The following is a 69,566-nucleotide window of genomic DNA, read 5'->3' on the forward strand; positions in this document are numbered from 1 at the left end:
ACAGCATAAAAAGGTATCTTTACTGGTAGGCCTTATATACTGTACCTTTAGTGGGTGCCGTGTGGTGGGGAGGGGGGAAGGGACGTCACTTCCGGTTTGCGGACCGGAAGTGTGCGTTCCACTGTGGAACGCATATTGGAATCATATAAATGTTAAAATATAATTGGTGGTTCAGTGTCAACAGGTCTATATTTGGATCCCTGGTGTTTGAGGATAACACCAGGGATCTCTGTAGGGGATAGAGAGGCAAAAAAAATCATGAAACGAGCGGGACAGGAGGGAACTTCCAGTCCTGCTCGAGGTGCAACGCATGCAACTTTCCGGTCCTATTATGAGGTGCTTCTGAATGTTAATGCATAGATAATAAATAGTGAAAGGAGTATAAAGGTATGGTAAAATTGCTGTATAAATAATAAATAGCAAAAAGGGTATAAATGTATGGTAAAATTACTGTGTGGGCGCAGTATTTGACCCTCCTACTATCGGGTGTCCAGATAAAACTATGGAGAATAAGTAGTCTAATACGGACATTGTGATACATGTATCAATATATCTATTAATCCAGACTGATGACTGAATCTCTTGATAGATTAACTATTAAAAGGGATGGTAGTTAGTGAGTTAATAATTGGTATACTCAAGGGACTCGTTCAATCCAAAAGGGGATAGGGTATTAAGCCGATAGATCCAACACATCTCCTTTCTGCAAAAGTAATTGGTACGATTGGGAGATCCATTCAATAGGAGCTACTTGGAGGAGGGAGGGATTGCTCTTGTGATAAATAGAAAAGTATCTAGAGACAGTGTGTGTGTGTGTGTGCGAACCTTCCGGTTAATACTGGAACGATGCTCATTCATTCTTTTACGTATTGTTTGGGTTGTTCTCCCAACATATTGTAGATGACAAGGGCACTGTAGCAGGTAAATTACATTACTCGTTCCACAATTCATATCATGTTCGAGGTAAAAAGTTTCATCAGACGAAGGGATATTTATTTCTTTTTTATTGTGTGCGATTATACTGCAGCATTTACAATTTTTGTTGTTACGTTTATGTGCACATTTATTGGCCGGAACATCTTTCTTTAGTGAGGAATATCGATCATCCTTCTTTCGTTTATTTTTGGGGCACGAGGGTGCTAAAATATTTTTTAATGTCTGTGCTCTTCTGTAAGTGATTATTGGGGCACGTAGTAGTTCCTTCTGTAGTACAACCCAATGTTTGGTTAATATTTTTCGGATCATCATATGTTTTCAAATTATATCTGGTTACTAAGCTGACTTGGGAATTCATTGGTATCTATTGTTTGGGTTCCGTGTGTTTGGGTTTTAGGACTTCTTTTTGATTATTTTAGTGGACTCTTATTCGTTTTTTAGGGTAGCCCTTTTTCTCAAAACAATGTTTAATCGTCTCGAGTTGCACTCTCATAGTGCAATTTCTTCTGACCCTTTTCATCTGACGGAATATTTTGTTGCCATTTCTGATGGAGACAACTTGTATAGTCAAGGTAGCTGTTGGCATCTACCTTTTTGAAATGGGTTTTGGTATTGATTTTGTCAGAGGAAATGGTCAGATGAATGTCCCCCAAAAAATTGCTTCAGTATGGCTGTATTCCAAGCTAAAAAGTAATCTCCAGTCATTGGTATTCAGTTCTTTAATATAATCACTTTCGTCCCAAATAAAAATGATGTCGTCTATAAAACTACTAATGTTAGGGTGAGAAAGCAAGCCAATTTTATCCTCAAAGAACCCCATGAAGAGATTTGCATAAAATGGAGCGAACTTGGTCCCCATGGCAGTCCCCTTTTCTCGGATGTAAAATAGTTGTGTGTTAATAAAAATTTAATAGCTTCTAAAATAAACTTTTTGGGGGTCAGGCATAAAAGGGTCTGATGTTGAAAAAAATGTATTGCTAAAAGTACCAATTCATGTTTAATATTACTATACAGTGATGATAGATCTAAGGTGACCCAAATAAAGGACTCTTTTCACTTTAAAAGATCCAGTGTGTTTAAAAGGTGCGCTGTCTCTTTCAGGTAGGAGGGGAGTAGTACAACATATTTTTGGAGATAGTTATCTACATAGGCTGAAAGATTGGATGTAAGGGATCCTATTCCTGATATTATCGGTCTCCCTGGTGGGTTCTCAAGGGATTTATGGATTTTAGGTAGAAAAGTAAAAACGGGCTATTGATGGGTGGATAGCCCATATTTAGAGCGCGGCTCCCGCACTTTTGACTTTAGCCCATTTTCATCAATAATCCCTATCTTGAAACCTAAATCGATAAATTCAGATAGAGATTTTTTTAAAGTGGGGTAGGGTCTTCGTTCAGAATTCTATAATATGCCTTGTCAGATAATATTCTCAGCGACTCTTGATTATAGAGAACAGACATCTTGGAAGGTCAATAACCATCAAGGCGATGCAGGATTCAGAAAGTAAGGTATTCGCTCATTTATGGCAAAAAGTCTTTGCTGCTGGACTGGCCATCCATGTCTTAAATTTACACCCCACAGTCTGCGAACTGCAGAAGAAGTTAATTAGAATAGGATTGCACGCCTGTGGTTATTTGGAGAGATCGAAAAGTGAACTTAGACTGACACTCAGGGAGGACTACTACTTCCATCACTGCGGCCTATATACAGCTATTGGGGAAACAGCCTATAAATAGATACATATACCTCTGTCCTGTGCCTTTGATGCTATTTGTACTACTTATCCTATCATCAGTTCAGTAAAGGGAGACTTAATGTATTGCAACCAAACCGGCCTGGTTATTGACTCCATCACTGACCGCGTGCAATTGATCTCCTGCCTTGCACCCTGCCAACTATCCACCACCAAGGGCACCCCAACTACCATCTGGCAGGAGCCCCAATATCAGGAACTGTCCTAAGGGAATAAAGGGTGTGCCCTCCTATCACGGCATGGCCCAGGAAGTGCCAGGGTGAGATATGCTACTGTGAACTGTGATTACTACTACTCCCATCATAGCCACTACCGCTCCTCCCATCCTCACCCTCCGTTCGCTGAAAGAGCTGTCAGTGAAGACAATTTACACTGCCTTTCAGTGCTATGAGGTAAATTCCGTTTTCTTTGCGCTTAATTCAGCATTATTTCTTGTTCCTGTCTATTAGTATCTGAATATCTCCTAAGTGTTCCCTGAATCGCCTATAAATGGACCGCAACTGCCATAACTATATGGGCAGGACAACCGTAACTGATGGGCTATGCTGACGCTACAGCAGAATCACGAGGTCATCCATTCCTCCCCTCTATGTACTGCCAATCAAATATCTCCATCTGATGCTGCCCGGACTCCATCATTTTTTTTTCTTTTTACTTTAGCATTCGCCCATCTCCATTCTCTTTTACCTTGCAGGATGTTTTTGACTAAGCTCCTGTAGGCTGGTGAGAAGATACCACGTCCCTCTAATGTGATATGTTACACGGTTTCATCAATTCAGGTCCCAAAACATCATTACAATACACAACGTAAGGTCTACTCGAATGGCTCAACTCATCTGCATCCCTGCATTATTATGAAGGTTGATGACTCTTCGCTTCTCTTCACAGGGACGTGTCTACGTGGGCGTATTCTCAGATAACGCAAGCGAATAATATGACCTTTTAGTCCTCAGATTGTTGAGCTCCAATTCTATAGTGGACCCCTGGGTTTTCATCATTTTACGAACATCAAAATTTCACATCCACATAAACCGTCTGTTCAGCAGGTTGAACTCAAGGAGTAAAAAAAAATAAAAAAAATCAAGTATTGGAAGGACATGCAAATCGTTAGTATACATTTAATGAATGGACTGTTCCTTGGGTTCGGTTTCCTATCCATTAGAAGGATATGAACATGTTATAGCTGTGATGTGAAAACACACATAGTCTGGCATCCGATGTTTCGGCAGAGCGATAGTGGATTTTGTATGAACACATTTTTGGCTCCCAGGTTTCCTGACGGTTCTCTACCCTATCTTTGTAGATGTAGGGGGCGGAGCCTTCCATCCACTATGGGCCCCTCCATGCCATGGGCCCCTTAGCAGTTGCATGGTCTGCCTACATTGGCAGTACGCTACTGCCTATAGCATCATGCACATGGCCAAATTTTGGATCTCTGTTGCACAAATCTGTAATAAGGGGCTTATAGACTGCCATGGCCCCATACTGTACCTCGGTTACAGCAGTACATGATGTGTCTACAGTCGTGGCCAAAAGTTTTGAGAATTACATAAATATTGGAAATTGGAAAAGTTGCTGCTTAAGTTTTTAAAATAGCAATTTGCATATACTCCAGAATGTTATGAAGAGTGATCAGATGAATTGCATAGTCCTTCTTTGCCATGAAAATTAACTTAAAGGGTATTCTGTCACCAGGTTTGGGGCTATAGAGATGCTAGATCGCCGCTAGCATGTCCGCAATATATGTGTCCTATACGGCTGTGTGGTTTTAATTTCTTTAACCACTTCAGCCCCGCTAGCTGAAACCCCCTTCATGATCAGAGCACTTTTTACACTTCGGCACTACACTCCTTTCACCGTTTATCGCTCGGTCATGCAACTTACCACCCAAATGAATTTTACCTCCTTTTCTTCTCACTAATGGAGCTTTCATTTGGTGGTATTTTATTGCTGCTGACATTTTTACTTTTTTTGTTATTAATCAAAATGTAACGATTTTTTTGCAAAAAAATGACATTTTTCACTTTCAGCTGTAAAATTTTGCAAAAAAAACGACATCCATATATAAATTGTTCGCCAAATTTATTGTTCTACATGTCTTTGATAAAAAAAAAATGTTTGGGCAAAAAAAAAATGGTTTGGGTAAAAGTTATAGCGTTTACAAACTATGGTACAAAAATGTGAATTTCCGCTTTTTGAAGCAGCTCTGACTTTCTGAGCACCTGTCATGTTTCCTGAGGTTCTACAATGCCCAAACAGTAGAAAAACCCCACAAATGACCCCATTTCGGAAAGTAGACACCCTAAGGTATTCGCTGATGGGCATAGTGAGTTCATAGAACTTTTTATTTTTTGTCACAAGTTAGCGGAAAATGATGATGATTTTTTCTTTTTTTTTTCTTACAAAGTCTCATATTCCACTAACTTGTGACAAAAAATAAAAAAATTCTAGGAACTCGCCATGCCCCTCACAGAATACCTTGGGGTGTCTTCTTTCCAAAATGGGGTCACTTGTGGGGTAGTTATACTGCCCTGGCAATTTAGGGGCCCAAATGTGTGAGAAGAACTTTGCAATCAAAATCTGTAAAAAATGACCGGTGAAATCCGAAAGGTGCACTTTGGAATATGTGCCCCTTTGCCCACCTTGGCGTCAAAAAAGTGTCACACATCTGGTATCGTCGTACTCAGGAGAAGTTGGGGAATGTGTTTTGGGGTGTCATTTTACATATACCCATGCTGGGTGAGAGAAATATCTTGGCAAAAGACAACTTTTCACATTTTTTTATACAAAGTTGGCATTTGACCAAGATATTTTTCTCACCCAGCATGGGTATATGTAAAATGACACCCCAAAACACATTCCCCAACTTCTCCTGAGTACGGCGATACCAGATGTGTCACACTTTTTTTCTGCCAAGGTGGGCAAAGGGGCACATATTCCAAAGTGCACCTTTCGGATTTTGCAGGCCATTTTTTTACACATTTTGATTGCAAAGTTCTTCTCACACATTTGGGCCCCTAAATTGCCAGGGCAGTATAACTACGCCACAAGTGACCCCATTTTGGAAAGAAGACACCCCAAGGTATTCCGTGAGGGGCATGGCGAGTTCCTAGAATTTTTTATTTTTTGTCGCAAGTTAGTGGAATATGAGACTTTGTAAGGAAAAAAGGAAAAAAAAAGAAAAATCATCATTTTCCGCTAACTTGTGACAAAAAATAAAAAATTCTAGGAACTCGCCGTGCCCCTCACGGAATACCTTGGGGTGTCTTCTTTCCAAAATGGGGTCACTTGTGGCGTAGTTATACTGCCCTGGCAATTTAGGGGCCCAAATGTGTGAGAAGTACCTTGCAATCAAAATGTGTAAAAAATGGCCTGCGAAATCCGAAAGGTGCACTTTGGAATGTGTGCCCCTTTGCCCACCTTGGCTGCAAAAAAGTGTCACACATGTGGTATCGCCGTACTCAGGAGAAGTTGGGGAATGTGTTTTGGGGTGTCATTTTACATATACCCATGCTGGGTGAGAAAAATATCTTGGCAAAAGACAACTTTTCCCATTTTTTTATACAAAGTTGGCATTTGACCAAGATATTTATCTCACCCAGTATGGGTATATGTAAAATGACACCCCAAAACACATTGCCCAACTTCTCCTGAGTACGGCGATACCAGATGTGTGACACTTTTTTGCAGCCTAGATGCGCAAAGGGGCCCAAATTCCTTTTAGGAGGGCATTTTTAGACATTTGGATCCCAGACTTCTTCTCACACTTTCGGGCCCCTAAAAAGCCAGGGCAGTATAAATACCCCACATGTGACACCACTTTGGAAAGAAGACACCCCAAGGTATTCAATGAGGGGCCTGGCGAGTTCATAGAATTTTTATTTTTTTGCATAAGTTAGCGGAAATTGATTTTTTTTTGTTTTTTTCTCACAAAGTCTCACTTTCCGCTAACTTAGGACAAAAATGTCAATCTTTCATGGACTCAATATGCCCCTCACGGAATACCTTGGGGTGTCGTCTTTCCGAAATGGGGTCACATGTGGGGTATTTATACTGCCCTGGCTTTTTAGGGGCCCTAAAGCGTGAGAAGAAGTCTGGAATATAAATGTCTAAAAATGTTTACGCATTTGGATTCGGTGAGGGGTATGGTGAGTTCATGTGAGATTTTATTTTTTGACACAAGTTAGTGGAATATGAGACTTTGTAAGAAAATACAAACAAACAAAAAAAAATATTTCCGCTAACTTGGGCCAAAAAAATGTCTGAATGGAGCCTTACCAGGGGGGTGATCAATGACAGGGGGGTGATCACCCATATAGACTCCCTGATCACCTCCATCATTGATCACCCCCCTGGTAAGGCTCCATTTAGACGTCCGTATGATTTTTACGGATCCATGGATAGGATCCGCAAAACACATGCGGACGTCTGAATGGAGCCTTACAGGGGGGTGATCAATGACAGGGGGTGATCAGGGAGTGTATATGGGTGATCACCCCCTGTCATTGATCACCCCCCTGGTAAGGCTCCATTCAGACGTCCGTATGATTTTTACGGATCCATGGATACATGGATCGGATCCGCAAAACACATGCGGACGTCTGAATGGAGCCTTACAGGGGGGTGATCAATGATAGGGGGTGATCAGGGAGTGTATATGGGTGATCCCCCACTGTCATTGATCACCCCCCTGGTAAGGCTCCATTCAGACGTCCGTATGATTTTTACGGATCCATGGATACATGGATCGGATCCGCAAAACACATGCGGACGTCTGAATGGAGCCTTACAGGGGGGTGATCAATGACAGGGGGTGATCAGGGAGTGTATATGGGATGATCACCCCCCTGTAAGGCTCCATTCAGACGTCCGCATGTGTTTTGCGGATCCGATCCATGTATCCATGGATCCGTAAAAATCATACGGACGTCTGAATGGAGCCTTGCAGGGGGGTGATCAATGACAGGGGGGTGATCAATGACAGGGGGTGATCAGGGAATCTATATGGGTGATCACCCGCCTGTCATTGATCACCCCCCTGTAAGGCTCCATTCAGACGTCCGCATGTGTTTTGCGGATCCGATCCATGTATCCATGGATCCGTAAAAATCATACGGACGTCTGAATGGAGCCTTGCAGGGGGGTGATCAATGACAGGGGGTGATCAGAGAATCTATATGGGTGATCACCCGCCTGTCATTGATCACCCCCCTGTAAGGCTCCATTCAGACGTCCATATGTGTTTTACGGATCCGATCCATGCATCTGTGGATCCGTAAAAATCATACGGACGTCTGAACGGAGCCTGACAGGGGGGTGATCAATGACAGGGGGGGTGATCAGGGAGTTTATATGGGGTGATCAGGGGTTTATAAGGGGTTAATAAGTGACGGGGGGGGGGGTGTAGTGTAGTGTTTGGTGCGACTTTACTGACCTACCTGTGTCCTCTGGTGGTCGATCCTAACAAAAGGGACCACCAGAGGACCAGGTAGTAGGTATATTAGACGCTGTTATCAAAACAGCGTCTAATATACCTTTAGGGGTTAAAAAAAATCACATCTCCAGCCTGCCAGCGAGCGATTACCTTCTGTTCCTGTGAGCGCGCACGCGCGTTCACAGGACATCTCGGGTATCGCGAGATGACGCGCCGATGCGTCCAGGAGGAACAAATCAACCACCTCCCGGACGCATCGGCGCGTTAGGTGGTCGGGAGGTGGTTAAAAAAGGATTTTATAGATATGTAAATGAGTGTCGAATGTGTCCAAGGGGCTGTATGAACCTTACTTGTGCCCAGCCACGCCCACCTGTGAAGGAGCCCAGCACCGCCTATGTCTCCTCTATTCATTAACGATGACTTCTGTGCCCGTCTTCAGAGCTGTTATACCCGTCACGAGACGTCTGCTTGTGCCAGTTGTAGACGGCGATTGGTGCTTCAGTTGCTTTTTATGCTTTGAGTGGTTCACACGAGGCCGAGCTTGACGGGGACTCTATAATCGAGGCCTTTGGATCTAAGAAAAGTCTCTGGTTATTCTCCTGAGCTGCACTCCAGGTGTCATTAACAATAAAAGGACTGCATCGCTTTCTGTAAATGTTCTAAATGACGGCCGCTAAAAATATCCAGGAAATATATGTACAAGTTCCTGCTACTTTTCAAACTTAAAGAGGCCCTCTCACTTCAACAAGTGGCATTTATCATGTAGAGAAAGTTAATACAAGTCACTTACTAATGTATTGTGATTCTCCATATTGCCTCCTTTGCTTGAAAAGATTTTCAGGGGGATTACTAAAATGAGGTTCAGCACAGGGAATTATTTGGAACTTAAAGGGGTTGTGTCACGTCAGCAAATGGCATTCATCATGTTGATGAAGTTAGTACAAGGCACTTACTAATGTACTGTGATTCTCCATATTGCTTCTTTTGCTGGGTGGATTCATTTTTCCATCACATTATACACTGCTCGTTTCCATGGCTACGACCACCCTGCAATCCAGCAACGGTGGTCGTGCTTGCACACTATAGGAAAAAGTGTTGGCTTCTCTGGTGACTGGGACCCTGGGAGCGCAATAGGCTGGTGCTTTTTTCTGTAGTGTGCCAGCATGGCCACCACTGCTGGATTGAAGGGTGGTCGTAACCATGGAAACAAGCAGTGTTTAATGTGATGGAAATATGAATCCACCCAGCAAAAGAAGCAATATGGAGAATCAGAGTACATTAGTAAGTGCCTTGTATTAACTTTATCAACATGATAAATGCCATTTGCTGAAGTGACACAAACCCTTTAAGTTCCAAATAATTCACTGTGCTGAACCTCATTTTAGTAATCCCGCTGAAAAAAAATTCAGGTAACCTTTGTAGGATAGATCATGACTACCATCAGCACCAGGTGAACCTAACCTTTTGGGCCCCCGAATGTAAAGGAGAGCGCACCAATGAAAGCACAGCGTGCTCTTCATTGAATTTCAATGGGAGTGCCCCCCAAAAAAAACAAGCAAGTGCACTTGGCTATTTTTGGAGGTTCCATAGAAATTAACGGAGAGCACACCACACACGCGCGGCCACCACTACATTCACCTCTATGGGACTGCAGAAAATAGTTGAGCCAGCGCTCGGCTATTTTCTAAACACCCATAGAAATTGAAGGCGGATAGCCCTGTATGCACGGCTGTTCTCCATTCCTGTTGTGGAGAAATGTGCGGGTCCCAAAAGCGGGACCTATCAGACATTGGTGGCATATATTAGCGATGAGACAATACCTTTAAATCCCTGACGCTCTAATGATTATGAGATGCCAGTGCTGACCCTGTCCCAGTCTACACAGCAAAGCTGAAAAAGGGCTAAAGAATACAGGAAATAACAGCAGATTGTGTGTTCTCTGGTGGACAGTAGAAAAAAAAAAAAGACAGAACTAAATCAGTTTGTGAAAAATGAAAATTACACTCTCATTGGAAACTAAAGGAGTAAAGGGCAATCCCATATCATAAAGTGACGTAACTGACGCCCGTCCCGGAGGAGCGGAGCAGAGGATGGTAGGGATAGCGTCTCTGGCCGAGATAATCCTTTACAATGGCAATCCTCACACCGATGCTCCTTACTGCGAGGGCAGTGACAGGAGGGACATCCTTTCTTTCCTCAGGGCAAACCCTAATATTGGGGTTACTGCCTGATGGTAGTTGGGGTGTCCTTGATGTTGTGAGCCTGCACGCTATGGTGCAGGACAGGAGATGTAGGTGCAGTGGCCGGTGCATGGTGCTGGAGTCAATAACCAGGCTGTTTGCAGAAAACAAACAAGCCTCTACTAAACTGTAGAATGGGAGTTGTAGTACATCCAACTGCATCCAATGCAGTTTCAAACAATTTACTGTGAAAATCTTCCCAGAGATAGTAAAGTATAGATATAGGTCAGGATGGGGTTTGTAGTTCTCCTTCCCTTTATCTCCACCATGTTTATTTCTGCAGAATCTAAGACTGGCAATATAATTCTTGCAATGGTGGCTTTAATTTCCAGCTGAGGGGTACAGGATTGACATAAGGTGGGTCACACCATGTCCAAGTGTAAAAGGTGTTTTAGCAATATCCCTCTCAGTGTACTAAAGAGTCTATTAGCCTTCAATAGTGAATACCTTACTGACTGACTCCAATGCTCAACCATGCAGATTCTGGCCCGCGTCTTTTCTCTTTTCCTGAAGTACTGTGAAGTAGAGATAGTTTCCTCACAATCGATCTCTCAGAAGTAGTGGTTCCCTGGAGATCAAGCCTAGTTCCCTGAGGAGTAAGAATATGTGGCTTCCTCTCACTTCCTCCACTAGCACAGAACTCACTAAGCTAGGGGCAGACCTAAGTCCAACACCTGAGACATGCCCCCTTTTTTGATGCGGGGTCTGTATGAACACTACCTGAAGCCACGGCAGGTTTCCACTTGCGGTCTACTTCCATTCAATGGAGGTAAGGCTACTTTCACACTAGCGTTTTTCTTTTCCGGCGCTGAGTTCCATCCTAGGGGCTTAATCCGGAAAAGAACTTATCAGTTTTATCCCCATGCATCTGAATTGAGAGCAATCCGTTCAGGATGCATCAGGATGTCTTCAGTTCAGTCTTTTTGACTGATCAGGCTTTTCAGAAAACCGTAGCATGTTGTATTTTTACCTTAGGCCAAAAATCCTGAACACTTTGACTGAACGCAGGATCAGGCCTTTTCCCCATTGACTTGCATTAACCCCGAAAAATTAGAAAAAAAAGTGAAAGTCCATAAATGGCGGATCCGTTTTTTCCAATGCATTTTTTCATTGTGATGAAAATCCTGATCAGGATTCAAATGTAAATCAGTTTTCACACGTTTTTCCGGATCCGGCGGGCAGTTACGGTGTCGGAATTGAACGCCGGATTTAAACAACGCTAGTGTGAAAGTAGCCCAAGCCGCGCACCCGTGTGCTGTATTTAAAGCGAACTGTGGCAGAAACTGAGGCCGTTTCTGTCCCTGAGTAAACAGCGGATTTTGACAGCGACAAAATTCACTGTGGGAATGGGCCGTAAAAGTGTTTATTTGGATTTTACTAAAGAGGTTGTCCCAGAAAATTAAACATTTCACACAAGTTATTGGAAAATACATAATGATTCTATACCTATTCTCGCCTCTTTCTCCGTCACCATTCTCTATGCTGCCTGTCCTTCTGCCGCTGCTTAGTTACACACTGCAGCAGTGGCGTGCACTTATACAGAATGTGACAGCTGCAGCCAATCACTGTCATGTTCCGAAGTAAGAGGTAAGTAACTATAGCATCATTTTCTACTTTACAACAATTGTGGGGTCTCGTCCGGGATTTTTTATTATCTCGGAAACCCTTTTAATCCACAAGTGTTACTAAATCTGACAAGTAAGTAATCATTTCCATATTTGTATGACTGGTTTTCTTCAGAATTCCATTTTTTATGTGAAACCAGGAACCCTCCGTCTGCTTTACAGACATCATGATGATTCCATTACTGTAAATTATAAGGAAATTACAAGTCCCGGCGGATTGCTATAACCTAACAGAGATGCTACAGATTGTGCACAAGTTATGATGATAAAAAGTGAAAGCGACAGTTTGTGAATGTTCCTAACCCTTTCACATAATTTCTTTGCCCTTTTTAGACACCTCTACCAAAAAAACTAACTAGATACTTGCAATCTGATCTTTAAAATAATGTTTCTTTTTAAATGGAATGTATCAGATCTGATTTTAGTTTCATCGGCCAGGCAATATCCCATCTTTTTGCTTCCACATGTTTTTACATTGTAGCTACAGTATTTATTTGTTTATTGGTATTGTCTATACTAGAGATAGACATGTCCTCCTTGTATTGTCAGTGTAGACAGTGAGAAGGAGTGCCTGGGAGGTCATTTAGAAATCCCTACAGTCTGTAGAAGGTGATGGACCAGGAAGGACAGTGAAGGCACTTGCATAATACATAAATGGGCCACTGGTAGACTACTCTTACGAGAGGTCATCAACAGTAAAGTTATGAAGAACCCCTTTTAAATGTTTTACAAGGAATTCTTAGAGAGATGGATAAAGTAGCTAGCTAACCCTATATCTTAAATGGATCTTCCGACGGGTCATAGATGCATCCACAAATAAGGAGTCCTCGAGTTTGGACCTCAACCAGTTAAAAAAAAAAAGGAACTTCAGTGACTTATGATCCTGTGATCACTTCCAGATGGCTCCGACTTCTGTTAACCACATGTAAATTAGAAAGAAGAAGGAGAACATAAGGGGGTAAGACTTCAGAGTCACAGGGTTTGAGGATAGTCAGTAATCATGGAGACCCATAGCTCGGCAGAGGGGCTGCAAACGCAAACAGTAGGACATAACGTGGCTTTTTTTTTTTTTTTTGTTAAAGGGGTTATTCCATGGTTGATGTAAAAATGAAGATATGGCTGGTAACAGTTAAAGATTTTAAAATGAGCATCTGTGACCACCTCAGTGATGTGGACAAAAAAATAAGAAAGAGAACAGACAGCAGGTGGCGCTATACAGATACAGTTTATTAAATAGCTACTAAATTTTTAATTGCATGCAATTACAAAAGTATTCAGATCCAGGTACTGGTATGAAAAACGTAGAATATTTTTCGTGGCACAACCCTTTTAGGAGGCATTGGATCAATTATAGAAATGACTGAGAAGCTGAAAGTACCCTTACATTTAGAAATATCCCAGTCCATAAGCTATATAAAAAAAAAAGGGGGAAGACAGACATGAGTATGTGATAATGTGCCAAAAATGAACAAGAAACTTAAAAGCTCCAGAAAAGAATGTAAATCCAGTACACATGCACTGGAGTAACCACGCCATGTGCGCTCCAGATATCCCGACTATGGTTAATGTGATTTTCCTGAGAATTTCATGCTAGGATCTAGGATTACAACATGGTACATCGCATCTCCGCATCTGGTCATCACCTTTGTAGGATAAATATTCTTCAACATCTGCGTGGGAACCGGGCCAGTCACTCTTTGGACATGTGCTTAGTCCTGTAAAGGTCAATTTTATCCGCTCCGTAACAACTGCATGTATTCCTGAATATCACTGCAGCCACAGGCTCTTCAGAGAAGGGAAATAAGGGAATTTTGCATGTTCTTGCAAAAAGGGCCCTTTGGTGAAAAATCTAAATCCGGCCTGTGCCTTATGTCGGTCTGTCAGTGTTGCTTACTCTCTGGGCATGTACAGGAGACGCAGGGTAAATTGGGGACCTCCCGGTCACTGCCTGGGTGTTTTCTCCAGTTGCCCTGCTACAGATTCCAGTTTGCAGAGTCTACGGATATTTAGTCTAAAGATGATGGAGCCTTTAATAGTCGTGCGGCAGCCAGTCTGTGAGGCCTTGCCACTGAAGGCTATGGATGCCGAGGTCTGGATGTCTTTCAATACAGTTCATGTGCCCTCTTGATGATCGAGGTTGGCTGGGGTACGGCCACCCATAATTTCTCCCCTAATCATTTTGATTTCAGTCAACCCCCTCTGGCCAGCTCCCCTACTCTTCATCTAGAGAGGGGCTCTGGGCACATATTTAGGTGACCACTAACCTAAGCATTGCCATCCCCTTCCACAATCTCCAAACAGATCTTCCCTATGTCATAGACTTTCTTAAATATTAAAGCTCCCTTCCATCTGAGCTCATAGCTCTTTATCAGTGGCTTTCACCATGATAAACGCTATATGGCTGTTCCTCTACAACGCAGCGTCACGTATCAGAGGTTGTCCAGGCTCATCAATAACATCCCATTACAAGGACATGATGAGTTCATAAATTACAAGCACATCTGCAAACAATTTACAAAGTGGAGTGCAATACCGTCTTCTAGACTGAAGAGGTCACTGTTGCCTACAAGAAACGGTTGCACTAGCTGCAATACTGGAAACCGCCCCAGGGGGGCACTTTTTATCATAAAAAAGGACACTTTTCAAATTCCATGTAAACTTTTTGTTAAAGGAGTTTTCCAAGATAAGTAAAGTCCCACACTTGTCCATGTAGTTTGGTTCCAGCGAAGTAAAAGGGGCTGAGCTGTAATATGTAATGATATAACCTGTGGACAGGCGTGACGCTGTTATTAGAAGAAAGCAGCCATGTTTTTCTACAGTACAATCTCTGACAACATTCTCGGTGATGCTGATTGACTGAGATCAGTTGAGTGATGAGTCTCGACTCCTTGCATTGTTCCTCCCAAATCTCCTTTTCAGCTGGATGCCAGACCTCGCAGAACTGTATGGCGGAATATTCAAGCACCCACTAACTCTAAAAGGGCCTTGATGCCTTTAGCACCCACCAGCAGGATCAACCCTATTAAACAATGCATACTGCCTGGTAGGGTTAGTCCTGCTGATTAGAATGATACTTCTCTTGTGAAAATCAGTTGTGGCATTCCTGAGAAAATAAGACGTATTCTCTTTGTAGGGCTCCATTCAGACATCCGTACTTTGGGTCTGGATCCGTTCCGCAATTATGCGGAATGGGTACGGACCCATTCATTTTCGATGGGGACAGCACACAGTGTGCTGTCCGCATCAGCATTTCCGGTCCACGGCCCTGAACTTCCGGTCCGCGGCTCCGCAAAAAAAATAGAACATGTCCTATTCTTGTCCGCAGCTGCATTTCTATTGGTGTGCCGGCCTGGTGTTTTGCGGATCCGCAAAACACTGCGGACGTGTGAATAGACCCTAAATGAGGACTTAAAGGGGTATTCCCATCATAGACAATGGGGGCATACCGCTAGCATATGCCCCCATTGCCTGATAGGTGCGAGTCCCACCGCTGGGACCTGCACCTATATCGAGAATGGAGAGGGCAGTGCTGTGGCTGGAGGACCCCAGATTCCCCGGAGTCCATCCACCACCAAGCGCTAATCCCTGCCTCTCCCATAGAAGTGAATGGGAGCGTTGCCCATGCTCCTATTAATTTCTATAAGGCCGACGGAGGCCCCATAGAAATGGAGGCCGGCTGCGCATGCGCAGTGCGCCCTCCTTCACTTTCAGGGCTCCGTTCTCGATATAGGTGCGGGTTCCACCGCTGGAACCTGCACCTATCAGACAATGGGGGCATATCCTAGCAATATGCCCCCGTTGTCTGCAATGGGAAAACCCCTTTAAGCCCGTCAGCACTGGAAAGCTAAGGAACTGAGGGAACACGCCCAAGCCTCAGTGTGACTCAGATTCCCAGTGCTGGCCATCCCCTTCTGTGCAGTGAAGCCCTTGTTTGCATAAAGAACAAAAGTATTTTTTCCTTAGAAACGCCAAAACCGATTTTCACAAGGTAAGTAGCATTTTAGCCAGCAGAATCAACCCTATCCGTCTATGTCTTCCTTAATTGGGTTGATCCTGCCGATAGGTGCTGCCACTGTATATTAGATATGCATACCTTCCTAAGGGCCGTCAACCTTCTCAGCTAGCATTGCCAGAGGGTGACAAAAATTTTAAGAAGTCCTTTTGCTCTTCTTTGATTGTTTTTGCATTAGTCAGATATCTGACCCTCCTGGCACTTGCCTGTCCCGGCAGGATACAAAATTAGATGTGCAATGATTCACTGTGTTTGGAAACCGCCTCGCGTGGGACGCAGAACGACGCTGTTCTTGAGAGTTATAGGAAAAACTAAGCATTTCATTTCCTTGGGTTGTCTACTCCGGGAGCAGACGATGTAGGTTATGAGACCAGATCCTGCACGGTGCAATCCGTGAAGACCGAGTTCACCAAATTAACTGACGCATCAGTGACTATGTCATCAACACGCAGGAAATGACAGGACAGCCGTATGACATTTTAGAAGCGCCTGGTACCTGGCCAAGCCAAGCAAGTGATGAAAGCCTTGATAAAGCTCAGCAGAACATCTAACACGCTGCTAATAAATCCTAAAAGCTTGCGTTGCAGCCGCTGATACGAGACGTGTGAATTGTGTACTTAATGTCTACTTTTTAATTAGGATATCTTTATATTTGACTAGTATTAAACGTCCAGTGACAGATCCGTCAGTGAAGTAGATGTCTCCTCTTTTAAAGGTTACAGAGCTCGTTAACAGTCATGTAATAGGACCGGTGGCTCCATCTAATAGACTCCCCGCTAACCCTACACTCCCAAAGAATATGCCATAAAAGGTGCCGGTGGGTCCCACCTTTGGGACCTGAACCTTTCTCGAGAACAGGGTCCCCCTGGCTTCTGGCCACCACATCCTGGACCAGTGGATCTATCTAATAGGCTCCCCTTTACAAGCGACTCCCAATGGATATGCTATAAAAGGTGCAGGTCGGTTCCACCTCTGGGACCTGAATATCTCTCTCTAGAACAGGGTCTTCTAGGCTGCTGACCACCACATCCAAGACCAATGGATCTACCGAATAGGCTCTCTGCTAACCCTACACCCCTTTACAAGTGACAACCCAAAAGATATGCTATAAAAAGTGCAATAGGTGCAGGTGAGTTCCACCTCTGGGACCTGAATCTCTCTCCAAAACAGGGTCCCCCAGAATGCTGGCCACCAAATCCTGGACCAGTGGATCTATCTAATAGGCCCACCTTTACAAGTGACTCCCAAAGGATATGCTATAAAAAGTGAAATAGGTGCAGGCGAGTCCCACCTCTGGGACCTGACCCTCTCTCTAGAATAGGGTCTTCCAGGCTGCGACCACCACATCCAGGTTGGGATTGAAAGATAGAAGGTGACCAGGATTATAGAAACAGCCGAGTGCACTCTGCCATAGAAGTGAATTGGATTTGCTCAATCAGAGTAGCACATTAAACCTGGCTGTTCCTTTCTATTCAATCCCAGCCTCAATGTAGTGGGCAGGGGACTCCTTGACTGGGTTGGAGAACCTCCATTCTAGATACAGGTGTGGGTCCAAGAGTTTCGGACCCTAATCAATCTGACATTTATGGCATATCCTTCGGATGTCTGGAATAGGCATACTGCTTTGGGTCGGGTGGGTTCACTTCACATCATGTTTTTGCCATCTGTTTAATGTATAGGTTGAGGGGAAAAAAATGATACAAAAGTACAGTACAAAACCTATACGTTAATGTAGAATACTTTTTTTTTTGGTTTTTTTAATGAAACTGTATTGTGAATGGATGCCACTGTATGGCATCTGTTTAACGTATGTGTTTTTTTTTTGTATACATTAAACATATGGCAAAAACATGATGTGAACCCAGCCTTTGACTCAGGAGGACTATGTAGTGTCTATTAAAATCAATAGATTGACCATCACGCACAGAGACATCTATAGGGTTGTATGTAAAGGCTCATATGAGAGCTACGGCAAATGTGCTACACTTCTATTAAAGGGATCTTGCTGATATCCCAGTATCTCCAGTTGTTTTATTGTATATAGTTATGTAGTGTTATGTGTTTTGTATTGTTTTGGCCGTAACTTCCTGAGGTACGGTGGGCATAGGTTGGCAGGAACAGGGCTAACCACCCTGTTCCTCCCCTTTTGGTAGGATTGGGCTGGTCCTGCTTCCTGTCCAGAGAGGAGAGGAAGCACACTGCTGAGCTCCTGTTCCTGTAAGAGATTCTCCAGAGAGATCAACTTTATCCAACTTAAAGCAAATATTTGAGAGAAGACAGCAGAGAAGACTGCACCTCTTCAAAACTTTGGTGGATCCACCGCCAGCGATGGGCCTTTATTAAGACCAGCGTCTAAATGCTGGTCTTAATAAATGTACCTCTTAGTACTTAACTCCAGGGGAGCTGAATAAATCTGTCTGCAAGGAGCTCCCCCTGGTGGCCGATGCAGGCAGCTGCTATGACAGTGTAATGGCAAATTAGGAAAGACGTCCAGTGCCAGCCCATAACCATAGCATACAGTGCATGATTATAAGTGAGCACTGGGCTCCTATAAGTGCAATACGTTGACAACACAACACAGGCATCTATCGCTATAAATTGCTGCCCCCCCCCCCCCCCCCAGACACTGCAAAACAATATTGCCACCAGAAAGGTCGAGATGCGCCACTGCACAGGTCACACACAAGGCCGGCCCTGACAACGCTTTACTGCCTGCAGTAAAGAAGAAGGCACCATGCTGTATGTCACTGGTACCAGAGCACTGAAGGTTTCAGGAGGAATGATGTATAAAAGGAGACATTTCCATCCTCTTAACTTAAAAAGGCTGCGTCGTCTGAATGCCCAGAGAAATACAGAACAAAACTCAATATAAGGCAGAATGGTTCATCTACTGTGATGTGCTGGGTGGTCCACATGTTTCCAGTCCGCGGCTGGGCTCTTTAAATCACTGCCTAAGACCTTGCCTTGTAAAGTGAATATTAAGCATTCCTCTTCCCTAGGACCTCTTAATGAACTAGTTTCTGTGTCTCTGTGTTCCTTCAGCAGGTATCAGAGCTGCCATACAGCCGACCAGACCAGCAGCCGACATCAAACATGGTAGCAGCGAAGGATCACAGAACATCAAGAATGGCACCGCAGCTTTCAATAAAATTAAAAAAATCCGCTTATAATTAAATTCTCAATTAAAACTCTCCTACCCGTTTGCGTATGCAGCTCCTATGCAGACTTGTGCATCTCCAAGGTTACAGACTACAATATGTAGTCTGATCATATGGTCATGCTTTACTTTTTTCCATCCTGTCCTACTGCCTGTAAGCAGCAAGAAGCACGGTCAGAACTCCTGCCTAGTCAGTCCAGACTAAATACCATAGAGACACATAGGTCTGCAGAGGAGCTAAAGACGGTTTACCCAAGCCTCTTGTATTAAGCACAAAAACCAGAAATGCATGCCAGCACAGTGCAAAATTGGAAATATTCCCAAAGATTAGCATGCTAATGTTTCCGGTTTACCCAGTATTGGGATTTATTAGGGCTTTTGAAGCTCACAATGGAGACGGTGACATTCTTCCTACATGTATTCTATTACACATTCTACATATGGGGGGGGGGGGGGAGGGGGTTCAGGAGCTATATATTCTTATATTTCTGGTGGTTTGGTGGTTGATAATTGGTATTGTTTATTACATCCAAAAGCTATACAAAAGACCAAAAACAAAACAAAACTGTTAATAAGTAGTATTTCTGTTGACCTAAAGTGATGAAGGGGTTAATACTAAGATTTACTATCCGTGGTGGTCTAGGGTCTTCATGAGCTAATGCTTAAAATCCCTGGGGGTTGTGGGCCTATAGTGATGAAGGGGTTAATACGAAGATTTATTTTACATGCTGGTCAGATTAAAATCCCTGGAGGTGGTATAGTGGCTAACATTTAGTATTACATGATAGTAGGCAGCAAAGTGTTCCTAGAATTTCATTTTATTTTATTAGACCCAGAATATTTTGCCGATACACAGTTATAAATCCCTTGATGCACACAAACATCCGCTTAAACGATAACAATTCTGCCAGCTTGCAGTCACCACTAGAGGGAGCTCACTACACAGGGATTTACAGAGCTCCAGTTCCACTCGGAGTGTGGCGAGCTCCCTCTAGTGGAGGCAGAAAAGAATGCACTATTTAATTCATCTTTACTCCTGGAGTGCCTAGAGGGGGGGGGGAAGCTCAAGGTAATAAGATCCATCCATGCGTACCAGGAAGTTCACACTCATAATGGAGCAACTTAAAGTCATCCTCTTCCCATAATAAAAAGCTGATGTTTAACATTGAAAGAGATTATTCTCTAAAAATTTGCTTTCCCCTTGTCACATCTGCTTAACATCTGTCATTTATAACCAGATAGTCACTGTCTCGGCACTAACACAATGTATAAGTATACAACAAATGATGTTAAAAGCAATCAGTTTGATGTGAGAGGTAGGCACAGACAGCAGAGGGCCCCAGTAAATAAGAGCAAGTGGGCCCCTTACTCCCCACATCATAGATCAGAATGTCCATAGTAGCAGTGAGCCATGAGTTCATTAGTCCCCTATATACCATCTAATAGCCAGTAGTAAGTACTAGCGGTGGGGCCCCTCACCTACAGTGGAGCGGTCAACCCAAGAGAGCAATTCTCAGAGTGATACTTGTGCAGGGGGTCACAGAAAAGGTGGCAGTAGTCTTTACGAGGGGCACGGCTTATATTAAAGGGGTCCTCTCACTTCAACAAATGGCATTTATCATGTAGAGAAAGTTAATACAAGGCTCTTACTAATGTATTGTGATTGCCCATATTGCTTCCTTTGCTGGCTTGATTAATTTTTCCATCAAATGATACACTGCTCGTTTCCATGGTTACGACCACCCTGCAAATCCAGCATCGGTGGCCGTGCTTGCACACTATAGGAAAAAGCCCCGGCCTATATTAGCTCCCACGGTCCCACCCCCCATAGAGGCCAGTGCTTTTTCCTGTAGTGTGCAAGCACGACCACCACTGATGGATTGCAGGGTGGTTGTAACCATGGAAACAAGCATTGCATAATGTGATGGAAAAATGAATCCAGTCAGCAAAGGAAGCAATATGGACAATTACAATGCATTAGTAAGTGTCTTTTATTAACTTTCTCTACATGATAAATGCCACTTGCTGAAGTGACACAACCCCTTTAAAGAGCGTGACTGAACATATCCAATCGTTCCATCTATCTCAGGGCTGTGCCTTTCCTCTGTTATTCTTACAAAAAGTTTTTGAATAAATTGCCAGAAGTCAGCAATGAAGGTTCAGTTGGGTGTCGCCAGTTACCAATCAGGACTGCCAGTGTCAGACTGTGCAAGGAGGACACCCCCTGCCCCCATCTGGTAACACCCATCTGGACCTTCATTGCAGACTGCTGGAGATTCATTCGGAAATTCTAGCAGGGATAATAAAGGAATGGCACATCATAGAGTCCTAAAAATAGATGCTCCAGAATTATTACATGGGAGATGAAACGAGACATGCCAGGAGAGGTCCTCTTTAAACCACCGCATGTGCAAAATCCCTAAAAAGTGTCTGGTTGTTAAGGGTTAAAGAACTAGATCCTTTTTAGACTTGTTCACACTGTAATCCCTGCATACGGAGGCATCTGTCTATTCAGCAGAATTAAATCAGTAATGTGCTGACAGCTGATGTCCCACCCAATCCCAGAGACCTGCACCATTGATTGCATTTATACTCGCTGTATCTCACAGCAGATGTTGGCAGGACCACAGAATCCTGAGCCCACTGGGTTTGGGGGACACAGTGATCCATGACTCGGTCACTCTATACCTGAAGCCATCTCTGGATATTGGCCTCCTTCTCTACCGATGGCCACCTCTGTCTGAAGTCCTCTGGTCGGCACGTTTTATAACATACTAGTAAGAGAACAGCCTCGGTGGGGCCCTTGAAGATGAGCAGACGACCGCCCCTCCTGAAGCAGGAGATAATTCTGTGTTTGGTTTTATTATTTTTGGGAGCTCTTTATAATAATCCCGACCATCCCTTGTTCAAAAATTCTCATCTCTCTCCGACTTCCTCTGCAGTTCTCCACCGCCCAGTCCTGCTGTCAGCGTGCCATCAACACAGCGTGGGTGGACAGAGCTGGAAGAAAATGTTATTACATTTTTATTTCCTTAAAGCGTACCTGTATGTCATAGTGACATATCTAAGGTGTAAATCATGGGGGTCTGAGTGCCGAGACCCCACCGATCACTAGAACAAGTGGAAAGAAGCGCTCACCCCAGGAGAGGGCCACGAGACGGGTCCATAGACTTTCTACTGAGTGTGTCTCCTGCAGCAAGGAAATATGGCGCTCTGTCTGAGCCCTGATTTCTCCTCATTCTAGTGATCTGTCGGGGGTCTCAGCACTTTTCCCAATAGTTGTGTAGATGCAGTAGCAATGATGGGAGTAGTAGTCCTCCCTGAGTTTTTCAAAGAGATCCCGCCCAACAGGGTACCTCTGGTGCTGCATAATGCACAGCAGATGTGCTGGCACCTGTATGCAGGCATGTACGTGGGCTTGCTCAGTGACATCATATCACCACACCAGCCCTCGCGCACGCCTGCATACAGAGACGCTAGGGAGCGCGCCCCGCCAGGTTTCAATAACCCAGCAGTGGACGTCTCATCAGTTCAGTTGAGCGGTCCCACAAGCAAGTGTCGTCCTCTGGGCAACAAGCAGAAGAAAGGGAGAGACTCATCCCTTTGGAAACGAGCAACCCCCTGGAACTGGCCAAGTAGAACCCCTAGACAACGAGCATTATATCAATGTAACACTTTACCCCCATTACAACCCCTGCATTTAGCCCACATATTTCATTATTAACCCTTTATTGTATCCCCTAGATGAGCATTCATTATTAAAGGGGTTGTCCCGTGACTAATGTAAAAAAATGATAAATTGGACATCATATATAACATGACAATCTCTTTCTAACAAAGGTAGAACCAGCCCTGTACCTCACATGGATTCAGAGATCTCCCCATTCATTGCTCTGCTAGATTTAAATGAAGATGAAAGCTCAAAAGGTAGTGTCCTTTCTGCTGCAGCTCAGGGGGCGTGTCTCAGTTCTCCCTATCACAGCTCAGGAGACAAAGGATGAGACTGAGCGTGTGCGGCCTTCTCAGTGAGCAGGTCAAAGAAATAAGAAAAAGAACAAACAGCAGGTGGCGCTATACAGATACATTTTATTAAATAGCTCAGTGGCTATGCTACATTTTTAATTACGTACAATTACAAAAGTATCCAGGTGCTGGTTTGAAAGCCGGCGAATATTTTATTTATTTTTTAATGAGAAAACCCTTTTAACCCTTTCCCTGACTACTTGCATTAACACTTTCCTTGCCACTAGACCCTACAAGAACCAGATGGTTAACAATTTAACCGTTTTCACCCCATCTTACACTAAGGACAGTTAGTGCTAGCAGGGGGAGGGGCCACTAATAGTGTGTGTGTGTGTGTGTGTGTGTGTGTGTGTGCGCGCGCGATAGGTAATTGTACAGTGGGTGGGTAGAGCGATATTTAGAGGGTGTGGGATTTTATAGTGCTGTATTGTCAGACGCAGTGTTATTTGAGTATATATATATATATATATATATATATTTTTAGCAGCTGCAAATTAGTGTACATATATATATATATAGATTTACATAACACAATCTTTTTTTCTGAAGACATTGTAGTGTTATTATCTATTTTATTGGTACACAGCGTGTCTATCCTTCGTCCTAGTACGCACGTCAGAACATAAGGAAACAATATGCTAATAGGGAGGCGGAGTCAGAAGCCTCTATTTTTCCTTTAACACCTTTCCACAGCAGTAAAGTCTTATTGCCATAAACGTGCGCTACCTGACGGACCTTCCAGCATTTCCTTGAAATGGTTCTCAGGTTCTTTTCTCTCAGGGGTAGACTTTCAATTTAGTTGCTTCCCGCTGGCAGTTTTCAGTTTCAGGGATGAGGATTCCCTGGACTAGGCCTAGTTTCAGGAGCCCACACATGCCAGTGTTGCCTCTAGCTTGTTCACTTGTAGACCCTCTACAAACCAAGGGGGGGACGATCCAGCCTGTCTCAAAGCAACCTTACTAGGACTGCCAGTCTTAGCTATTTGTTGCCCATACACGACCATTTGGGATACACAGGGCACAAGAGAACTTTAGCAATAAACCACAACATTTAACTCTTAGCATAAAAGTAACGGGGTTATCCTGTTATATTTTTTCATTTAATCTCGGCCACAGTGGTGAGACTTACAAGAATAGGATGACTCATTTTTTATCCTTACCGGGCGAGCGTTGAGTTCCCCATGTAGTTCTGTAGGGGACACTTCCGGGATCACGAGATCCTAGCCTCGTTTCATCCCACAGTGCTCGCAGGTTGCATATGTGCACTCAGGCAGTCTCCGGGAGCATGTACGGCACATGATCCCAGAAGTGGACACTACTGAATTACACAGCGCTCGTCCGGTAGGTATAAAAAAATAGTATCGTTGTCCTATTCTTGTAAGACGAGATAACCCCTAGATCTGCTGGGTCATAACATATGTCTTCGGCCCTTTAAGTTATGCTCCTGGGTGACCCCACATTGCTCCCCAAAGCTTCCAAAATCATTGCAGTTTTTAACTGTCGATTACAATAAGAAGTGCTGCTCTGAAGCACAAACTACTGCTCTAACTATTGACATCCTATGTAAGAGAATGTTGAATGTAAATGTAATAATTTTGGTGGCGCTGAGCTCTGACAATTTTTTACTGTCCGACTGCGCATACCTTGTGGGAAAAATTTGAAACATTCAGTATTAAATAATAGATTGATGTGATCTGTCAGCAGCTTACAGTAAAGAGTAAGCTATGCGGAAAGTACGTGACAGATCGGGCTGGTGACGTTCGGGGTTGTTTGCTTTGGTGTATGCTTATTCTAAGTGTCATCACCAGTAACAGCTGGCACACTGCAGGATAATGCACAGATCTTGTGTCTACTTAAATTAATTTTGACTTTCACCCCCGGCAGCTCCAGCCCGACGCACGGAATACATTACGTGTATATAAACCTGCAGCTGTAGAGGGGCGGTTTCCAATTTTCTGTGAAGAAAGTCGCAATGCATAATAAAAACTTCTGCAACTTTCCGAGATGCTTTACATTTCAATTCCTCATCATTTCTAAGATCTCTGCAGGGTGTCAGAGAATGGGAACAATGTAATGTAAACCCAGAGGATGAAATCCAGCAGAGATCCAATACTTTTACAGCAGAGAGTTTGTTGCAATTGTACTCTGCGATAAATACATCAATGGCCCAAATCTCAATCCTGTACTAATAGCTTGCTACAATGTATCAGTGCAGGTAAAATGTATCCGGCTGGATTCCAGACTGATACATCACACAGGAGTATATGGACGGATTACAAGTACAGCAAACCCTCAGCTGTGAGAAGTATAAGGACTGTACTCATTTTCAGACTCTGAATATAAATAGTAATGTTCACATTCACTGACAGCATGCAGAAAAATACCAAAAGCTCCAAGACTTTTCATTACACAATGGTCCACATTTATGAATGTGCTTGCTTCTCAGCTTGGTCATAAAACTTGTCAAATTTTGGCTGACAAACCAATGTGTCAGGGGAGACAAGGATCGGGCGAAATTAATATCCCCTCCGAGAGATAAGCCACCGAAAGAAGTGTCCGGCTTTGTCCGCACTCCCCATAGATCAGGGATCAGCAACCTTCGGTTCTCCTGCTGCTGTGAAGCTACAACTCCCTAAATCCTGTGTTGTACATGTAGCATACATATTGTACGCATAAAAAAAGCTGCAGAATGTAGCTTAAGACATGTACAAGGCGTGTCCATCATGTGTAGGAGATTGGAATGTTTGCACAGAGAAAATAAACTACACTTTTACCTGGGCTGGAGGTGGTGTTACATAAAGACGATGTGACCACAGGCCTAGGGCTGAACTGCAAAACCGGACACCGCCCACTGACGGGAGGCACTATTTCAGGGCAAAGAAAATATAGACCTTTTTTTCTACTCCTGGACAGCTTCTTTAAAGGGAATAGGTGTCATTTACAAAGACCAGCTTCTTATGCCAGTCTTTTTGACGAGGTACAGGCCTAATTTATGAGAAGGTACAGGCCTAATTTATGACGAGGTACAGGCCTAATTTATGACGAGGTACAGGCCTAATTTATGACGAGGTACAGGCCTAATTTATGACGAGGTACAGGCCTAATTTATGACGAGGTACGGGTCTCGTCATAAATTAGGCGCACAGCCGGCAGTCCATGCGCCTGGAGTAAAAAAAGACTCCAGCCCCTGACTGGAGTAGCTTTCACTCGCCTCTTACACCTGGAAAAAGATGGGCGTAAAATGTGTCGAGGCCAAAGTCCAAGCCCCTGTCACTCCCTAGTGGTGAGTAAAGGGCATAAATGCCTGTGCATCGTAATATTGCCACATGGGCGTTAAAAAAAAAAAAAAAAAAGGGTTTTGCGACTACTTTAACACCAAAAGCTGGCATAAAAATTATCTTACGTGATCCCCAATTTGTCAACAGAAAACAACCTATTGTTTAAATCAAGTTTTACCGAGGCTGGTGTTTAATACGCCAGTCTTGGTAGCAAAACCGCTGGAGTATGATATACCAAATTTAGGCAGATTAGCCTTAATACACATGGCACATTTTTCTTCAGCCCGTGCTCCAGAAATTCAGATCCATGATGGCTATGGGCTCATTTAGATTTGAACTATAATTTACGCCAATTTTTTGTGTAAATCATAGCAAGTCTATTGGGATGTGACTTGCCCTGTCCCCTCCTGTTAACCTCCACCTTCAAGTCAATCGGGCTGAGATGCACTACCAAGCACAGCCACTATACGATGTACGGCGCTGTCCTTGGAAAGCTGCCGGGAGCCTGCATTGCTTATCAGAGCTTCAATGAGCACAGAGCCCCACTGAAACAGCTGATCGGCGGAGATGCTGGGACCCCACTGATATGATTATGATGACCTTTCCAGAGGATAAGTCATTATGTTTTCCAGGATAACCCCTTTAAAAATGGATAGCTGGCCAGAAAATGGATGCACACACTGAAGCAAAATGACTGAAAAACGGACAAAACCTCTATTTTAACTGACTTTTTCTTTTCACTGCCCTGTGAATGTCCCCCTGTGAAGACTGTATGTGGTAAATATGTGAGCACCCTCTAGTGGTGGCTGCAGGTAGCAAGCATGTTTTAGTGACCATGCACATTTAAAAAAATTGCATTCCAAGAGCTATAACTTTTTTGCTTTTTCATGAATGTACTTGTATGAGGTCTTATTTTTTGCAGGAAAATATATAGTTTTTAATGCACCATTTTAAGTACATGTAATGATTGATTAAAGCAAGCTGTTTAGCTAAAAAACCCTTTGTTTAAGTCAGTAAAAAGGCGTATTAGTGGTCACCAAGGTATTAAATTTACAGTATGTTCAGGCAGGGGATTTAGTAACATAGTAACATAGTTTATAAAGCCGAAAAAAGACATTTGTCCATCCAGTTCGGCCTGTTATCCTGCAAGTTAATCCAGAGGAAGGCAAAAAAAAAAAACTGTGCGGTAGAAGACAAATTTCCCAACTTAAGGAGAAAAAAATTCCTTCCCGACTATAGCCTGTAATATTATTACACTCCAGAAATACATCCAGGCCCCTCTTGGACCCTTATATTGTACTCACCATCACCACCTCCTCAGGCAGAGAGCTCCATAGTCTCACTGCTCTTACCGTAAAGAATCCTCTTCTATGTTTGTGTACAAACCTTCTTTCCTCCAGACGCAGAGGATGTCCCCTCGTCACAGTCCTGGGGATAAAAAGATGATGGGAGAGATCTCTGTACTGCCCCCTGATATAGTTATACATAGTTATTAGATCTCCCCTCAGTCGTCTTTTTTCTAAAGTAAATAACCCTAATGTTGATAATCTTTCAGGGTACTGTAGTTGCCCCATTACAGTTATTACTTTAGTTGCCCCCCTCTGAACCCTCTCCAGCTCTGCTATGTCTGACTTGTTCACAGGAGCCCAGAACTGTATACAGTACTCCATGTGTGGTCTGACTAGTGATGTCTAAAGTGGCAGGACTATGTTCTCATCACGGGCATCTATGCCCCTTTTGATGCAACCCATTATCTTATTGGCCTTGGCAGCAGCTGCCTGACACTGGTTTCTACAGCTTTGTTTGCGCACTAAAATTCCTAGGTCCTTTTCCATGTCAATGTTATACAGTGTTTTACCATTTAGTATGTACGGGTGACTTGCATTATTCCTTCCCATGTGCATAACCTTATATTTGTCAGTGTTAAACCTCATCTGCCACTTCTCTGCCCAAGGCTCCTATCTATCCAGATCCATCTGTAACATTTTAGAACGTCCATTCAGATATGGCAGCTGCATGCTAATCATGCAACTGCCGAGCGGGGGGACCACTGACAGTGACAGCAGGGCACCCAAGAGAGAAGGAAGGGACAGTTAATGTTAATGCAAGTCAATTGGAAAAAGGCCTGATCCGGCGTTCAGTCAAAGTGTTCAGGATTTTTGGCCGGAGGTAAAAATATAGCATGCTACGGTTTTCTGAAAAGCCTGATCAGTCAAAAAGACTGAACTGAAGACATCCTGATGCATCCTGAACGGATTACTCTCCATTCAGAATGCATTAGGATAAAACTGATCAGTTCTTTTCCGGATTTGAGCCCCTAGGACGTAACTCAGCGCCGAAAAGAAAAACGCTAGTGTGAAAGTACCCTTAAACAATTTTTTTTGTTTCAAAAATGCTATTATTGTGTAAAACTTAAATAAAAATAAGAAAATGGAGGAGCAGGCGCCTCTTTCACCTCCATCCAGATAAAGGTATTTTTGCTCAGTTCTGCATATTAATTATTTACTTCATATGGCTTAGTTCGAGATGCGCTCCGCTTAGTGGCGGACATCAGGGTTTCATTCAGAGAGGGACATAGTTGGCTGCGCAAACAAGTGGATAAGGTGAGTTTAATTATTATTATTTTTTTTTTTTAACCCCTCCATCCCTAAATTTACTATGCATTCTGTATTAGGAATGCTATTATTTTCCCTTCTAACCATGTTATAAAAATAATAAAAATCGGGTCTCCATCCCAATCATCTCCTAGCAACCATGCGTGAAAATCGCACCGCATCCGAACTTGCTTGCGGATGCTTGCGATTTTCACGCAGCCCCATTTACTTCTATGGGGCCTGCATTGCGTGAAAAACGCACAATAGAGCATGCTGCGATTTTTACATAACGCACAAGTGATGCGTGAAAATCACCGCTCATGTGCACAGCCCCATAGAAATGAATGGGTGCGGGTGCAATGCGTTCACCTCACACATTGCCCCTGCGCGGAAAACTCGTCCGTGTGAAAGAGGCCTTCCTGCAAAAAACAAGCCCTTGCACAAGACGATCGGCAGAAAAAAAAAATATGGCGTTTAGAAAATGGAGACACAAAAACTGAAACAAAGTAGACATGTTTGATATCATTGTGTCTGTAACAACCTGCTCTATATAAATAGCGCATGATCTACCCTGTCAGATGAATGTTGTAAAAAATAAAAATAGTACCAAAAAAGCAATTTATTTGTTACCTTGCATCACAAAAAGCATAATATAGAGCAATTAAAAATCATATGTACCCCAAAATAGTACCAATAAAACTGGCACCTTATACCCTAGTTTCCAAAATGTGGTCACTTTTTGGGAGTTTTTACTGTAAGGGTGCATCAGGGGGGCTTCAAATGGGACATGGCATCTAAAAACCAGTCCAGCAAAATCTGTCTTCCAAAAACCATATGGCGTTCCTTTTCTTCTGCTCCCTGCCATGTGCCCGTACAGCAGTTTATAACCACATGTGGGGTAATAAATATTGAGTTTTGTTTGGCTGTTAACCCTCGATGTGTTAAAGAAAAAAATGGATTAAAATGGAAAATCTGCCAAAAAAGTGAAATTTTGAAATTTGATCTCCATTTTTCTTTAATTCTTGTGGAACACCTAAAGGGTTAACAAAGTTTGTAAAATCCGTTTTGAGTAACTTGAGGGGTGTAGTTTCTATAATGGGGTAATTTATGGGGTGTTTCCACTATGTAAGCCCCACAAAGTGACTTCAGACCTGAAATGGTCCTTAAAAAGTGGGTTTTAGAAATTTTCTTAAAAATTTTAAGAATTGCTTCTAAACTTCTAACGTCCTAAAAAAATAAAATGACATTTACAAAATGATGCCAACATAAAGTAGACATATGGGGAATGTTAAGTAATAAATATTTTATGAGGTATCACTTTCTGTTTTAAAAGCAGAGAAATAGAAATGTTGAAAATTGCGAATTTTTCAAAACTTTTGGTAACTTTGGGATTTTTTCATAAATAAAAAGGTAAAATATATTGACTCAAATTTATGACTAATCATGAAGTACAATGTGTCATGAGAAAACAATCTCAGAATGGCTTGGATAAATAAAAGTGTTCCAAAGCTATTACCACATAAAGTGACACATGTCAGATTAGCAAAATTAGCCTCACTGGCACTCTTCTATCTGCCCCGCTTCCACTACCACTCCCCCCCCCCCCCCCCCTCACATTTTGAACACAGATATGCACCCTCAAACAGCTGTTCCAAGACTACACTGGACTGCACTGTCAATAATGGAACACATACTAACTGGGGATTACGCAAGAAAAGAGAAAAAATACAATATGGTGCAGTGATAAGACTCTAACTTACTGTAGTCCCCTCCTAAAGTCCCTGAATCTGAAGTCACGTAATCTAAAGTCACACACTTTATACAAACACACACTTGAACTCAAACACGAGAACGCTCACAAACTCGTGTTGTTTGTCTGCTTGTATAAGGGCAGCTCTCAAGCCAAACTGCTTTTTTCCATCTGGATTCAAAAGGGAGCTCTGTATCAGAAAGAAACTGATACCGCTATTAATATATATATATTCAGAAATTAATCCGCTAAGAACCCTGGAGCTAAAAGATGGAAATCACTCTCCAATACAGCGCCTTATATACATCGAATCCAACTATTTAGGCCTGGGAAAAGATCACGGGGGTGTACAGTTCACACAAAGGAGAGAGTCGGAAAGTATTCTGTAATTGTTTGCATCAAACCGACATATACATCAGTCCCAAAAGAGATGCATCTACTGCTCTGTCTTCCTGCCTGACCCTCGTTCCCCAGGCTTTACTTCTCATGGACATCCCAGTATCTGGACAATTTCTCTGAACAGTTTAAAAGGAAATTCATTCAGAAATGGCAAATGTTGCACATGCCCAAAAAAATAATAGTATTGAAATCCATCATTGATAGAACTCTTTGTCACGTTCCTCAAGCCATTTTTGCATGTTTGTTGAAGTTGCCCAGCTCCATATACAGCCATGTCCTGTGTGTCCCGACGCCTTTCTAGCGTAGCCAGCAGAAACATTGTCAACAATTTGTCCTATGGCAACTTGGACCAGACCGATTCGTCTTCACCCCACACATATCAATGAGTCTTGGCCGCTCATGACCCTGCCACCGGTCACCAGTTCCTTCTTGGACCATATTTGGCAAGCACTAAACAATACATGACTACAGACTGGGCGTTCTGGAGATCTTCTGGCCAAGTCCTCTACATATCACAGTTTGGCTCTTGTCAGAGTCGCTCGGATCCTTACGCTTGCTCATTTTTCCTGCTTCCAACACAACAACTTCAAGAACTGACTGCTCATTTGCCGTCTAAAATATCCAGGCTCGGACTGGCCCGCAGGAGTACAGGGGAATCACCCGGTGGGCCCCTAGTCTCCCACCCCCTGCACAAGTGGCACATAACACAGTAGACTTACTGCACTACATGCATATATTCAATGTACAGCACCTCAACCACCCTATGTTCATATAAAACACCTGATAGATTACTGAAGAAACTCCCCAGTTTATTATTATAGACACAATCAGAGCTGAGATGACTTCTAGGTACAGAGGATAGCTGCCAGTGTCCTCTTCTCCCCAGGACCTACCTTCTCAAAGTTGCTGCAGGGACCCCCATATTCAATCATCTGGTAGCATCGTGCTGCTCTGTGAGCAGGTAATATTTGAATGTATCCGTACGCTTGGCCCCCAAAATAAATTTTACTGGTGGGCCCTTGGCACCCCAGTCCGACACTGAATAAATCCCACTCCCTGAAAGGCCCCATTGTCGACAAATCATCCACGAGTGATTTCTTTCACTGGGTGGCTGATAAACATCCACATACAGTAGAGAGGATTTTTAAAGTGCCGTCATATCCTGCTGTGTCCACAGGAGTGCGGTAAACCTACCACGTCCTCCTCACACAGTCCGTCACCTCGTTGAGCAAGATAAAACTATTCAGCTCTGCTACATCTGTACTGCAATGTATGTAATTCCAAACCATTCTGAATGAGTCGTTTGTAGGTGCCCAAAATATCAGTGAATTGTACAAGATCTGGAGATAAGCAACACTTTCTTATCAATCGACCCTAAAGGTAAATTACATGCAGGAAGAAAATGTCAATGGTTTCCCTTAATGTAGTTTTGCAGCTTATTAACCCATTTTCTTCGATCAGTGTGGAGATTAACAACAGTAAAAGGTCTCTCTGAGAGTGGAGGCTGCTGGAAATTGCGTTTTAAAGGCACGGCAGGCTGCAACACATTTGCTATGGTTCACTTGAAGCACACAATGGGCTACTTTTACGGTTGGCATACCCTCGTCACATTCCCAAATCGAAGTAACGGCTTGGGGTATATTCTCCAATTCATTGAGTAGATAAAGGTAATATGGCATGGGGGAGTCCTAGACAAGTATCCACAACCTATGTGAGGATGGGGCAAGATGGCACCGTTTATCACTGGACCCCACAATAACCACCATGTCAGAAGAGGTGACAGGTTCATCTTGCAGCGATTTACGGGTTTTTTGATTTCCACTCCCTGCCTTCCCAGAGCCATTACCTTTTTATTTTTCAGTTCACATAGCCATATAAAGACTAGCAATTTGTAGTACAAGTTGTACCTTCCAATGGCACCATTTAATATTGTACACAATGTAATGGGGAGCTGGGAAAAAAATTATATATCTGATATTGATGACTTATCTTGAAGGTAGGTCATCAATATCTACAGACTGGAAAACCCCTTAAAAATAAATTTTAAAAAAACTGGAAACATATTTTAGGCCACTTTCACAATGGCGTTTTGGCTTTGCGTTTGTGAGATCCATTCAGGGCACTCACCAGCGGTCCAAAACGGATCAGTTTTTGCCCTAATGCATTCTGAATGGAAAAGGATCCGCTCAGAAAGCATGAGTTTGCCTCCATTCCGCTTTGGAGGCTGCTTGCAGTGTTTTGGTGTCCGTCTGATGAAACTGAGCCAAACGGACACAATGTAAGTCAATGGGGACGGATCGGTTTTCTATGACACAATACAGATCCATCTCGGCTATGTTAAAGAGAATACAAACGGATCCGTTCTGAACGGATGCAGACGTTTGTATTATCTGAACGGATCCGTCTGTGCAGATCCATGACGGATCCGCACCAAACGCGAGTGTGAAAGTAGCTTTAGAAAGTTAAAATCTTCACCCAGACCAAATTCCAAAATTTTAAGTAACATCTACACCGGGTGATTCACTTTAATGCAAAACTTCTGTAATTCTTAACCAACAATCTAATTCGCCTGCAGCGACAGATTTTAGATCTCATCATTATAAAGTCCTCTTATTACTCAGAGATCTCAGCTTTCACCTAGTGCAGTGATTAGGGATGATGACTGACTAGCTTTTCAATGGGGCTCGCCCTACAGAACGTGATGCGGGCAGGGGATGTGGGAGGAGATAGAAGCAGCGTGGAATTAGAGCTGCTGAAACACTCTCTGTAACTTCTTCACAGAGGAGCAGACGTCGTCTCTGTAGAGATGCTCCCAGATCTTCTCTCTAGCACTCAAGACTTGACTATACTCTGAGAAAATGTTCTTGTGGATGGAACCTTTCAAGAACTGTAAACTCATTGTTTTTTTTTTCTGTTACTTTCCTTCTTCCTCCTTGTGTGTTTTCGGGGAGGAGTGAAAGTTCTGTGTGATGTCAGAGGCTTCTCACGTTGTGCCTCTTCTTCCCCAAGTCACAGTCTTCCCAGGACTCACCTGCCATGTGCCTGAATATCTGGACCAGTAGTGGCTAAGAATCCAAGGGTTGACTTTTGGAACCATGATGGACGAAGGTCAGTTAGATACCTTCAACAACAGATGTGTGTCCACTATACATTTAGGACCCAACGAGAGTCCGGCTATCAGCGCTGTGATGTTCTCTGCAGGGGTCTTGGGCAACTTAATAGCACTGGTTTTACTGGAGACACACAGAAGAGGGAACAGGGGCAAGATCTCACTGTTCTTCATCCTCGTGACTGGTCTGGTTATCACGGATTTGTTGGGTACTTGTATGATCAGCCCCGTGGTGTTGGTATCTTATACTAAAAGACTTTCACTCAAGGCTTTGAATCTTTGCAATTATTTCGCCTTTGCCATGACTTTTTTCAGCTTGGCCACCATGATGGTCCTCTTCGCCATGGCCTTGGAGCGTGCATTGGCCATAGGGCATCCTTATTTTTATGAGAAGTTCATCAAGAAGCGGTGTGGAATCATTACCTTTCCCGTTATCTACTCCTTTTGCATCGTATTCTGCCTCTTTCCAGTTATGGGATTCGGAGAATTCATACAATACTGTCCCGGGACTTGGTGCTTTATAAACATGCGGGGTCAACAAAAGGATGGGTACATCAGCAATGTGTACTCCATGCTATATGCTGCCCTTCTTCTCATTCTCATCATAGCTGTACTGTCCTGCAACCTGACGGTCATTGTCAGTCTGGTCAGGATGCACAAAAGACAAAAGTCCCGGAGGGTTGGCTCTCTGGTGACCAACAAGCGGGAGCAGATTTCCATGTCCGAAGAAATTGATCATCTCATACTACTGTCTATCATGACCATTACCTTCATTATTTGCTCAGTGCCTTTCACGGTAAGTTATTCTGAAGCTTTTCTACTGGTTTTTAGTTCAAATTATGGGATGTGATAAATCTTTCTATTTCTTGGAGATATAACAGAGACAAATTTGTTATTTAACCCTTTGATGTCTCTTGTGTTAGGATTGCCTGTAAACCTAAATCAATTATCTTATGTAAAACTGGAGACATTTGTGATCCTTCACCCTTATCCTGGTGCAACAAGGGTGCACTACATTAATATAATGTTAGTCCTTCCACTTACCTGCCCGCCCTTTTCTCCCAACACTTGCACACCATTTTTACTTTTCCAATAATTTAATCCAGACAATGGCAGATCATATCTGGAGAACAATTTTTCAAAAATGTAACGTGCTGTCACTGTAAGATATGACATGACATTCATTTTGCGGTATTACAGCTATAAGGTGACAGGACTGTTAAGGCAAGGTCTATATTTGCTGGGACCTTGATTTGATCCGTTGTATATCGTTGCTTTCCGTTAGCAGAATGACATTTGAATGACCAGTGATTGCCCATACAATGTGACAAATACCCTCTAAGCAGATCTGCGCACCCTTTACATGATTGTTGGGCACATTCAACAGATTTGGCTCCATTTTCAGAGATCTATAACCGAGACAGAGCAAGTCAAAATCTAGATTATCATGTGCCACTGTGTATTGTGGGGAGTCAAAATGACACATCCAGCTCTGCTACATCTGTATCTAAACATCAATTCACATAAAACAATGATACTTCAACTGCATCTATGGTCAGAGACCCCGTGCACTAGTAGTGACTGTCAGGCAGCCATCAAAACTGTTTCTTGGAGTAATCACACTGAACTTTGTCACAGTGAGTCATTCTAGTATAACCCTCCCATAAAAGACACTTTACAACCTATGTTACCTTTGAACAACATCTCACAATTTATACTGAATGGATATAATCTATATAAAAGGTTTTGTACATACGTTACAGTACTTATCCTGTACTGATCCTGAGTTACATTCTGCATTATACTCCAGAGCTGCACTCACTATTCTGCTGGTGGAGTCACTGTGTACATACATTACTTATCCTGTACTGATCCTGAGTTACATCCTTTATTATACTCCAGAGCTGCACTCACTATTCTGCTGGTGCAGTCACTGTGTACATACATTACTTATCCTGTACTGATCCTGAGTTACATCCTGTATTATACTCCAGAGCTGCACTCACTATTCTGCTGCTACAGTCATTGTGTACATACATTACTTATCCTGTACTGATCCTGATCTAGATTCTGCATTATACTCCAGAGCTGCACTCACTATTCTGCTGGTGCAGTCACTGTGTACATACATTACTTATCCTGTACTGATCCTGAGTTACATCCTGTATTATACTCCAGAGCTGCACTCACTATTCTGCTGGTGCAGTCACTGTGTACATACATTACTTATCCTGTACTGATCCTGAGTTACATCCTGTATTATACTCCAGAGCTGCACTCACTATTCTGCTGGTGCAGTCACTGTGTACATACATTACTTATCCTGTACTGATCCTGAGTTACATCCTGTATTATACTCCAGAGCTGCACTCACTATTCTGCTGGTGCAGTCACTGTGTACATACATTACTTATCCTGTACTGATCCTGATCTACATTCTGCATTATACTCCAGAGCTGCACTCACTATTCTGCAGGTGCAGTCACTGTGTACAAACATTACTTGTCCTGTACTGATCCAGAGTTACATCCTGTATTATATTCCAGAGCAGCACTCACTATTCTGCTGGTGCAGTCACTGTGTACATACATTACTTATCCTGTACTGATCCTGAGTTACATCCTGTATTATACTCCAGAGCTGCACTCACTATTCTGCAGGTGCAGTCACTGTGTACAAACATTACTTGTCCTGTACTGATCCAGAGTTACATCCTGTATTATATTCCAGAGCTGCACTCACTATTCTTCCGTGGAGTCCAAGGACACATATATATCATTTATGTTATACTAATCTGATGGATTTGGGGCGATTTTAGCTCTAAAGCTTGCAGAATAATGAATAAAGCTCCGGAGTATAATACAGGATATAACTCAAAATCAGTACAGGATAAGTAATGTAATGTATGTAACACAGTGACTGCACCAGCAGAACAGCGAGTGCAGCTCTGGAGTATAATACATGATGTAAATCCAAATTAGCACATGATAAATGCATTCATTTGACCAGTCAAACCCCAGCTTCTAAAATAAGCATTTGACGGTCATAGATCATAGAAATTGCCCGTTTAGTGCTATGGGCACTATTAACAGGGGCCATCTGCTCGGCTAGGTCTGTTTTTTCTATGCTCTTGCCTCATGGCTGGTTAGAACCAGGAGGCTCTTCTGGTCCACTGGTGCAGCAACCAAAGGATGAGAAATTAAACCTTGGGGTTATGTCACCTTTCTCTTCACCAGAGGATGGAAAGCAGAAGATGAGCATGTGCTGGACTGTCTCATCAAGAGATGGTGGATAAGCATGGAGGGGCCATCATTTACTACGGAGTTTCCTCTCCTCTGTGTATACCCCAAGATGGCCATGTACTCTGATGTCTAGCTGTTAGAACACGTTCTCTCCATGTGACAAAATCCGGAGCGACCATGAGAAGTAACATCTTCTAACACAGACCACTTACTACAGATAAACAGGAAATCAGCCGTCCACAACTTGTACTAATATTTCTCCAAACAACCATTTCTGTGGTCGGATCCAGCAGGCCCCGTAACGCTCGCCTCGTCTTCCCCATTTCATTCTAGGCTCAAAGTTTCTATAACAATTTACAGTTTTGCCCGAGGCATCAAGAGGCGAGTTCTAACACATCCAGTATATCATGTTTGTAGGATCCCCTATGTACTGATCGGAAGCTTGTGTAATCAGATTAGGTCATCCTAATTTTCCATAAACTTTCCAATAAAATTAAAATATTTTATATGTATCACAGGCACGCACATTGCTACTGACGTGCAGGGAATTTGCTATAAGAGGTGTATGGTATCAGTGGGCACTTAGCCCCTACTCCTCGCATAAGGTCCTCAATTCTACAATTCTGGCTTCAATTAAAAAATAGAAAGCTACTGGCAGAAACTGGGGTTTGACTGCTCAAATGAATGCATTATTTATATGTGCTGATAATGGGTTACATTTTGTATTATACTCCAGAGCTGCATTCACTATTCTGCTGGTGCAGTCACTGTGTACATACATTACTTCTCCTGTACTGATCCTGAGTTACATCCTGTATTATACTCCAGAGCTGCACTCACTATTCTGCTGGTGCAGTCACTGTGTACATACAGGTACATTACATTATGCAGTACCTATCCTCAGTTACAGGTTGTATTATACTCCAGAGCTGTATTTACAATTCTGTAACAGCTTAGCTGAGCTGCTATAGGGAAGTGGGTAGTTTTTAATACATCTGATGATAGTACACTGACTGCTGTGAATACATTTCATCACAGTACGATCTGTGTACACACAGAACAAGCAGGGAAATTGAGAGATTTCAACTCTGAAGTCTGCAGAATTCGGAGTTCAGCTTTAAATCATATTAGTCAGGATCAATAGAAGATAAGTAATTAATATAGTGAAGTCAGTGTGTACATGAATCCTATGAATTATTTTCATATTCTTTCTGTATTACCGACTGACTTTTGATATACACAGTCAGGTCAATAAATATTGGGACATGGACACAATTCTAACACTTTTGGCTCTATACACCAACACAATGGATTTGAAATGAAACAAACAAGATGTGCTTTACCTGCAGACTGTCAGCTTTAATTTGAGGGTGTTTACATCCAAATCAGGTGAACGGTGCAGGAATTATAACAGTTTGCATATGTGCCTCCCACTTGTTAGGGGACCAAAAGTAATGGGACAATTGTCTTCTCGACTGTTCCATGGCCGGTGGGTGTTATTCCCTCATTATCCCAATTACAATGAGCAGATAAAAGGTCCAGAGGTCATTTCCAGTCTTCTTTTTGCATTTGGAATCTGTTGCTGTCAACTCTCAAGATGAGATCCAAAGAGCAGTCACTATCAGTGAAGCCACCATTAGGCTGAAAAACACAACAAACCCATCAGAGAGATAGCGAAAACATTAGGCCTGGCCAAAACCACTGTTTGGAACATTCTTAAAAAGAGCTCAGCAACCCCAAAAGACCCGGAAGACCACGGAAAACAACTGTGGTGGATGACCGAAGAATTCTTTCCCTGGTGAAGAAAACACCCTTCACAACAGGTGGCCAGATGAAGAACACTCTCCAGGAGGTAGGTGTATGTGTGTCAAAGTCACCAATCAAGAGAAGACTTCACCAGAGTGAATACAGAGGGTTCACCACAAGATGTAAACCATTGGTGAGCCTCAAAAACAGGAAGGCCAGATTAGAGTTTGCCAAACGACATCTAAAAAAGCCTTCACAGTTCTGGAACAACATCCTATGGACAGATGAGACCAAGATCAACTTGTACCAGAGTGATGGGAAGAGAAGAGTCTGGAGAAGGAAAGGAACTGCTCATGGTCCTAAGCATACCGCCTCATCAGTGAAGCCTGGTGGTGGTAGTGTCATGGCGTGGGCATGTATGGCTGCCAATGGAACTGCTTCTCTTGTGTTTATTGATGATGTGACTGCTGACAAAAGCAGCAGGATGAATTCTGAAGTGTTTGGGGCAATATTATCTGCTCCTATTCAGCCAAATGCTTCAGAACTCATTGGACGGCGCTTCACAGTGCAGATGGACAATGACCCAAAGCATACTGCAAAAGCAACCAAAGAGTTTTATAAGGGAAAGAAGTGGAATGTTATGCAATGGCAGAGTCAATCCCCGGACCTGAATCCGATTGAGCATTTCACTTGCTGAAGACAAAACTGAAGGGAAAATGCCCCAAGAACAAGCAGGTACTGAAGACATAGAAACATAGAATGTGTTGGCAGATAAGAACTATTTGGCCCATCTAGTCTGCCCAATATACTGAAGACAGTTGCAGTAGAGGCCGGGCAGAGCATCACCAGGGATGAAACCCAAGCGTCTGGTGATGTCTATGCGTTCCAGACTTCAGGCTGTTATTGACTGCAAAGGATTTGCAACCAGGTATTAAAAAGTGAAAGCTTGATTTATGACTATTATTCTGTCCCATTACTTTTGGTCCCATAACAAGTGGGAGGCACATATGCAAACTGCTGTAATTCCTGCACCGTTCACCTGATTTGGATGTAATTCCCCTTAAATTACAGCTGACAGTCTGCAGGTAAAGCACATCTTGTTTGTTTCATTTCAAATCCATTGTGGTGGTGTATAGAGCCAAAAATGTTAGAATTGTGTCCATGTCCCAATATCTATGGACCTGACTGTATACATTTAAACATAGTTTAGTAAAGTAGCTCAGGGGCCGTTCAGATCCCATTTAACATATACATTGGGAAAAACAGGATGCAAAGGCATAGTACACTGCGGTTTCCATACTACAGAAAAAAACGTATAAGTTAATGTATTAGTGTTTTGTTTTTGTTTTTTTACAATGGAACCCTATGGTGACAGATGCCACTGTACGGCATATGTTAAATGTACACCTCATGTGTGTACATTAAATGTGGGACAAAAACCTGATGTGAACACAGCCTTAGAGATTTTGCTCAGAGAAACAGCAGATTTGGATGGCAATTGCGTCTCAGAGATGGAATTTCTTATTGTTTTACTTTTTTTGGATTTAGTCTTTGTTCAAAATAGCTTTACTTCTCCGCGCCAACATAAACTGCTTCCAGTCTTTCAGTTCTGTTACTCATCAAGCCCAGGATTTCTGATGAGGAGACTGCACAGTGAAGTTTCATGGCTGCTCTATTACATACACTGGGCCTCCGTCGGGGCGCTAGTTCTGCAAAGAGGCGGCCTCCATGACCATAATTTGTTCTGAAACCCAAGTAGCTCACACGGATTACCACCCAATGACCTACGTCTACTTGTTACTGGCAGCATGTCAGAAGACGCCGGAGACCACAAGCTCGAGGGGCCCCTGGTTTCCATAATAAATGGGCAGTGGTGCTTTGAGGTGCAAGGCAGGGTGCCAGTCATGATGCCAACACTTTGCAGTGTAGTAGCAATGCAGGAAGCAATGAGGAGGCCATTGTGCAGAAGACCAGTTCTTCACTGAAGAATTCTAATGCAAACAGATCAGTTCAGTTCTTAGCCTGCAATGGACAGTAGTTACAGGTCTTACGGCTGCACAGGTAGTTAACAGGCCAAAGTGTCTCTTCCGTACTCTGCACTTTGCAGGAAGATCAGTATAAAAGGACAGGACCCTTTTGTCGGAGCGCTCCCCAGGAAGGACGTCTGGACAGTTTTGTCCAACTTTGCATTACCACCGATTAAGTCCTTTCCTATAGAGAGCTTATGTCTGGTCCTCACAGGCAGCCTGGAGAAGTAGATGCAATCACCCCCCTGTGCCATCCAGGGACAGCAGTGGATGGAGTATTCAGTAACCAAGCAGCTACGTGGGGGTCAGAGAACAGGACACACGAATGTTACTCTGCACTTTACTAGCTGCTGACTTTGACATAAGCATCCAGGCATGGGGTGTACACTTTAGGCAATACGATGCAACCACAGGGCAGTCCCCAATAATGGCAGCCAAAAACTCTGCTCCTTTTTTGAACAGGTTGGTGTACTTACATGTCCACAGAATCCATGTCCACCGCCTTGGTATGTAGGTAGGTATTTCTCACAATTGGCCAAACTGTTATGCTCAGGCACTGGAGGCAACAGCTCAACATAGATGCCATCAGCTCAAAAAGTCCTTTTAGACAGGTTCTCTCTACATCCTTCTGTTACATCTGGCCTGCTTTTGTAGTGGTTCCATCGGACCCATCTCTGAATGAATCCGGGTCCATGCTGGTTCATGAGTCATCACTGAGCCAGAACTGTGTTCTTTGTACTCCCCCTAGAACGTTCTCTCTCTCTCTATATATATATTTTGTGGGGATTCGCTCTGGTAGACAGGATAAGTGGACGCAGTTCAGAGTTCCTAAATCAAACAGTTCAGTGTTTATTCACACTCTTGGCAAGTTCATAAACAAAAATTCACATTCAACACAAAAAAGTCACCTTGTGGTTTTGGTGTTAGTTCACACCCAGCTGGCAGTTCTGCCTCAAAGAGTCCATGAACAGGCTTTAGTCAGCCTGTTTCCCCTCACACGGGTCTCAGACCTCCAAGCCCAGCACAAGCCTCAGATCCCAATTCAGAGATATTCTCTGCTGAACCCAGCTGTCTTTTAAAAGGCAGCTAGGTGTTGCCAAAACCCGGACTGGCACATGATCTGGCCGCTAATCAGTCCAGCAGCACACACTGGGAGTAAAATACCTGCCTCCCCATACAACTCCCTTTACTGTGTCACATAATACATATATATTTAGAGAGAGAGTGACATCAGCCCCATCTAGTGGTGGCTATTGATATGGCCTATCAATACCTTGTGCATACAAAATGCAGTAAATATGTTTTACACACAAATACATTCTCGCGCACTTTGCAGTGTGCCCCAACTCTGGAGCGGAACGCTGCACATCTACCATAGGGAGAAGGTCGGGACACCCTTGATGACTGTTCCTTGGTTGGATGATGATACATGTGTGACCAATATTCATCTATCTTGTATGGCCACATGAAGTCCACCAACCCAAATTAAGTGATCTTCTCATGCACCTCAGAAGGTCGCTGCCCTCTTAATCTTATGAAGCCTCGATAGTTTGGTAGAGGAACAATTCAGGCTTCAGCAGGAACCAGAAAAACCACGAAAAGAATTTTTATTTTAAAGAATATTTATAAAAATAAACAGTTTAAGAATTCACCCGAAGCTGGTGTGGAAACTACAGTTACGATTCACGAAACGCAATTGCTGAAATACTAAATTTGCCAGGTGTTCAGAAAAATGTTGTAAAACAGGCAATACAATACAAATGAAGCTTCCCGCGCCCCCACCCTCCCCCCCAATCTGATGACCAATCTCCATGGCCCATAAATGAACCTTTCAAAGTCACAGGTATCACCTGTATGGATATACCCACCTAAGCAACCAACATTTTTGATTGCTCAAATGCACATTTAAAAGAAAAAAAAATAATTTTGTGTGTCCACAGCTCTGGTGCAGAACTATGTGCCTCTGTGGTTACAAGCCCTTTGTGTCGTCTGATCCTGCAGTCATCACTCCTACTGCCTGAACGTTATCAAGATGAGGGCGTGAAATAACAAAGTGCGGGTTCAAACTACACAGGGTTTGAAGAACGGCATTAGAGCTGCATACACAAGGCGGTAGACTTGTAATCCAAACAGTTTTTACTTGACATGCATTGAAGCAATAATATAACAAAGTAAAATCTCAGCCGAAATGGACATAACTGCGTTCCCTTCACTGCTGTGTGGGGGAAGGGAGGGTCTGCTGGTATGAGCGCAGCCATTAAGTCCCCATGCTACGCGTTGTTAAAAACGCACAGATCATACCGAGAATTTCCTTACTTTCGGCACAACAGCATAAAAAAGCATAAAGGCATGTAAACCATATACACACACAGTATATCATAGATTATCATCTACTTGTCTAACATCGACAACACCTACCTCCTACTCTTTGAACTGCATGCAAGTGATTTGCCATCGATACATCACTATGCTGTGGTTAACAGCCAGGCAAAATGTAGGTCATTTAAAGGAAAAGCTAAAGATACTAAAAAACAACTAAAAACATCAGCGCAGCATCATAACCTGCAGCAATGAACTTGCTTACCTTTGCCCCTGGGCATCACACGAACGTGTGATGCCCATTGCCGTATTGCGGACCGCATTTGCAGATCCGCAATACACGTGCACCGTTCCGTGGCCATTCCGCATTATTCATTTCAATGGGTCCGCAAATCCGGAGATGCGGAACGGTGCAGAATGGAACACTACGGAGTGCTTTCTAGGGTTCTGTTCCGTGCTTCCGCACCGCAAAAAGATATGAGTTGTTCTATCTTTTTGGTGAACGGAAGGATTGAAGTTGGGTCTGCGATCCCCATGCGCCTGCCCCACGGACGGTGCCCGTGCATTGCGGACTGCAATGTGCGCTCCACAGCACGGGCACAGACTTCACACAGAACAAGCCCTTAGACCCATGCCCCTAGTGTTCCCATAGAATTGTAGTTTCCAACCTGTAGCTTTCCAACGTGACCCAAGACATGCTGGGAGTTACATATTTCCCTCCGCTCGAGAGCCACAGACTGGAGGCTACTGCCACTAAACATCAACCCAATGTTTGCAATTTCCCTTGTGGTTCCAATACCCCACTGGATGATCAAGCTATACAGCGCTGCCGCCACCAAACGCTTTGCATCAGGTGGCGCCCCCTTCAGTAGGGGAGACTAATGTGCTCCAAGGCCAGCCCTGACAAAAGAATAAGGCGTGGTCCCTTTAAAAATGCCAGTATATCCCAAACAGTGAGCGGGATCCCCGTCCTCGGCAGTTTTGATGAACCATAAACCACAGCTAAAAAGGAAAACAAACAGCACGTGTGAACACGACCAACGGCCTCCGTATAGGAGAACATTTCGGGGGGGAATTGCTCTTCGCGTTACTTAACCTTGGGACATCATTAAATGAGACACGCGTCTTCCTGTGTGTCACTCCGCACACAAGCGGTTTTATGTCCGTTGTGAAATAGCTGGCTTTGAAGCCGTCGGATTCTGGCTGCAGACCAGCGCTCACTGGCAGTAAACTTCAGCACCCTTTCTTTATTACATCCATCATTCCTAGATTTTCTCACAGACACGTCAATCATTAAAAGGAGTTTTCCCAGGATTTTTTTTTTTTTTTAACAGGGTTGGAAAAATAAATAAAATAATCAAATACTCACCCACAATGATTTAAACCTCCCCCCCCCCCCCAAGTCATTATAATGCACTGATCCACGCTGACCACAGTAGTGACCCGCCACAGCCAGTGATTGGTCAAGTCGGCGGTCCAAGCGATTTCCTGTGTATCGAGCCTGTGGACCGGCAAAGTCAGCAGGTGGGTGGGAAATTAGATTATTTGCATTGATCTATATATTATTTTTTTAACCCATTCCAGCTCTTTATTTAAAAAAAGAACACTACCTTGGAGAACCCCTTTAAAGAGTCAACTACTTTGACGAACGCAAAAGCCCCCGCTAAGGTTATCAGCAGGGTCATAGCAAGAGTCCAAAGCAAAAACTATACTGCAAAGATTCTGGGCAGAAATGGCCTTATATTGGCAAAAGCCCCCCCATGTGTACGAATAACCATCTAGCACCTAATTTTTTTTCACCATTCGGGATGGTACCCTAATAACAGCGCCACACAGCTGCCTAACAACAGTGATATACAGTGCCCACATAACCATGCACTGCAAAAATAACATACTGCATGTTACCTAAGTGGCACAGAAAACATAATACTACCATACAGTGCTCAAGTAATACCACCACCATATGGTGACCAAATAAGAGCTAAACCAACAGGTTATAACAACATTTTAAAGGGAATCTGTCACTAGAGACCTTCCAATCAAACTGTTTGCATAGACACATAGCTGTGGTTTAGGGTCACCTGATTAAAACAGTGATTTTGTTTTGTTGATCTGAGACTCCGTTCCTGAGATATGATACTTTTTCTTGACATGTAAATTAGACCTTTGGTGCAATGAGGGCATCATCGTTGCCCTTGCTGCACCCAAACTCCACACATTTCTGTAGCCAGCCCCTCCCTCGCTGCTTTAGCACTGCCTGGTCATGTCAATCAAAGCAGTGAGGGAAGGACTGGCCACAGAAAGGAGTGTAGCTTGGGTGCAACAAGAGCAACAGCGACACCCTCATTGCACTAAAGGGCCTAATTTGCATTTTTTTTTTTTTTTGCATAACTCTGGAACGGAGCCTCCGATCAACAAAAGAAAAACAGTGTTTTAATCAGGGGAACCATAGCTACGCGTCTATGTAAACAGCTGGATAGAGGTCACTGGTGACAGATTCCCCAACTCCTGCACCATGTGCAAACCCTCCGCTGGGTGTTTCTTCAGCAGACAAGTGTCCTATGATCTCAGTGAGAATCCCATCCTGCATAATTCAAGTTCCCCGCAAAGAGATGCCAATCAAGACTGGATGGGAGGGTTTTCTGCCAAGATGACAGACATACAGACAAACAGAACACAGTGGCCACAAAAGGCAGAAAAACCAATGTAGTATACCAATTTTTGTAATTTTCAAGATGACAGACACTTGTCTGCTGAAGAACCACCCTGTGGACACTTAAGGAGAAGTCTCTATATCTATACTTATGTTCCGAATATCTCTCCTGGTCTCTATATAGAGATTATAGTGTTTAAGGATTGTCAAAATTGATGACAAGTGCCCTTTAAAACATCTGTTTTGCTGTTTTTTGTTTGGTCACTGTATGACGGTGGAATTATTTGAGCACAGTATGGTAGCATTATGCATTAGATAGCATTGCCACTTATGCACTATTCAGCAGACAACTGCCTTGGGATTTTAGTGGCCACCCCTCCTCTCTGGTCTTGAGGGACATTTTTTATGCAGGGAACACTGTATGGTGGTGGTATTAATTGAGCACTATATGGTAGTATATAGCTGTTACAGCAGTTCAGGGTCATCAAAACTAATGAAAGGTCCCCTTTAATTAAACGTTGTCACCGAATATTATGAGGGGTGGAGTCATATGGCATGTAATTAGCAGATCACATATGGAAGTCTTTGCTACTCCAGCTTATCAGCTTTAACATCAGTGTAATAAGCGGCATGTGGTCTGTTTCTTAAGATTGAGATCTAACTACAATGTTTACTTAAAGGGAAGTTTCCAGTTTTTCAAACATCTGGCATGTCAGATGATAACATCGGTAGAATCCCCATGGGTGGTCACAGCAAGGAAAAAACTATCACTAATTGGTGTGGAATGGTCGGAGGTCTGTTATGAGATCTTATGGCGAAATGAAACCCAAGACCCAAGTCTCTGCCCTCTCCTTTAACACTTGCGTCTTAGGGGCTCAATACCAGAAAAAATTATCAGTTTTATCCGAATGCATTCTGAATGGAGATCCGTTCAGGATGCATCAGTTCAGTCCCTCTTACGTTTTTTGGCCGGAGAAAATACCACAGCACGCTGTATTTTTCTCTCCGGCCAAAAATCCTGAACACTTCCCGACATCCCGGATTCGGCATTCATTTCCATTGAAATGTATTAGTGCCTTAAAATTGCCGCATTGACAGATCTGTTCTTCCGGTCCGTGCATGTGCAGACCTTTAAATCTGTGGAAAAAGAAATAAATGCCGGATCCGTTTTTACGGATGACACTCTGGTATTTGAATGCATTTGTCAGATGGATCCAATGCCATCCATTTGCGTCCGTATTGCCAGATCCGGCAGGCAGTTCCGGCAACGGAACTGCCTGCTGGAATCCTCTGCCGCAAGTGTGAAAGTACCCTTATAGGTAATAAGGAATTTCAAATTGGGGTTTAAACCCTGTAAAATGTTTTTAATGACTTGTCTGTTTTTGTGGTGTGCCCCTTTAAGTCCAGCAGCATACCCAGACCAAAGACTCAATAGAGTCTATTCCTGGTTGGTCTGAGATGCAATTATATCATTTTACGATGTTTTTTCATGTGGTTCATTCATCACTGCAGCTCTCATAAGTCACGCACATTTACCAAGCATGACATTATGTTATTCTACATGCGGTAAACCAAGACAATGCAAGAAATTCTGCTTGTGCTGCCCATGTTATTCAGTAAGTCAATGGAAAAACAACATAGATATGCACTAGTTTGGTCCGTGAAGAAAGCAGCCATGCTTTTGTAATCCTGGACCCTTTGAACTATTTACTCCAGAGCTGCATTCACTATAGTACACAATAATAAAATAAAGGATGTAACTCAGGATCACTACGTGATAAGTAATGTATGTATGTACACAGTGACTGCACCAGCAGAATAGTGAGTGCAGCTCTGGAGTATAATACAGGATGTAACTCAGGATCAGTACAGGATAAGTAATGTATGTACACAGTGACTCCTCCAGCAGAATAGTGAGTGCAGCTCTGGAGTATAATACAGGATGTAACTCAGGATCAGTACAGGATAAGTAATGTATGTACACAGTGACTGCACCAGCAGAATAGTGAGTGCTGCTCTGGAGTATAATACAGGATGTAACTGAGGATCAGTACAGGATAAGTAATGTATGTACACAGTGACTGCACCAGCAGAATAGTGAGTGCAGCTCTGGAGTATAATACAGGATGTAACTCAGGATCAGTACAGGATAAGTAATGTAATGTACACAGTGACTGCACCAGCAGAATAGTGAGTGCAGCTCTGGAGTATAATACAGGATATAACTCAGGATCAGTACGGGATAAGTAATGTATGTACACAGTGACTGCACCAGCAGAATAGTGAGTGCAGCTCTGGAGTATAATACAGGATGTTACTGAGGATCAGTACAGGATAAGTAATGTATGTACACAGTGACTGCACCAGCAGAATAGTGAGTGCAGCTCAGGAGTATAATACAGGATGTAACTCGGGATCAGTACAGGATAAGTAATGTATGTACACAGTAACTGCACCAGCAGAATAGTGAGTGCAGCTCTGGAGTATAATACAGGATGTAACTCAGGATCAGTACAGGATAAGTAATGTATGTACACAGTGACTGCACCAGCAGAATAGTGAGTGCAGCTCTGGAGTATAATACAGGATGTAACTCAGGATCAGTACAGAATAAGTAATATACTCAGATTATTCTGTATCTATATGTAAACTATAAAATGGTGCTCAAACACAAACCGTTACTTTAAATATTTCACATACTACGCAAGCAAAGAAACAGGAAATTAGCGGCCAGGAATTTTTCATAAAAAAAGGAAATCATTTTGCCATAAGCGTGGTCAGTAATGGGGAGGGGGGAGTTTGCGGTGTAATTACTACTTGTAACAGTAAGCCCCCTGCATGGCTCTAAACCAAAGATATGAATAAGTGCAGAGGTGTCAGGGCAGGAGGGGAGAGGACATCGACTAGTCATCTATGATTCAGAGGAGTCACTGGCTTGGTCAGTCTGGGAAGGGATGATATTTCAGGCTCCATCTATGAATGATTCCAGAGCTTTAGAAAGATGGAATTCTGACACATAAAACACATGTAATATTGTGTAGATCAGGGTTTCCTCTAATGTGGCAGAACTTTCTCTTGCACATTACGCACCAGCCAAGTACAAACCACAGAGGCAGAGCATGCTGCCTGCGCCTAGTCCAGGTCGGCTCCTTCTCTCATTTTAATAGGTCGTATTTTGGGAGAGCAGACACGGACAAAGTCAACCCCTAGGTCAGTGACGGCTCACCTCCTGCACTCCAGCTGTGGTGAAACTACGACTCCCAGCATATTCCATTCATTTTTATGGCGTTCTGAGAACAGCCAAGCAAGGGGGTCATAGTTAAGAGCATGGCGTAGTTAAGAGGTGGTTAAGAGTATGGCGGTATTAACCTCACAGCGACTAGCACTGCTTGGGCTGGGCATTAATCCGAAGCCCTGTACATCTAGCAGAAGCATGGAGGGTACCCCCGAGGAGGAGACAGAAGTGGTTTATAACCAGTTAAACTTTCTCCTTTCCTTGGTGCATAACACTCCTCTATAGAGATTCCTCTAATGGACCGACCAGTCATGTGATCGCCGGGTGTCCTCGAGTAGGGCTTGGTCTAAGCAAACCCTGATCAGCTCTGCCTGTGTACAATCCCCCAACAGGGGGTGTTTTCCCTTTAAGTGGGGCTTCTCTGCCTACCCCAATAACAGTAGAAAAGAGGAAAAAAAAAATTGCAATTGTCCCCCAAATTTCTTTAAATTATGTCTTGGGGGACATATATGTAAAATGTATTAAAAAAAACCATTTGTTAAAATTTAAAAAATATAAAATAGAAATTAGAAAAAAAAAAGATGCCCATGCCAACAAAAATATAGTCACTATAGTCACCCCGTTCATGCAAAACTATTAATACTATATATGGGGGGGGAAATAAAAAAATGAAAACACCAAAAATAGGGAAATAACCCTACAATCTATTTCGGTGTGGGTTTGCATATTTAAGACTATTTTTGTGCACAGATACACCCAAGTAAAACTAAAAATAAATAAAAAATCTCTAAGAAAGCATTAATGAAAAATGTCACAACCACTATTTTGGAAGCCCTACAAATAAATTACGGTAGTTAAGGCTGTGAATCCACCACGTGCCGATGATAAAAGTTAAAAGTAAGTGGTTGCCGAGAACCAACCTCACAATCATTGCAGACTGGGCCTGGAAAAGAGTCCCGGCCACCTGAGAAGAGTCATGGATATTCATTAATTCCTGCTCTCCCGCCCACCTGCTGATGTCTGACAGGCTTCTACCTAGTTTTCTCCCTTTCTCTCTAGGAGAGAACTGCCAATCATCAGCAGACGGGTGAGGGTGCAGGAGCTCATGAATAACCAGGACTCTTCTCAAGTAGATTTGACTCTTTTTTTAAGGCCTGGGCTGCAATGATTATAATGCTGGTTCTCAGCAAACGCTTACTTTTAGCTCATGTCACTATTTTATGCTGCCCTCAGTGAGGTCAGCCCTAAGTTGATGACAGGTTCCCTTTAAGGGGTTGAACTTCACCCGCTGGGGCCCTATGTTACCAATTGATATGGGGCCCTGTTACTTCTGTGTACCCCCCCCCCCCCCCCCCAATTCCAGCAGTTCATGCAGAATTTTGGCATGATACCACCATCTGACACCAGCGTGCTGGGCTCAACTCTATGGGTGGATTGGATACAGGAGGGGAATCAGAAGAGGGTTTTAAGGAGAAAGGGTCTTGGGCCCCAAGTGCAAGGCCCTCAGCCTTACCACCTACACAATATGTGTGATACACTATATACTCTGCGTTTTGGCTGTGTACGGCAACCAGAAGTCCTTAAGCTATAGCGAGGGTACAGTTTGTGCATGCCCTGTAGTCATGTGTAAGGCACAATGAGAGCACTGGTTTATCAGACATTGAGTATCATCAAGTGCTGGATTAAAAGAACCTCACTGTGCCAAGAGAAATGTAAAATAATAATGAATGCATCCCAGCTTCCCTATGATGTCCTAACTTGCAGAAGAACGCGGGTTTGTTCTTTAGATTTGTATTTCGTCCCGTGTAAATATTGTTTTTGAAGGCGAGTTGAAAAAAAAATAAAGTTTACAGAAAAGTCTTATCCGGCTCAGGCATTTTCCAGTTCTTTGTTTTGCTCATTTTCTTTTTTAATAAAAGCTCTTCATCTGGGAAAAAAATCAAGACTTCCTCCTTTCCAAAAAGTCATCATCGTGGAGTGGATTGGATGCGGCTGTGCAGTCCTTATATCCGTCAATATCCTGCTAGCCTTAAAGGGGTTGTCCGAATTTTACTATTGATGGCCTATCCTCAGGACAGGTCATCAATATCAGATCGGCTGGGGTCTGACTCCCGGGACCCCTGACGATCAGCTGTTTGAGGAGAAGGCCGCGCTCCGTGCGAGTCCACATCCTATATGGTGGATTGGCAATTTTTAGATTTCTGACAGTGGCAGTATGGCGCGAGAATTAAATCTGAGATGCTGCAATTGCAGCTCAGTACATATCTGCGCTCAGGGGTGCACCTAGCCTTTCTGCTGCCTGAGGCGAAAACTGAAACGGCCACAATGAAAGCGCTTATTGCCCATGGCCCTTCCGCTGCCCCCCTCTTGCCCCTACCTGGTGCTGCCTGAGACAATTGCCTCATCTGGTGGTGCACCCCTGTCTGAGCTCCTTGCTACTTATCGAGTACCCTGTATACATAACGTGGTCTCCCCTCTGAGGGTTGGTGTCTCTCTATTTTATTCCATTATCATTTTCTTTTTTGTATGTTTATAGGCTTTTTGTGCATATGAATAAAGCTTATAGATTTTATTTTGACCCCTATCCACTAACATGAATTGTATTGAAATTTTTGATGGATTCATTCTCAGTCAGTGAAGAGGTAATAAAATGACTATCAAATTTAAAATCTGATTCATTAGTACCTTTTAAATGTCAGTGATATTCATGCAGAGGCCGTCAACAAGCAGGCCAGTCACTGCTGACAGCTCCACATCAAAGGCAAACAGAAGTATTGCAAAATAAGTAAAATGTCACATCGGAGACATATTTGTGCCTTCAAGGCTATGTGCACCTTTATGATTGCATTGTACTTATTTCAAGCTAAAAATCATTCTTTCAAATCATGGAGCTGATGGGCTCCTTATCTCTGCTCTCTGACATTATAAACACTCGTTATAGCTCAGTTCTTATCTTACTGCTTAGAATGTGGCTTAAATAGTTGTCTATGACCTCTCGGTAGTTTAGAGATGAGGTTTATTGGGCATAAAGTGAAAGTGAAAGTCACACAGTTCAAAAAAACAGTTAACCCTTTGTGACAGAATGGCTCAATATTTTTAATAAAGGCCAAATGAAAATGATTTTGTGAAAAATTTTCAAAATGCCATCATAAACAAATTGCCTCCAAAAAGGTGTCCATAGCCTTTAAATTTTCTATATTGGCCACAGCATCTGACCCAGACAGATTATTGTAAAATGTTACGTGCGCTTTACAGATGTGGCACATACACGAGACATTTCAAGCTGTGCCTCCAAATCAAGAAACCTCCAACATGAGGAGAGCCTGCAAATGCCCCAGTGCCTGTCCTCGGGCTCTCTGCTCTGGCTATATACAGGGATCCCTCAAGATACAATATTGATTGGTTCTAGGACGACCATTGTATGTTGAAACCATTGTAAGTTGAGTAATTGGTTCCAAAGCCCCAAAATGTCATTCAAGATAAGAGAAAATGACGATCTAAGAAAAATAAGCAGAAAACTAAGACAAATAAAACCAGTCCTTACATATAAAAGTCAGGCATAGCTGCTAACTAGCAACTCATACAGCTATTTTACCAAATAAGTGGCCTTGATTGTTTGGATCTGAGTCTGAGGCATTGTATGTTGAGTCTGGTTTCAACTTACGATGGGTCAGAAAAGACAATTGCATGTTGAAAATATTGTATCTTGAGGGATCACTGTACAGTACCAGTGTGGTAATGAAGGGTGGAATGGTATATCAGGCAGGGTCTCTGGAGGTTAGTGAGGGCAGGGTGCCATCTCCGTGGAGTGCCAACCTGAACTCTGTCTGCAAAGCATGAACGCACATAGCAACAGCACAGCACATGGCATCACATTCAGACTTCTGCTTTTCATTATTTTAATAAAAAAATAATAATTAATCAAGACCACAAAATGATAGAATCCATTCAGACATCTAAGTATTTTGCGGTCCGCAAATTGCGCATACCGGCTGTGTGCATTCCGCATTTTTCGGATCGATCATAGCCGGCCCTATGATAGAAATGCCTATTCTTGCCTTATTCTTTTGCGGGGCTTCGGAATGGAACTACAGATGCGGACAGCACCCAGTGGTACCAGAGGTTGCTGCACTGACAGAATGTATTACACCTACCTGCCGGAGTGATATTGTAGGGCCAGGCTCAATGGTAGATGTGAAATCCGATAGTAGAGGTAAAAAGGGAGGTAGCGTCCAATAGCAGGAGAACAGAGGCAGACCCCATGGCAGAGGTGTTTACCTAGTCACCTAAATAAAAAATAAAAGTTCATTTAGGGCATTTTATCACTTAATGCAATAAAATTTCAGATTTTTTGTGTGATATGCGTGCATTGAAAGTACCAGTCAAATTTTACCTTTTACTTTAAAGGGGTGTCCCCATGCCTGTACATTGCTAGGACGTACCACCTTGCTGTACAGAAGGGGTCTGGCCTGTTTATCTCACACTAGTATTAAACTACAAGATGTTTCTTCTCCAATCAGGTCTAAAGCAACATTTGAAACTCTGTGGAGAGCAGTGCATTGTGGGAACTCAGATGACAGTCTTAGCAGTTAGATCACATGACTGACAATAGGGTGGAGCTAAACCGCTGTCTGTTTCCAAGGGTAACCAGCAGACAAGAAATGTTCTCAAAAATGGAATGTGTCAGAATTGATGTTGGGCTACTTAACCGGATAAAATAGACATTAGAAATCCTTACAGAAGAAAATCTTTTCAAACTTTTCCCGGAAAGACTAATGGGTTATTTATATGTCAATTATTTGCAGACAACTTATGTAAAGCCGTCTGAGCAAAGAAAAGCATCATGTAATGGGGAGCGACCAGATCTCCTGTGACCGGTTTTATGGTTATTTTCCAGCCTGTTAATGAGGTTTTAGGACCATAAAGCTCTTCCGGGGGTTAATCAACAAATGCATTCTCTTTCTCCTTTATTTATTAATGAAACTGGACGAGAACCTCCATAAGTATGAGGCTTAAATCGATAATTAAATTGACACCATTCCCTTTTTTTTTTTTTTTTTTTTTTTAACAGCTCATGGAGTACTCCCCAGTCTACTGCCTAAGGCCTCACACACACGGCCGTATCATGTATCCATGTCCCATCTGCATTTTTGGAGGATTACACACAGACCCATTCATTTCTATAGTAACATAGTACATAAGGCCGAAAAAAGACATCTGTCCATCCAGTTCGGCCTGTTATCCTGCAAGTTGATCCAGAGGAAGGCAAAAAAAAAAAAACTGTGAGGTAGAAGTCAATTTTCCCCACTTTAGGGGAATAAAAAATTCCTTCCCGACCCCAATCAGGCCATATATATGGGTAAGGAAAAACAATTAAAAATTCTGCAGATTATAGAACATGTCCTATTCTTGTCAGTATAACAGGAGTGAGAAAAATGCAGATTGCAAATGGAAAATATCAGTATTTTGGGGATCCGTGGTTTGCCGAGTGCAGTACAGACACGGTAGTGCACATGAGGCCTAATAAAAATTTTAGCTTGTGACCTTGCAGCAAGGCATCCTGGTTCTAAATTTCAGGAGGAAAACTATTACATTTTAGGGACACAAAAATAACAAAAAATGGGTCATTGTTCTATGGCATCCACAAAGGTCTCCCCTCCAACAGGTAGGTCTGCTTCAAATGTCCTCCTTAGAAGCTCGTTGCAAACTGAATTGGTGCTGTTTAGGCACTGTGTAGCGGGGCTATGTGTTTCCTATGTGGCACTATATGACACTATTAGGCTACTTTCACACTAGCGTTCGATCGGATCCGTTCTGAAGGGATCCGATCATAATAATGCAGACGGAGGCTCCGTTCAGAACGGATCCGTCTGCATTATTTTGGCATATAAAAGCTAAGTGTGAAAATAGCCTTGGACGGATCCGTCCAGACTTTCAATGTAAAGTCAATGGGGGACGGATCCGCTTGAAGATTGAGCCATATTGTGGCATCTTCAAACGGATCCGTCCCCATTGACTTACATTGTAAGTCTGGACGGATCCGCACGCCTCCGCACGGCCAGGCGGACACCCGAACGCTGCAAGCAGCGTTCAGCTGTCCGCCTGTCCGTGCGGAGGCGAGCGGAGCGGAGGCTGAACGCCGCCAGACTGATGCAGTCTGAGCGGATCCGCATCCATTCAGACTGCATCAGGGCTGGACGGAAGCGTTCGGTCCGCTCGTGAGCCCCTTCAAACGGAGCTCACGAGCGGACAGCCAAACGCTAGTGTGAAAGTAGCCTAAGCTGGGCACTACTATATGGTATAATTATACACCTAGGTACTTGTCTATGGCACTATGATGTGGGCACTTTTACAGGCACTCTATGGTGCGAATATGCAGACACTGACAATATTATGTGAACACTATATGGCGGTATTATTTAGGCACATAGCTCAACGTTATTCATTTGTGCTGAATTATGACAAATCATACTGGGAAGGATTTTACACCTCTTACCTCATTTTGGCCAAGGGCCATTCTGTCCTGCGTCTGATATGTTTAGATTCGCTGTAGGTTTATAATATATTAAACAGGTTTCTCAGGACTTCCACAGGATAGGTTATCAAGATCTGATTGGTGAGGATCTGACACCCCCACTGTTCAGCTGTGGCACCTGAGACTATAAAGAAGGCAGAGCTGGAATCAGAAGTCTCCATCCACTGTATAGTAACCATGCAGCTCAACGCCCATTCATGTGAATTCATATGTGGGCACCAGAAACTACACCGAGGAAGGAGCCTTCTGCTTCCAGCTCCATCCATTGATCAGTAGGGGTGTCAGAACTCCACCAATCAGACATTGATGACCTATCCAGTGAAAGTCTCGAGAAATCCCTTTAATATAGTGCGTAAAACAAAACAAAAATATCAAAAACCTACATCTAATCAAAATATATCAGCTGCAGGACTGGGGGAACTTGGCTAAAAAGGAGGGGAATCAGGGAATATCCTTTTCGGTATGAACTGCCTTAACTCAACCCAAATAATGGTGAGCTATGAGGCCAAATAATACGTCATATGGTGTTCACATAATATTGTTGCACAAGTGGCGCCATATAATGCCAATAAAAAGTACTCTATAGTGGTGACATTGTAGTGCCATACAGTTTCTAAAGAAACTCATGCAGGTGTATAATTGTACTGTATACAGCTTACCTAGTAGTACTGTACTGTGACCTGGTAATAGTGTCCTACAGTGCCACGGAGCAAAGACATACATACCATACAGTGCCTCAACAACATCAATTCAGTTTGCTGTGCCATGAGTAAGAGCCCCGATATTGATGACCTAATGAAGTCCCGGAGGACCCCTTTAATGAAGTATTCTGCCACCCAGATATCGCTCAACCATCCTTACGTGAATTTTGCACTTTATGTTTTTCAGGTACGGGCCTACATTAACAGAGTCGATAGCGATAAAGGAGATGACAAAATGGACCTTTTAGCCTTAAGATTTTTATCGGTCAATTCGATTATTGACCCGTGGATCTTTACCATACTACGACCCTCTGTGCTCCGGCTGATGCGCTCGGTTCTGTGCTGTCGGAGCTCGATTAACATGAGGAGCATCAGAAACTCTCCTTCGCTCAGTACTCGACTGTCCACCACCAACAAGCTCGACACTACGTATGGGATTTCCCAGAAGAAATGACAAAATCGCATGGGGACAAAATGGCTGACAATGACAAAATCGCATGGGGACAAAATGGCTGACAATGACAAAATTGCATGGGAAGAAAAAAAACAAACAGACACCTAGTCATTTAAACCGTATAATAAACTACAAAGGTTCCATGTATAGTGCATAATATATGACAGACGAAGGTACTCGGGTCATGGCCAAGGAAAGTACATGAGAGATCATCAGAACCTTGAGGAGCTATAATAAATCGGTTCACACAGTCAGCGGCCACAGAGTCCATCATGGAGGAACATGGTTTGGGCTGTGGAACAGACAACGGGAGAGCATAAGTGAGGGACACGAGCCATTTTAGATCTCCACGTTTATGGTTTCCCAAGGCTGGTTTTAGGTACCTTCACATCAGCAATGGCTTCATCACAAGCGACCTCCTACCTACTGCATACTGGTCAACGTTCCCAGTATCCACTTGACTTGTTCTACGAACTGGTCCACAAAAGTCACATGGTCATAAAAAAGGGGCATTTCTACAAAACTTTGGGTAGTTATACAACAGTACAAGGTTAAACATGGTCGACTGGTCCAGAGGAGAACCTAGGTGGGAGTAGAGTCAGAAGACAACCCCACCTGAATCTGGTTTTGCAGCAGATCACTTACCACAGGGCAGGAAGGGGAGAGGGGCATTCATTTTTGGGTTAGTATATCAATATACAGTATCTGTTCATATGGAAAAAGTTTTTGACGCTTGAGAATAGTGTGGACCAGCTCAACCAGATCCGAAACGCAAAAACTTGACTTCTCAGTGGGCATTATTTAAGGCGGTTCAGAGACAACCCCTATTGAGATGACCGCCATTGTATCAGTAACCTCAACAACCAGTTGACATGACCAGGAGAAGCCACAACCAGTCAGACATTTTTGTAGTATTACATGGTCGCATGTCCATGAAATACATGGGTGGCTTTGGTCCACCAGATTGGCCCTCCATACTGGCTTGTAAAAGGAAACATCGAAGGACTGAAGTCTCTTGGGCCCACCAGAGGAAATTATTCTGAGGGCCCACCCTATGTGTATATAGGACCTTAAGGGCCCTGTTTAATCAGGGGGCCATTATTGTCAGAGCTTGGGCTCACCAGATTGTACTCTGGTGGGCAAGACCGACCCTGAAGGGAAACGCCCTCTTTGGTGTCCATGAGCCCTAAAAGGATATAGAACAAGGACTGTCCTGATACTACGAACCCTTTAAATCATACTTGACAACTTTGGCTCGTGGGAGAACAGATAGTATGGCACACAAAGTGGTGCACCAACATTTTTCCACACGTGGGCCTGTCCCCTTTTAACCCCCCCTTCCCTATGTAATCACACTTCATTTTGAGATGCATCACACACTCCTCAGGACAGTTATGGGCATCGGCAATGTGCCGGGATACTGCAGGCCGCACTGCCACAGAGACTGCAGTATCCTGGCGCCATCTACAATTAGCGCTCATGGAGGAATGTTTTCCAGGAGGAAGCAGCTGTTCATGAGCTCTTCCAGGAATCCTGGAAGTCTCCCCTTTTAGGAGCCTCTCAGACTTTCGGAAGTAGAGGTATTCTCATCTGAGACAATGGGGGCGTATTGCTAGGGAATACCCCCAGTGTCTGATAGGTGTGGGTCACCCCCACACCTAAATCGAGAACAGAGCAGGCAAAGTGATGGCTGGAGGACTCCGGGTCAGGCCACCACCAAGCGCTCACCCCACAGAAGTGAATGGGAGCGCACTGCGCATGCACGGCCATCGCTCCCATTCACTTCAATAGGCCCTATTTTAGGAAGCCCCATATAAATGAATGGAGGCCGGCTTCGCATGCAGGCCCCTCAACGACCCCAAAACATTCCTAAACGGGGAGGGTCCTTTGAGCTCCAAAACCTGGCGGAAATCTGCCCCTCCCTTCAACTAAATTACCTCTAGCCGTATAGCTGCCAGCTCAGAGGCAGAATTGTGCAAACCTGGGCTACACCTGGGCAGATTCCCGCAATCTCACCCTTCCGATTCCAAGGCCTGAGGAGTCCACTTGGCTCCCTCACCACCACCTCCAAGGACCCCCCAACCGCCATGACAAAAGAATGACCCAGCCAACTAATGGCAGCCACCGACCAGACCCCCAGTTGTACCAACACAACCCCCCCCTCCCCACTTGTGACCCCTGACATACAACAGGGCGGGTGGGTGGGACTGATCCCTTCACTGTGCCCACTAAAAATGGCCCCTTTACCGCCTTTGGTCCCCCCTTTAAACTATCTTCCCCCTCCTACCAGTCACTCCCCTCCTAGCACCATCCTTAACCCCTTAGCTGCCATTTTCTCCCCACTCCCTCCAAACGCAGTCATGCAGGCCTCCCCCCAGGCTTGCAGACCAGGTCCGGCCGTCCTTTAAGGCTGGGTTGACATCACGTTTTTCCCATCCATTTAACCTATACAAAAAACGTATACATTAAACGGATTCCTCAGACTGATGCCATACACTGGCATCCATTCACTATAGAGTTCCATTGTATGCTTTTTTTTTTTCTTTTTTCTAAAGTATACGCCAAACGGAGGCATAAAACATGATGTGAACCCACCCTAAATAAATTATTTGCATCTCTCTTCCAAGAAATCATGAGCTGGCAGTATTGCGTAGTGCAGGGATGGCCAACCCAAGGCTCTCCAGCTGTTGCAAAACTACAACTCCCATCATGCCCAGTCTACGGCTATTAGCCTACAGCAGGGCATGGTGGGAGTTGTAGTTTTACAACAGCTGGAGAGCCGCAGGTTGGCCATGCCTGGCGTAGTGCTACCACTTGTTTCCTCATGCTCCTCTTAGATTGTAAGCTCTTATAACAACGGCTCATCTTCCTCTAGTGTCTTTATGTTTGCACTTTATAGAGCCAAGGACTGATGGCGGCACACAGCGCTGCAGGACACACACATAATTATCGATTTATATAGCATGTAATGCAGCTAACCCCGCATGGATGGGACCACTAGAATTCAGATCAAAAGCCTTAGGCCTCATGCACACAGCCGTTGTGCGGCCATTCCGTGCATTGGGGACCGCAATTTGCAATCCCCAATGAACGGGCAACGTCCGTGCCGCAGCCGGGACGGATCGAGACCCATTCAACTTGAATGGGTCCGTGATCTGTCCGCACCGCAAAAAAATAGAATATGTTCTATTTTTTTGCAGTGCCTCCATAGTGCTTTCGTGGGGTTCTGTGCCTGCGTTCCGCACAGCAGCTCCGGATTGCGGACCCATTCAAGTTAATGGGTCCGCATCCGTGATGCGGGGAGCACACTGCCGGTGCCCGCATATTGTGGACCCGCTGTTTGCCACGACCAGGCAGCGGCCATGTGCATGAGGCCTTATAAATTAATTTTCAGCTATTTTTTGGTTCTGAACTGAAGCACGTATGGCTTACCTTCAAAAGAGGTGGACTACTGGGCAATTTCAGAAGACAAGGCCAGTTTTCGGGTGGGTGTACATACACTTTCATCCGCAAAAATCGCTTTTTTGTGACCTAGTAACCCATTAGAGCTTGGCTACCATTTTGTAAACTGTTGTGGTAAAACGAAAGCCGCACTGTGATTGGATGGTCAAGGCAACAAAACCAGAAACCAATCACAGCACAGCTTACAATTTACCACAGCAGTGTAAAAAGTATAAACTGAGCTCTGATTGGTTGCCAGGGGCAGCAAGGCCAGTATCCCTGTGGAAGTATTGACAGACGAGGCCCCATTTTGTGAAAACACAAGTAAAGGGAAATAAAAACTGGTGAATTTACCTCATGAAATGAAAAAAATTATAAACAAGGCACTTACCCTGTATTTTTCCATGATTTATTGACTACACTTATACAAAGAGTGTTATTTAATTTAATGTCTGTGTGTTGAGTGTCTCTTTTCTAATAAAAGTGATTCAAACAAGACAAAGCGAAGGTTTATTTAAAGACGTCTCCAGCAGATATCCAGATTGACATCGAAGCTTTCCTTCTGTGTTTTTCGGCCTGCTCCATTAGGACATGGCTATGATCAGCGACTCCAGCTGAGGCGCTGCGGAAATTTCAAACCCACCTCAGGTCTCATGACCCAGTCAGGCGGCTGAATTTTCTTTCCACCATGCTTTACATTGCAGTACTGCTTGTTGATTTTGCATAATTAAACCATAGTGAAACCTGCTGTCCCTCCAGCACACTATAGGCCACATTAACCAAGCAATAACCTATTTGAGTGGTGCTGTAGTCAACATAGAGCACTTCCAGAAAGCCATGAGAGTTGTAGGATGGGAGTTGTAGTTTTGCATCAGCAGATTGGGGATCACAGCCCTTATGAACCCTTGAACCCATGGCATGACTAGCGTCTTTGGTTGCACCATCCAGTAGATGACATGCTGTAGCTAGCATGACTTAGTTCCTCAGAAACCCTGAATCATTGCTCCAGCTGACATGACAACACGCGACCTGTCAGTCAACAGCTTCCTCCGCTGGACTTATCTGGCCTTGTCCCAGTATGGTCATCATATTCAGACCTCGTCTATCTGCTCCATGCACAAATATTAGGTTGGAGCGAGCAGCTAAAAAATGAGATGAACCACCAAATGTCAGGAGGCCATCTTAAGATAAAAGCAAGAATGAGAGAATTCTTGAGGTTATGAGCGTTCTCAGGAATAGTGTTGATCGCTAATATTCTAATCGCGAATATCGGCACTTCGTGAATTCGCGAAGATCTAGAATATTGCCTCCTTTGCTAGCTGGATTAATTTTTCCATCACATTATACACTGCTAGTTTCCATGGTTACGACCACCCGGCAATCGAGCAGCGGTGGTCATGCTTGCACACGATAGGAAAAAGCGCTAGCCTCCTGGTAGCTGGGACCATGGGAGCACACATAGGCTAGTGCTTTTTCCTATAGTGTGCAAGCACGACCACCACTGATGGACTGCAGGGTGGTAGTAACCATGGAAGTGAGCAGTGTATTATGTGATGAAAATGAAGCCAGACAGAAAAGGAAGCAATATGGCCAATCACAATACATTAGTAAGTGACTTGTATTAACATATACCTTATGTTACTTTTAGCGTGGGGTTTGAGGGTGGAGCGTGACACAGAGATTTTCTCGTTCTCCATTGCACCGCAATGGTTTGTCATTTTTGACCAGAGTATTCCTTTAACAGCGGGTAATAAAGAGCACAATGAAACCATATAACAAGGCCTGCGACAGGACCCCGTTCTCGCATAGTCATTTCACCTGTCCCTATTAATGGAGGAAGCAGGAGGATTAAGGGTGCACAGAGTAGCTTCGGGCCGCCCTCTGTGCACTTAAATACTCATTTGCGTATGAATGAAAAATACTTTTTCTCCAGAATGACACAACAGATCGCTATGTGAAAGGTATCATTGCATTCATCTGAGCTAGCCCTACATGGCACTTTGTCCGGTTTATCAGTGAATTCTATGGTGACAGACTCCCTTCATTGGGGTTTACCAGGAGTTTAAATATTGATGGGAGTCCAACTCCCGCCACCCCTGCCGATCAGCTGTTTGAAGAGGCCGTAACGCTCCAGTGAGCGCTGCAGCCTCTTCCTACGCCAGTGATGTCATGTACATCGGTCACATGGCCTAGGCGCAGCTCAGTCCCATTCAAGTGGATGAGGCCGAGCTGCAATATCAAGTACAACCACTATACAATGTACGGCGCTGTGCTTGGTATTCTGTGAGGAGGCCGCAGGCCCTTCGAAACAGCTGATCAGCTTGGGTGTCGGACCTCCACCAATCAGATATTCTAAAGAAAAGCCATCTACATTGAACTCCCAGAAAACCCCTTCAAAGCGGTGCCTATTGTGTGACAACCCCTTTAACATCCTTGTGATCTCAGCCAGTACTTCGTTCAATGACTTCTAGCAGGTGAATACATGGGCACAAGGTCTGTGTCCAGATCCATCACCAGATGGGAGGGTAAAGGGCGATATAGTGATAAAAACGACGACCCATGTAACGAGACACTCATACAGAGGTGATGGGCGGGCACCCCCCATACTTTTGGCCCTAACCGTAGCTAACCTCAGAGCCTTTCATTTTCAGGTCCACCGATGGTTTGAGGAAACCTTAACGTTGCAAGATTAACACAGGAAGCGAGCAGCGAGGCCTCTGACAATTTCGGCATCATCTAGATCTAATATCATTGCTGTTCCCAGTTCTTTCTTGCAGAAATGAAGCAGAAGACACAATGTGGAAGGAGGAACTGCACTGGAAAGACGCTGGATTGACCATTTTACAGAAGCCAAGAACTTACAAAGAGGGTCACCTATCATAGAACATGCATAAAGAAGGGTCCCTATCAAAAATATGAGGTCCCCCACCTCTCCCGATGTTAGTTCACGCCACTTCATACACACTCCACTTATCCTGAGATAGAGGAACCAAGAGCTTGGCTTTTCTAGCCAATGCCCATTCTTTTGATGACCCCCTCTAGGAACCAAGGCCAGAGAGCTTCTACAGAGATACTGACACAGCCATACTCTTTTAATCAGATGTTAGGAATTAATACAAAGCAGGACAAGATGCTTGCCAGATAATGACCCGTGGAAGGGGCTGCTCAAGGAGGACAAGCATTTTTAAAGGGGTTGCACAAGATTTTCTTTTTAAAGTGGCTGCTTTATTCAGGCAACCGCACCACACTGGCCGATATGTTTTGTCTGGTTTTGCAACTGAGCTCCACTGATGTAAATGGGGTTAACAGCAAGAGCAGACAGAGTCCATGGACAGGGGTGACACGAATTTGGAAATAAGCAACCATGATTTTCTAATCTTGGACAACCCCTTTAAAGGGGCTCTGCAATTTATTTTATTTTTACTTGCCCCAAACAATGCATGTTTTTGCCCCCACATAGTTTTCCATGTCATCACTTTCCTTCCAATGTTCTCAGCATCACTGCATCCTGGCAGAATGTTTACATGAAGAACTTCCTGTTTTTTGAACCAATCCCAGCATGCTTTGCACTGTAATTTTTAACAGGGCTTGCTCCCCCTGCCACGCTGTTCCCTCTGCAGTTGTCACACTCCCTACATCTCCCCTCTCCATGTTAGTTAGGCAGAGAAAACCTTGTCAAAAACCCAGCAGGAAGCTGTTGAAAACAGGAAGTTCTGCATGTAAACATCCTGCCAGGATGCAGTGATGCTGAGAACACGGGAACAAAAAGTGCTGACATGGAAAACAGGTGCATAGGGCAAATTTATGCAGTGTTTGGGGAAATCCTTGCAGAAAAAAAACAAAAAAAACAAACAAAAACACTATGAAACCAGAGAACCTCTTTAAGGCTTAGCTAGTGGGGAACACAGAGAGACCTATTTTGGGTCTCATAACATGTAATATCCGCACAGTCCTCAGATATCCAGTACGTACCCTCCTCATTCTCTGCACACTCTGACTCCCATTGCTTGCCTTACAGGAAATTTTGATTCCTGAAAAAACATTTAACTTTTGCCAAGTGAATCTCTCATGGGACCTGCAAACATCTGTCCGTCTTGTAATGGATTCTCTAGCTCCCATTTTAGTGGCAGATGACACACTTCACGCTATACATCCTGCATCCCATACGGGTTATAGGACTTTCCAAGGATTCCCACGCTGTACACAGATACATAGGCTCTGCAATTAAAGGGGAAGTGCCGTACGCATGGCTGTTCTTGTCCTCTGGGCAGTTGCAAGTCCACAATAAAAAATTTCAAAACTTTTCGTAATGGGTTGTTATTTTATAAACGTCCTTTTAGCTCTCATTTACACAATACAGATTGCTTGGCACCAGGGATTTGTACTCACTAGGGATGAAACATCCGAAGTCGATTCACATAAAACTTCATTCTAATACAGTACGGAGCAGGAGCCAAGTGGTACCTTGGAACCGAACCCGAGTTCGGGAAAGTGTTTTTTACAGTGCAAATTGATTTATTACCTGAAGTCTCAGGAGACTTCACAAAGTAATAACTTCGGCTCATCAGAGCCAATACATTCTAATACTGTACGGAGCTCCTGCTCCATACAGTATTAGAACCAAGTTTTATGCGAATCGATTCGCTCATCCCTAGTACTCACCACAAGTCTATATAGAATATGGATTATATGGAACAGTTATTTGAGCACTGTATGGGGGAATGATTTGAGCAGTTTATAGTGGTATTATTTAAGCACTGTATGACAGTATTATTTGAACACTGTATGGTGGTATCATTTGAGAACTGTATAGATTTAAGATTTGGTCAACATATCACATTATTATTTGGGGGCTTATATATAGGCACTGTATAGCGGTATTATTTGAGCATCATATTGCTCAGAATGCACTCTATATGTGTCGTTTACAGGTTGTGGCTTACTTCCAGGGATAAAGCTATAGGAAATGCAGAGGAGCCCGAGTGTGCTTTATTGACTCCTGTGCTGCATAAGAAGGCAACAATATTATGTATGATGGTATTTTTTGAGCACTCTACGGCGGCTCTCTTGAGCACTCTACGGCGGCTCTCTTGAGCACTCTACGGCGGCTCTCTTGAGCACTCTACGGCGGCTCTCTTGAGCACTCTACGGCGGCTCTCTTGAGCACTCTACGGCGGCTCTCTTGAGCACTCTACGGCGGCTCTCTTGAGCACTCTACGGCGGCTCTCTTGAGCACTCTACGGCGGCTCTCTTGAGCACTCTACGGCGGCTCTCTTGAGCACTCTACGGCGGCTCTCTTGAGCACTCTACGGCGGCTCTCTTGAGCACTCTACGGCGGCTCTCTTGAGCACTCTACGGCGGCTCTCTTGAGCACTCTACGGCGGCTCTCTTGAGCACTCTACGGCGGCTCTCTTGAGCACTCTACAGTTGTATTATTTGAACACTATTGCGGGATTATTTGAGCATTGTATAGATTTATTTGCCCAACATTTGGCAGTTATTTGGGTGCTTATTAATAGACACACTATGGTATGAAGGATTTGTACACTCACTGTATGACCATATAGACAGACATCCCGCTAATAGTACCATCCTGGGCTTCATCCAATATTTATCCAGGCCTAATGTTGCAGTCTTGCACCAAATGAATTCCTTGACACGGAGGACTTCAAAATTTTCTGCGGCTACAGAACTTCTGAGCAGGTCTCTTGTAAAAGTAAACAGCTTTGCTGAGGTCTGACGTGCGCTAAAACTTTTAATTGAACTATATTTACAGATCGCAGGGATCCTCTCACTAATGTGGAGGCTCATGTCTCGTTACCCAAGACAACAGAAACTCTTCTTTTATAAACCGAGACGCTCTTCATCAAACTATGTGTCAGTTGACGGGGAACAGAGGTCTGGGTACTAGTGTAACCTATCCTGCTCTGAGGAGGCCAGACAAGGTGGAAACAGGCCAAATCTAAAGTCTCAATCTTGATATCACTCACGTTTATTCACTTTTGTGTTAATCTAAATAGTAAAAAACACTGTAAAATCCCACAATACTATTCTTACATGCTGCTCAAGCTTCCAGTTTTTTCCACCACGTTTGCCCTATATACTGTAGGATTTTGATTTTCATTCCAAGTTGTGGCTTCCAGGGGGTGCAGAGCAGCAGCTGCTCCTTGGCCTTGGTGACCATGACGGTTCAAAGGTCCCTGGGCCCCATAATACAACACCAAAACATAAAAGATAGGAAGTTTACTGCTCTTTCCATTGGATTATTCACCCTCCGCCCCATCGCCACCATTGTCCGTTTCCACTGCTATGGCAAGTGGTGTGGGCCAATTTCTGAACTTCCCCTCTGGCATCAAGATATGGATCTTCTCTAGAACTTCTGCCTGAAGGGAGGCCTTCACTTTTCCTGGCATAGGAGATCCTGGGACATAACATACCAAGCAGCAACTAGAAGGGGTCCGTGCAGGCGCGTAGCTATAGGGGGTGCAGAGGAAGCAGTCGCTACCGGGCCTAGGAGCCTGAGGGGGTCCAAAGACCCTTGTGGTGCATAAGAAGACAACAGTATTATAGAAAGTGCATGCTGGTAAAGTTACACCTCTGGCTTTAGGAAGGGGTTAGGTAAAAAATTTGGCATTGGTGGAGGGGGCCATTTCAATTTTTGCCTCAGGGAGCATGAAAACCATGTGCTACCCTGCCCCTGGCCACAAAGCATTGAGGGAAAGGGGGGCCCAAGCTGAACTCTTGCACCAGGGCCCATGAGTCTTTAGCTACGCTCCTGGGTCTGTGTATATATAAGAGGGTGGCAAGGTGACTCAACTCCATTCACTCCAAACTGGCTGACCTTGGTTGTAACTTTCTTTCCAATTTTGGTAGGAAGAACAGCTGTGGAGAACAAACTTCTGTTCTCAAATAGGTGAAACAAGGGAAAAGAGAATGAGAACCTGCATGAACCAGACCCTTAAGACACATTCCTACACCCATCCCCTGCATGTACCAATTTCAAAAATATAATTGGAGTGTCCCTATTTTGCTTTTCTTTGAAGGACGGGCACAAGCACCATTGAAATTTCACTGCTATTAGAGAGATATCACATGGATATAAATAAAATGGCTTCAGGCACAGTTAAAGGTCTGTAAATGCTCCGTTTTGCTGCCAGGAACCCCCGCCCTTACCATTCTCACGCTCTGCGGTCATCTTCCTTGCACTAACATTTATCTTAGGTAATATTCCAGTTTATAAGCATCTGATTAAATCTCCATTTAATATGGCAAAGTACCAATGAAGATGGCAAAACAACGTCTCTCTTAAAGGGGACCAATCAGCAGATTATTTCCCCTATGTAATAAATATGGGTCTTCTAAAGCTGCAGTCCTCATGGTTTTCATCTCTAGCTATTGTGCACATGCAACTCCCTGCCTAAGGCTGTCAGGGCCACAAGGGCGCAACTCCCTGCCTAAGGCTGTCAGGGCCACAAGGGCGCCAGCCCCCCACCCGGCCACCACAAGGGCGCCAGCCCCCCACCCGGCCACCACAAGGGCGCCAGCCCCCCACCTGGCCACCACAAGGGCGCCAGCCCCACACCCGGCCACCACAAGGGCGCCAGCCCCACACCCGGCCACCACAAGGGCGCCAGCCCCACACCCGGCCACCACAAGGGCGCCAGCCCCACACCCGGCCACCACAAGGGCGCCAGCCCCACACCCGGCCACCACAAGAGCGCCAGCCCCACACCCGGCCACCACAAGAGCGCCAGCCCCACACCCGGCCACCACAAGAGCGCCAGCCCCACACACGGCCACCACAAGAGCGCCAGCCCCACACACGGCCACCACAAGAGCGCCAGCCCCACACACGGCCACCACAAGAGCGCCAGCCCCACACCCGGCCACCACAAGAGCGCCAGCCCCACACACGGCCACCACAAGAGCGCCAGCCCCACACACGGCCACCACAAGAGCACCAGCTCCCAACATGGCCACCACAAGAACACCAGCCCCTCTGATGACCACCAAAGTAGCACTAGCCCCACAATTCTATCTTTGTACCTTGTCTATGACCCATCAGAAGATCATTATGACAATATTTTTCCCTTTCCAGATAATGATTTTTGGCATGTATACAAGATACAACATTCAGTTAACTGGTTATTTTATGTGACCTGTGGCCATAACATCGCATGACCCAAGAAATCCACCAGAAAAATGTCTAACGTAAGTGTAGAAACCGCCAGACATTTTCTTCTTATGACCGTGTATCTCTTCAAAATGTAAGTGAAATTTAGCAATTTTAGGTATTGTATTAAACTCCTCTGTTAAATTATATAAAAATAGCTAACAAAATTGACACCGGTAGACTCTGCTTGCTGTCAGTGTAACCCAAACCACAGCCCCCCCCCAAAAGGTGGCCAACCGCTCTAAAAGAGAAGGTTTTCATTTAATGAAGTAAGCAGAGATCTTACAAGGGGTTATTGAAAATTGCAGAACTTTTTTCACTGACATGAAATTGGAAAATTCCCATAAGTGTTTTATGGATTTCAGCTCTGGAGTGTCAGCCATCACGCTGCTGCACTTACTTACTTATCGCCAAAGGAAATTATTAGGTGTAGTAGTAGTTTCTGGTCTTAAGCCTCATGCACACCTCCGTGGAACACGGACCGTGAGATACCGGCCTTGATTCCTGCTGAGTGCAGGAGCGCACGGCGTCATTGCTTGCTATGACACTGTGCGCTTCGTGCCGCCGCTGCTGTACAGTAATACATTCGTATGATCTATACGAATGTATTACTGTACAGCAGCGGCGGGACGTTGCGCACAGCGTCATAGCAACCAATGACGCCGTGCGCTCCTGCACTCAGCAAGAATCAAGGCCGGTATCTCACGGTCCGTGTTCCACGGACGTGTGCA

The 69,566-nt window shown here is 43.9% G+C and overlaps 1 protein-coding gene across 1 annotated transcript; it reads left to right on the plus strand.

Annotated features, from left to right (window-relative positions):
* The first annotated feature begins 33,992 nt into the window (after window positions 1-33,992).
* PTGER2 (prostaglandin E receptor 2) lies at window positions 33,993-59,928 on the plus strand. The gene is made up of 2 exons (XM_044272684.1): window positions 33,993-35,105; window positions 56,955-59,928. The coding sequence occupies exons 1-2, from the start codon at window positions 34,296-34,298 to the stop codon at window positions 57,219-57,221; spliced, it is 1,077 nt and encodes a 358-aa protein (XP_044128619.1). The 5' UTR covers window positions 33,993-34,295; the 3' UTR covers window positions 57,222-59,928.
* The last annotated feature ends 9,638 nt before the right edge of the window (window positions 59,929-69,566 follow it).

This window comes from Bufo gargarizans, chromosome 11 (assembly GCF_014858855.1).
Source record: "Bufo gargarizans isolate SCDJY-AF-19 chromosome 11, ASM1485885v1, whole genome shotgun sequence".
NCBI classification, from domain to species: Eukaryota; Metazoa; Chordata; class Amphibia; order Anura; family Bufonidae; genus Bufo; species Bufo gargarizans.

What these genes read in the sequence shown, in the direction of transcription:
- PTGER2 (XM_044272684.1), top strand. Translation starts at nt 34,296, where the DNA reads ATGATGGACGAAGGTCAGTTAGATACCTTCAACAACAGATGTGTGTCC. An exon ending in TTTGCTCAGTGCCTTTCACG is followed by an intron (nt 35,106 to 56,954) that starts GTAAGTTATTCT and finishes TATGTTTTTCAG; the next exon opens with GTACGGGCCTACATTAACAG.